The sequence below is a fragment of the Bos indicus genome, chromosome 25 (genome assembly GCF_029378745.1).
Source record: "Bos indicus isolate NIAB-ARS_2022 breed Sahiwal x Tharparkar chromosome 25, NIAB-ARS_B.indTharparkar_mat_pri_1.0, whole genome shotgun sequence".
Classification (NCBI taxonomy): domain Eukaryota; kingdom Metazoa; phylum Chordata; class Mammalia; order Artiodactyla; family Bovidae; genus Bos; species Bos indicus.
In genome coordinates this window covers 28396171-28466523 of record NC_091784.1, presented here as the reverse complement: position 1 = coordinate 28466523, position 70353 = coordinate 28396171, and the positions used below count along the sequence as shown (strand labels likewise).

Below are 70353 nucleotides of genomic sequence, written 5' to 3'. Positions count from 1 at the left end.
CAAAACAAAACAAACTTAAACTCGGCAGAGGTTCAGCTCCTACAGAGAGAGAATTCCCTGCACCCCACAGTGTAATGGGCGAGGACCTATTGGAGGTCGTGGTGTGGCACCTGCTGATCACGGTGTAGACGGCATACTTCACGGGGAGCTCCAGCTGGAAGGCGGTCTTGCTTGTCTTGGGGCTGTTATTCTCACTGGAAAAAGAGGAGGATCCCAGCTGGGAAGTTCCCCAGGGGAGGAGACTGAGAGGGAAGGGGCGCTGCCCTGGGCCTGGCCCAGCTCACCTGCTCACATTGGCGGCAAGAAGCAGCTTGTCTCCCAGGGTGGCCGTGGGGGAGACGTGAAAGGTGACCGTGAAGGTGACCTGGGGAGGAGGCAGAAATGGGAGGAGGTCACCGAGGAGTGGGACCGCGTCGGGGCCGGGGAGGAGGAGTGGGCAGAAGCGAGGCTGACCTGGGCGCCCTCACGGAAGATGAGGTGGTTGACGCTACAGCGGGTGCTTCGGGTGCCCTGGGTCCCGGCGGGGGCGCTGTCACAGGTCAGGCGCAGGGAACGCGACTGCAGATGGCTCTGGGGAAGCACAGATGAACCAAGGCAGGTGAGAACTTGTTAGTGTCCCAACAAAACTCTATACAGAAATGACAGTTACCTGCAATTTACCTTAAGGTTATGTTTTGTTTTGTTTTAAATTTTTGGGCTTCCCTGGTGGTCCAGTGGTTGAGAATCTGCCTTGCAATGCAGGGGACACGGGTTTGATCCCTGGTCCTGGAAGATTCCATATGCCTTGGGGCAACTAAGCCCATGTAATACTGAGTCTGTGCTCTGGAGCCCAGGAGCCACAACTACTGGGGCCCTGGGGCCCTAGATCCCATGCTCCACAAGAGAAGCCACCGTAAGGAGAAGCCCAAGCACCTCAACTAGAGAGTAGCCCCCAATCACCATAACAAGAGAAAAGCCCTCCCACAGCAACGAAGACCCAGCACAGCCAAAAATAAAGAAATTGGTGTGACTTAAAAAATTTTTTTTAATCTTTAAACACTATCTGATCAAACTTCCTCCTGAGGTAGAAATCCCAGATATATTGTTAATAGCATTTCCCTTTTTTTTAATTCACAGTTCTTTTTAAAAGATTTATATTATGAAAATTTCAAATCTACTCAAAAGTGGAAAGACAAGATAAATCCACCCCATATCCCCATCACTCAGATTAAATTACCAACATTTTTCTACTCTGTTTTGTTCACCTGTTTTCCACTTTTTCTCCCCTGAATTATTTAAAGCACATTCCTAATATCACATACTTTCGATCTAGAAAGACTTCAGTGAATACCAGCAACAGATAAGGGTATTTTTTAACATAAGCACAAGACTCAACAAAATTAACAATAACTCCTTAAGATCAGCTGATATCCAAGTCATGTTAAGTCATTCTAAGTTGTGTCCAAAAAGGTGAATATTATAGCTCATTTTTAGAAGCAGTATCGGGTACTTCCCTGGTGGTCCAACGATTGTGACTCTACACTCCCAATGCAGAGGGCCTGGATTCAATCTCTGATCAGGGAAGTAGAGCCCATATGCCACTACTGAGAGTTCCCATGCGTCAAGGAAGAGATCCCACATGCCACAAATAAGACCCAGCGTAGCCAAGTAAATAAATATTTTCAAAAAGTAAATAAAAGCCGTATCTAAAAAAGATCCACACTGGCATCTAGTTGGTGTGTCTAGAAGTACCTCCAGTGATAGTGTGTTCACCCTCACAGGGCAGCTGGCATTTGTCAATCCTAGACAAACATTCCTAGAAATACATTCATCATGTATTTCTTCATGCATTGATCAAAGTAAGCCTCCATTGGGAAGACTGGCTTAAGGGACACGTGGGAGAACAACCAAACATAAAATGTGGACCTAGCTTAAATGCTGGTTCAAATAAACCATTTAAAAGGATATATTTGAGACAATTAAGGAAATTTGATTATGGTCTAAACACCAAGAAATTATTCATTTCATTGGGTGTGATCATGACTATGGGGTCATGTAAGACAGTTCTACTGTCCAGAACAGTGAAACAGGAAGATGTATGATGACAGGGTATCTGGGATTGGTTTTAAAATATTTAAACCAAGAGAGGGTGAAAACAGATGAAACAATGTAACAAAATGCTGATGATCGTTGAATCTGGGCAATAATTTAGGAGGAGGTTTGTTGAACCACTCTCCTCTTTTGTAAATGTTTAACACAATTTTTCATAATAAAATGTTTGTTAAAAATCTCTCTTTGACTCCCTGTGGTCCTGGTTCTGTCTTCTAGAACAGGGATTGCCATATGGCAGCCCAGCACCAATTTGTATACATAAAATTTTATTGGAACACAGCCATGCTCATTCATACACATATTGTCAATGGCTGCTTTCACTTTACATCAGCAAGAATGAGGACATTGTGGGGCCCACAAAACTGAAATATCTACTCTCTGCCCTTTATGGATAAAGTATGCCAAGCTCTAATCTACAGTAACCAATAAATCCAACTCATCTTCCACAGGACAGTATTTTACTTAATTTTTTCTTTTCTATTTTATTTTCTGAGTCACAAGGCTTTTGGAATCTTAGTTTTCCTCAACCAGGGATTGAACTTGGGCCATGGCAGTGAAAACCCTGGGTTCTAACCACTGAACCACCAGGGAATTCCCCAGAAAGAGTGTTTTAAAATATTTGAAGGCTGAGTTATGTTCTCCTTTAAAAGAGAAATAGTTATACTATGTGTAATATAAAGAAATAGAAGGCAGGGTCCCCGCGCTTCTCACATTAGCATCGTCCTGGGAACTAATTCCTGACTGTCATTCTTAAAATGCCAAGCTCAGAGCTGAACACAGAATGAGTTGAGGCATGTCACAGCAAACACAGCCACATCCATCTAACCATGATCAGTCCAGCTCTCTTGGCTTTCAAGAATGCTAAACAGTAGAAGACCTGCCTGAGCATTGAACCCAACACAGGAGTCTCTGCTGGCCCCCTGCCATCAGCCTTTCCTTTCCCAGAGGGGACAGTACCTGGCCCCCAGTCACACGTCGGTAAGACAACCCTGGAGGGTAGAAGAAGGTGACTGCGGTTCCATAGGAGTCCTCGCCATCATTCCACACTCTCACTTTCAGGTTCAGCTCCAGGTTACTACCCACGATCAGGGTCTTCAAGCTAGCATTGGGGCAGAGGAGAGAAGGTGATTCTGTGACCAAGGCTGAAAATGGGGTGGGGATGAAATACAGAGTTGGGAAGTGGGGGGAGAGACAGGGACAGTGTATCTGGGTCCAGAGCCCTGGGTAGAGATGTTAAGAAGAGCCAGGAACAGGAGCCCTGGGTTCCAGGAGAGGGCCTGGGGAACTAGAGTAGGTCTAAGGGGCTGGACGCTCACTCTGAGACCCCAAAGGAGATGCTGAGGTCATCCTGGCAGACGTGATCCGCGCCACAGTTCTTCTCAAAGGGGAGCTGAGAGGGAAGGCAAAGCAGGGTTTTCCCTCAAGATCTAGAGTCCACCCCCTCCAACCCCTCTGGAAAAGGCCAACCCCAGGACTCACAGAGGTTGTGAAGTATCTCTGGGCGTCCACTGCCAACATAGGCTGGAGGTTTCTTAGGCTAGAGATGGGCTTGCCCACCAGGGAGAAGTTGAGACGCAAGATGATGGGGGTCACCGAGTCCTCCACACAGTCCTGGGGGATGGATACAGGAGGAAGCAAGAAACGCACCCTCGCAGCCACCAGCTGGGTCCCATCTCCTCATTCGTAAAATGCAGTAACAATGGTACCAACCCACAGCCCCTCGTAAACACTCATCACTAGGATCTGCATGTGGAACCACTGCTGTGGTTGTCCTTCATCTTGAGTATCCTTCCCCCAGCCTCCCACGGGCTCCCTCACTCTACTCAGGGTCTCCCCAGACTGTTCCCCATAGCCCCCTGAAACCCTCTCTGTTCTCTCTTCAGCTTTATCTCTCTTTCTTCACTATTATCTATTATCTAGGAATATTATCGACATCTATTATCTAGGAATTTGATTCGCTTCTGATCTTCCCCCATAGCTCCCTCTGGTCACGATCATTTTGTCCACTGCTGGCTCCCTAGTGTCGAGGACAGGACCTGTCTCAGAGGAGTGGCTGGATAAAAGAATCCCAGCCCAATGCCCCATGGCTCTCCAAAGCAGCCTTAGGCTTCTACCTGAAATCCAGCCGTGTAGCCTGCAGCTGATGCAGCCAACCTCATCCATCCTTCACTCCCTTAGTCATTCAGCTAACCTGTGTTAAGCCCCTCCTGCTTTCCACTTGCCGTTTGGGGGTGGAGCCAAGGCAAGGACCAGAACACATTCCTGCGTCCCTACCCAGCCACCACCCCCTACCAGCCTCAGGGTCGCCTCCCTCCCCAGGACTCCTCACCGGAAGGAGCAACCTCACAGCCTCACAGTGCTGCTTCAGCCCCAGCTCTCGAACACGGGTCAGATTCCGAGTCCCCGTTTCTTGGAAGATGGCACGAGAACTCAGGCGGCCGGGGTCAAGGGTTAGGTCAAAGGTCACAACGCTTTGGAGGTTAACTGTAGGGGAAAGTGGGGGATGGAAAAGGCTGAGAGAGAAAGAGGACCTCCCCAAGTGGGCAAGGGCAAGGGAAGAGACAGAAGCCCTGGGCTTGGGGACTCCCAGGGTCACGTTATCTTGGGTCAGGGGGCAAACGACTCACCCAGCTGGTTCTTGGAACTTTGGGAAACTTGGAGGCAGACAATGGCCTTGCCCAGATCATGCGGAAAGGTCACCAGCTGCTGACACTCATACACAGACCTAGCGATCTCTGCAGGTGTGATGTGAATGTTCGCCCACATCCTGAGCACAGGTCTGGTCCTGTGGGTAGAACACTGATCTGAGAACAAGCCTCTGGTTCCGGGAGGACAACCTGGGAGGGTGGTTAGAGAGGCTGGTGTCCTCGCAGGCCTGGGACCACCCAGTGGGTATGTGTCCTTACCTGAGCAGCAGTGCGTGCCCCTGGGCCCCCACAGCCACGTCTGCCAGTCCATCCTGGGTGAGGTCCTGACCCCCGCTCAGCGACTGCCCGAAATACTGGAGGCTGGGGGAGAGCTGGGCGCCTGTGACCCGCTGGCCAGAGAGGGAGCGGCAAATCAGGTTGTTGTTATTATTTAGTCACTCAGTCGTGTCTGACTCTTTTGCGACCTGGTGCTATAGCCCACCAGGCTCCTCTGTCCATGGGATTTCCCAGGCATGAAGAGTGGAATGGGTTGCCATTTCCTTCTCCAGGGGATCTTCCTGACCCGGGGATCCAGCTCGCCTCTCCTGAATTAGCAGGTGAGTTCTTCACCACTGAGCCACCAGGGAAACCCAAGTCAGGTTGAGGGTGAGATAAATAAGTTGAACAGAAGCAACAAGAGGAACAGGGAAGAGGGGATGAGGGAGACAGAATGGAGGGGTGAGCCGTAAAAAAAAAGACAACTCCAAGAAGTACCTAAAAAAAGGAAGTGGGAGTAAAGAAATAGTGACTAGAGACAAAAGATTTCTAGGACATAAATGAAGAAGTAGAGCTGGAAAGACTGGGCTGGTGACCTGACTTTCATTCATTCACTTGGCTAGTTCATCTCAGGTTCCTATTCTGGCTCCTTCACTTATGAGCCATGAGATCTTAAGCCAGGGGTCAGTCTTTCTCTACCTCAGTTTCCTTATCCCTCATCTAGGATGATAACACCTCAGAGCACTAAATAAGCTAACTCATGGAGTTCTTAGAACAGCACTTGGCATACGGTCACTACTCAGTAACTTACCATGATGAGTATCAGGGCTAGAAGGGTCCCTTAGCAGTCACCCCCATGTCCCTCATTCTCCTCTACCTCTTGCCCCTGACAACCAATAATCCACTTTCTGACTTCGTGGATTTACCTATTCTGGGCATTTCATGTAAACAGAATCACACAATATGTGGTCCTTTGATGGATCCAGCTTCTTTCACTAAGCATGTTTTCAGGGTTCATCCATGTTGTAGCATGTTGTAGCATGTTGTGTTGACACATGTAGCATGCGTCAGTGTTTCATTCTTTTCATGGCTGAATAATATGCCACTGTGTGGGTATACCACATTTTCTTTATCTGTTCATGAGTAGATGGGCATTTTGATTATTTCCCCCTTTTGGTTGTTACATATAACACTAAAATAAACAATCATGTGTAACTTTTTTGTGTACGGACCTGTTTTTAATTCTCTTGAGTGGAACTTCCGGGTCACCCAGTAACTCTAGTTTAACCTTTTGAAGAGCTGTTTTCCAAAGTAGCTGCATCATTCTACATTCCCACTTATAGTGGTTTAGTATGCCACATACTTTCACATCCTCATCAACACTTGTTATCATCTGTCTTTCTGATTCTAGCCATCCTAATAGGTGTGAACATGGAACAACAGACTGGTTCCAAATAGGAAAAGGAGTACGTCAAGGCTGTATATTGTCACCCTGCTTATTTAACTTCTATGCAGAGTACATCATGAGAAATGCTTGGGCTGGAAGAAACACAAGCTGGAATCAAGATTGCTGGGAGAAATATCAATAACCTCAGATATGCAGATGACACCACCCTTATGGCAGAAAGTGAAGAGGAACTCAAAAGTCTCTTGATGAAAGTGAAAGTGGAGAGTGAAAAAGTTGGCTTAAAGCTCAACGTTCAGAAAACGAAGATCATAGCATCTGGTCCCATCACTTCATGGGAAATAGATGGGGAAACAGTGGAAACAGTGTCAGACTTTATTTTTGGGGGCTCCAAAATCACTACAGATGGTGACTGCAGCCATGAAATTAAAAGACGCTTACTCCTTGGAAGGAAAGTTATGACCAACCTAGATAGCATATTGAAAAGCAGAGACATTACTCTGCCAACAAAGGTCCGTCTAGTCAAGGCTATGGTTTTTCCTGCGGTCATGTATGGATGTGAGAGTTGGACTGTGAAGAAGGCTGAGCACCGAAGAATTGATGCCTTGAACTGTGGTGTTGGAGAAGACTCTTGAGAGTCCCTTGGACTGCAAGGAGATCCAACCAGTCCATTCTGGAGATCAGCCCTGGGATTTCTTTTGAAGGAATGATGCTAAAGCTGAAACTCCAGTACTTTGGCCACCTCATGCGAAGAGTTGACTCATTGGAAAAGAGTCTGATGCTGGGAGGGGTTGGGGCAGGAGGAGAAGGGGACGACAGAGGATGAGATGGCTGGATGGCATCACTGACTCGATGGACGTGAGTCTGAGTGAACTCCGGGAGTTGGTGATGGACAGGGAGGCCTAGCGTGCTGCGATTCACGGGGTCGCAAAGAGTCCGACACGACTGAGTGACTGAACTGAACTGATGTCTCATTGTGGTTTTGACTTCCTGATGACTGACAACTAATGATGCTGAACATCTTCTTACGTGCGAATTGATCCTTTGTATATCACCTTTGAAGAAAAGTCTTTTCAGATCTTTTGCTTATTTTTTAATTGAGACTTCCTTAACTTTTTCCCTCCCTTCTCAGCCTGCCCCACCCAATGAAGGGCTCCTGCCTATGGGTAATCGGCAGGATTACTGACGGCAGGAGACAATAAAGTCATGACATCCAGGGAGATGAAGGGGTAGGTGGACAGGCAGACTGAGGCTCCCAGAACTAAACCGATTGGCAAAGCGAGCCAGATAGAGGTGGAGCTCCCGGTCAGAGACAAGAGGTTGGAACCTCCCTCACCACGATTCTTGATCCACTATAAACCTTGCACAGGTCACGGCACTTCTCTTCTCCATGCCCCAGATTTCATCTTTAAAATGTCTTTGCTAATGCCTGGCCTGTGTATGGGGTAAAACTGCTAGGGGATTGCAAGACTTGGGTGGAGAAAGTATCAAGTCACCATACAAAGTAATGTTAGTCGCTCAGTCATGTCCAACTCTTTGTGACCCAGTGGACTGTAGCCCACCAGGCTCCTCTGTCCATGGGATTCTCCAGGAAAGAGTACTGGAGTGGGTTGCCTTTCCCTTCTCCAGGGGATCTTCCCGACCCAGGGATCAAACCCAGGTCTCTTGCATTGCAGGAAGATTCTTTACCATCTGAGCCACCAAGAATCCGTCTATACGAATTAAAGAATTACCAATGTTTCCATTTTGGAAGCTCCACAGATTTTGCTTGACGCCTACTAGGTGCCCAGTTCTAGGCAAAAGAGGTAAGATGAGGGAAAGAAGAATTATCCAGGTGGCAGTGTCAAAGACAGGAAGCTGCCAGGAGGAGGTTTGTGGCAAAAGGGATTGTGACCAAGCCTCACCTGGCTGTGGGAGGGGCTGATGCCCAGTTCTGAGGTTCCATGGAACAGGTAGACAGCACCCTGGTTCTCCTGCTCTCCCGGGGCCCCAATGGCCACATCCACCAGCCTGTCCCCATTCACATCCCCTAGCGCTGTCAGGGCTGCCCCAAAGCGGCCCCAGGGGTGGCCCGGCTCCCCTCGCAGAACAGCATCACACTGCCACTTAGCTCTCTGCAGAACAAAAACAGTGTCAGGTCCCACCCCAGGCGACCCCCTCCATCCCACAGCCAGACCCCACCCAGCCTGGGTCTCATCACTACTCACCCCCCGGGGAAAGGGGCACACGGACACCTGGCCCCCCTGGGTCTGCTCGTAGAAATGAGGGGCCCCAATGAGGACCAGGTCAGAGCTACTATCTCCATTCACATCCACAGAGCAGAGGGAGGCCCCGAAGTAAGAGCCGATCTGGAAGGCAGAGTTGGGAGTCATCCTGTCTGTCCTCTGCCAGGGGCACGCCCTGGGCTGAGTCCCACCTCTCCCCAGACACCAACACCTCCCCCAGAGGCCCTGCACCCGCTTCCTCTCCTCCTTCTCTGCCCCTGAAGACCCCCTCCACACTCAACCTGGGTCCCTGTGACTTCAGCCTGTGGCCTCCATTGCCTGGACACCTGGGTGAAGAGGACCACCTTCCCGGTGTGCTGATGGCGGGGCGCCCCCAGGATCAGGCTCTGTGCCCCTCTCCAAAGGGCCAGCTCTGTGGAGTAACCTGAAGGGGCCAGGGTCAGCACCGAGGCTTCCCCACCCCCGTCCCCTCATCCCCCACCCCCGGGCCCCTGTCCTTCCCAGGCAGCCCATCTCCTGCCCAGCCCCCAACCGCAGCCTTGTCTCACCCAGATACGAGTCCCTCATGTCCACGTGCTCCTGGGACATGTTGATGAAGGTGGGGTTCTTATTTGGGGGGTACAGGAAGGCACCTCCAGACCAGCTGAAGCTCCCCACAGCCCCCAAAACTGGTCCATCCTGGAAGGAAAGGATTCCAGGGTGAGCAGGTGGGAAAAAGACAGCCTATTCTGAAGAAATGCCTGCCGCCCACTCATCAGATACCCACTCTTGCCTTCCCTCCTCTGTCTCTGCCTAACCCTACATCAATGGGCTGAAAGGGGCCCCACTTACAGGCATGAACACAGCACTGAAGCCCTCCTGAGACATCTCCAGTTCGAAGGAACTACTGCTTATGGTCTGTGTACCTGGGGAAAGGTATGACACCTAGGTTCTATGGGGGAAAGACAAGCTTTGCTAGGTTCAGGGAGAATCTCAGCTTTAAGAGGATCTCATGTGTGTGCTATGTGCTAGATTGCTTCAGTTGTGTCCGACGCTACGTGACCCCATGGACTGTAGCCTGCCAGGCTCCTCTGTGCACGGGATTCTCCAGATAAGTATAGTGGAGTGGGTTGCCATGCCCTCCTCCAGGGGATCTTCTTGACCCAGGGATCAAACCCACGTATTCTGTGGCTCCTGCATTGCAGGTGGATTCTTTACCACTGAGCCACTGAGGAAGCCCAGGAGGATCTCATGTTGGAGACTAAATACCCAAAGGGAGGAACTGGCCCATGACAAAGGAGTCCATGTTCTAGAAGAAAAAGGATTTATAGGTGAGGGCTTCTGAAACAAGTAGTTCCATCTCTGACTTACCCTCAATGGCAAAAATCTTCTCTTTCAGTTGTTTCTGAATGTCTCGCAAAGCATCAAAGTTCTCCACTTGAAATACATGCTCTTCAGAGGGTGTGGAGGCAATGTCGATTAATTCTTTCAAGGACTTTTTGTATCGAAATGCTGATCCCACCTGTCCCCAGCAAAGACCAACTCAGTGAAAATAATCCAAACTATAACATGCCTGCTGGATGCTGGGCTCCTCCAGTAACCCTGCCAGGTTAATATAATTACAGCCAGCGAACAGGCAAGAAAAATGAGGCTCAGACAGCATGGAGGAGTTTAAGGAAAAGGATGAGAGTCCTCCAGGCTGGGACAAAGTTTTCATCCTGAAGGCAGAAGAAGCTAAGAGAGCTGGGGGGTTCTGTCCTTGAAAGGGAAGGTGCCTTAAGAGGACTTGAGAGGAGGAGGTAGAGTAAGGGCATCCCCCCATCCTACCCCAATTGCATATCGGATGATGCCGGCGGCCTCAGCCCGGGGAATGACATCCTCGTAACCCAGGTTTTCTGTTTTCTCCCCATCAGTGATGACGATGAGGATTTTGGAGGCATCTTTTCGGGCCCCGTAGGCGGCACTGAACAGCTTATCTCTGTCAGAGAAGATGAAGGTCCAGAGGCCAGTGAAATGAGCCGCTGCTTGGCCCCTGATGCCTTTGTGAGAACGAGGGGATGCTCTGTCCCACCCGGAGGCCCCTGGCTTGGTCAGGAGACCACAGCCTGAATTTCAGTGCCCACCTCCCTTCCGCACCGAGACAGATGGGGCCGTGAAGGAAGACTCAAATGCTTGAGGGGAGGACCTGGGAGGAGTCAGGACTCACGTGACAAATAGGATGGCTGAGGCCGTGAACGTCCACTGTCGCAGCTGCCGAACGGAATTCAGGAGGCTTAGTGGGTCTGAGCTGGTAGCGAAGTCTTTGAAAGCGAAGTGCACCGTGAACGTGCTGGAGAACTGCACCAGGGAGAACTGGGAGAACCAAGCAGCGCTGAGGGTCAGGCCGAGGCAACGCCACCTCGAGGCTCCTCCCACAAGCCTCCCCCGGGGCGGGGCGGGGCTACACCCCGGCCTTCCCGCCCTCGAGGGCACACCTGGGAGCTGGGACGCTGGAACTGGCTCATCACGGCCTTCACGAAGTTCAACATTTTGTTAAAATCTCTGGAAGAGATGCTGCCTGAGCCGTCGATCAGAAAGGCGATGTCCTGATCCTGCCTTGGGCACTCTAGGGGAGGAGATGGCACCAGTCCCCAGAGGGACACTCACAAAGCCCGGGTCTCCTGGCCACAAGACGAGGAGTTTCCCTCCCAGGAGCTGCCCTGACTCCTGCCTAGAACAGGATCCCTTGGTCTCCCAAAGTCTCTAAAGAGGCCACATCTGTGATTCAGCTGCTCACACCTGGTTGATTAAAAAGTGACAATTCGTCCAGTCCAGATGGTGAGAGGCTGGGGCCCCTCCTTCTACCTCGACTGTCCGTGTCCCGCCCCCTGGCCTTTCTCCACCTTCTCTCCCACCGTCCCCACTGTCCAGCAATAACAGGACACTGCTCCAGCCCCTGTCTCGGGGTCAGCACCAAACTACTTTTGTTAAATATTTAAACAAAATCCATCCTCAGAAGAGACAGCTCGGGGACTTCCCTGGTGGACCAGTGGTTAAGAATCTGCCTGCCAATACAGGAGACATGGTTAGATCCCTGGTCCTGGAAGATCCCACATGCTGGGGGGCAACTAAGCCTGCACACCGCAGTTACTGAAGCCGGTGCATCCTAGAGCCCGTGATCCACAACAAGAGAAGCCACCGAAACTGAAAAGCCTATGCTGCTAAGTCACTTCAGTCGTGTCCGACTCTGTGCGACCCCACAGACGGCAGCCCACCAGGCTCCCCCGTCCCTGGGATTCTCCAGGCAAGAACACTGAAGTGGGTTGCCATTTCCTTCTCCAATGCATGAAAGTGAAAAGTGAAAGTGAAGTCGCTCAGTCGTGTCCGACTCTTAGCGACCCCATGGACTGCAGCCCACCAGGCTCCTCCGTCCATGGGATTTTCCAGGCAAGAGTACTGGAGTGGGGTGCCATAAAAACCTATACACTACAGCAAAGAGTAGCACAACCCTCCGCGCCCCCGGCCACGCCCCCACCCTCCCCGCCGCTACGCCCCCGCCCGCCACAACTAGAGAAAGTTCTTGAGCAGACCCAGGGCAGACAAAAATAACATAAATACCAAATCAATATTTTTTTTTTTTAAAAAGAAGAGGGAGTCCCGCTTGACTTGGCTCTCTGATGGAGATTCCTGTCTAGCCCCTAGCTTCCCCCTTCTGCCTCTGAGGCTTCCCAGCAGAAATAAGGGTGTCCTGGTGGAAGCCCAGGGGCCTAGGAGGTGCTGGGAGGGGCACCCCAGTCAAAGCCCCGGATGTCAGTCTCCCCAAGGGCTTGGGTGTGAATGTGGAACCAGGAAGGGACCTTGGTCTGCCCCAGGTGGGGTCTGAGAAGCTTACTGTTTCACCTCCTCATCCCCCATCCCCATCAGCACAGGGGAAGCCGGGTCCTCAACCTGTACTCACACACACACGTGTACATACACACATATACCACACACACACACATCACACACACAAACACACATACAACATACACAAATACACATACACACTCAGGCACATACATACCAACACACACATACACAACATGCACAAACACATATATACATACATCGTACACATGCAAACATACATACAACATGCACAAACACATATACACATACACACTCATACACATACATATCAACACACACAAACATATACAACATGCACAAACACATACACACACTCATACACATACACAAACACACAGGCAAGTGTACACACAACATGCAAAAATACACGTAAACATCACACACATACATATACATACACACAGACGAATAAACATACATACAACACACACAAATACATATATACATTACATACACACATACAAACACGCACATACGCACAACATACACACAAACACGCATAAATATATATATATATCACTCTCATGCACATACATATACATACACACACGTACACATTTACACACACACACAAACACACACACACATACATGCACACTGCTCAGACTGCCTGTATCCTCATCACCTTTCCCAGCCTGCTGCACAAATCAATTGGTTATATACCACAGGGTACAATGGGTGAAAATAAATGTCCTTCACTCTAAAAATTGTAGCAGCTGGCATAAACTGAGCCCTCGCCACTGAGGCACTGAGCTGAACCCTGGCCGTGCACCATCTATGTTAGTCACAGTGTCGGGTGTGCTATTATTCCCATCAAACAGACGAGGGCATTGAAGCTCAGAGAGAGAAAGGCCCTAGAAAGACCCTGCACTGGCATAGTGATGAGGCAAGTGTAAAAGCAGGTGGTGGCCTCTCCAGGCATGTTTGGAATCACTGTGCCCTCCAGCGAAATTTTTTTTTATGGATCCCTCTGGTTTATCCACTCTGGTAAGAGTGTTCCTTGCCCCACGGCAAGCCCCTGTCAGATGCGTGTAGGTTCCTCAAAGGACTCAGTGGCCCCAAACACTCACCCTGCAGGGCAGCCGGGATCCTCTTGACCTGCCGAAACGGGGAGGCCAGCAGGAAGCAGGTCCCGGTCAAGTGCATGTTCTCCCGGCATGCGTGGTGCACGGTGGGGCCACAGGCCTGGGGACAGAGGGGCTTGGTGGGAAGGGTTGTCTGTCACACCCTCCCGTCCAAGCACCCCCACCCTCCACGAGACCCCCAGCACCAGAGCCGTAGATCCCCATGCATTCTCTCAGGATGCTCCTGTGACCCAGGGCAACTCACCAGCAGTTGAAAGGGGTTGGTGGTGGCTGCCATGGACAGGCCCAGGGACATGTTCACAGCCTCTGGAGGCACTGAGGGCACAGATGTATGCATGGTCACCTTCAGGTCAGAGGAGGCAGGGGGCACCTCAACTCTAGGAGATGAGGCAGTCTGACAGGTGAAGGGAGCTTTTGGTCTTGATGGAGCTATGGGGGCGCAGGGGTGGGATGGGAGGGAAGACTGTGGGAGAGTCAGGAGGCCTGTCTGAGGCTCAGGGTCTGCAGACAGAGCTGAAGCCAGGGATTGAGTCTCCTGTGTTCCCCACAGACCCACAGAGCATGGGAGCCTGAACCTGGGTGCCAGCCACGGGCAGCCACTCACCCTGCAGGGGGATGGCCTCACACTTCCCCGTGCCGTAGTCACAGGAGTAGAGGCCGCCTGTTTGATTGGCAGCCTTTACCTCCCGGGGGGCTCCAACCACCAGCCTGGGGGGAGAAAAGAGCACGGCAGCTAAGATCATGGATGCTGGAGCCAGACTGCCACTTGGCCAGTTTGCTTTCCCTCTCTAAGCCTCAGTTTCCTCATCTGTAAAGTGGAGATTCATAACAATCTAAAGTCCACATGAGAGAGATTTTGGTTTCTTTCATTCTCTAGTATATGTCTGGCTCCTGAGACATACAGTAATAGATGCTCAATAAACATTTGTTGAGTGGTGGCTTCCTACATCATATGGTTGTGGTGAGGATGAAATCAGTGCCCATCCAAAGGTGCCTGGCACTTAGTGATTGCTCGATAAAAAATGAAGTTAGCTGTGGTCATTGACGTCACAAGATGGCCCTTCTTCAGTCCAGTTCTTCATAGCCTTAGGGGAAATTGCCATGGCAGACAGAGGAGAGTTTGTGAATAAGGGAAGGATGTGGGGAGAGACCAGCCCTGTGCAGGGAAGGAGTTGATGAAAGCCAAAGACACCACAGTGTCCTCACCATTGGGCATACTGGACCACACTGTGTCCAAACCCAGGGCTGTCCACACGGAAGGTTGTCGGTTGCTCTGTGTCCAAGTTGAAGCAGAGAGAGGACACCGGGGCTGGGAAGGAAGGCGAGGAGACAAGCTTTGAGGAAGGGTCTCCCACCTCCTCCATCTTCTTTGCTCCCAGGCTGCCTCCCCCTACTACCCCTCCAGGCATAATGCCCCAGCATCTCCTGGGCTTCTGGACCCCCAGCCTCAGGCCTCTCTCAGCCCTGTTTGCCTCCTTCAGATGGTCCAGAGATAGCTGTTCCTCCACTAGTCTGCTACCAAGTTTCATTTCTCCATTGCCACAGAGCAACGCCCAAATAGACCTCTTTCCCCATACCTCCCTCAGGGCTCCCATGAAGGAGAATTCAGGAAAACTTGGGGCCGAACAGATGCAGCAGACAGAGTACATGATTGACTTCTTCTGCCTACTTGAGACACCTCTGCATTGTCCAGGCAACTGGCCTCTCTTCCAGCATTTTCTCTCGAACACCCCTAAAATTGATTCAGCATCCTCTCAACCTCCACAAACCCCAGATCCTCAACCTGGTATAACTCCAGATCCCTCCCCTAAAGCCTGAGTTCGAAAAGTCATTCTTGGCTCTCTCTCTAGCTTGACCCCCATCCTCTCCTCCCCACCATGACCCTCGGCTTACCCATCAACAGGAAGAGAAAAACCCGGGTCCTGGTCATGACAAGAAGGTCAGATGTGGGCATCAGAGCACTTGAGCCCCAAAGGGAAGAGCTGGACCAAGATGCCAAGGAAGCCAGTGAGCAGAGAGAAGCTCAGGAGGCCAGATGCAGGGAGGGAAGTTGTCAGCATGACTCAGAGGTGGGGGTGGAGAATACAACTGAAATAAGCAGAGAAAGGGGCAGGCAGCCTACAAACACTGTGTCCAGGAGTCTTTCTAAGCAGAGATGATATGACTCGCTTCTCTTGTCTCTGCAACCTAGGCTGGGGTGGATGCAAATCTCCTGCCCTACCCCACCTCTCCCACGTTCTCTTATTGTACAGAAGAAAGTTTCCCCCTGACCTTGAAATGTCAATGAACCAGGGGATGGGAAAGGGTAGATGCCAGGGTGTCTTCAGACCCCTAAGAGAGGCTCTGGGAAGAATCTTCCACTCTGGACCTCTGGACCCTAGGAGGAAGGCAGAGTGGGTATTTGTTCATCACTTATTCAACAAATCTAATTTGAGGCTGATTGTGTAAGCCATCTCTCAGCAGGATGGGAAAACACAAACCACAAGGCCCCAGCTTTGGTGTCAGTGGAGAAGGCAAACATGTAAACAGCAAGACATTGCTATGAGAGGAGAAGATACTTATTGGTCACAGGGTATCGCAGTCTGTGATTGGAAGGGTGTGAAGTTTCAGGAAAACTTCCTGGAAGAGGTGACACTTGATTTGAGTCTTGCAAGCAACTAACCAGAGGGGAACATATTTCAGAAGGAGTGGCCAAATGTAGAAGAGACACGAGATAAGAGGGCTTCTTAGGACATCAGTGGTAGAAACCAGAGAGTAGGAGGTGGGAAGTGGCAAAAGATGTGGTCAGTCGGGGAGGTGGGGGAAGCGGAAGCAGGCCTCAGGCCTGGAAAGCCCCCTTAAGGCCTGCCAGTTTTATCTTGAGGACAGAGGGAGGCAAATTACAAAGGCAAATTACAATAGAAGCAAATTACAAAGACTGAGATCTTCAAATTTGAGCTTTAGAAAACTAGAAAAGGGGGCTGTGTGGGGCATGGATTCCTTGGGAGCTGGTTGAAGACGGGTTGGTCAGGAGAAAGGTGATGAGTGGGTGAGCTGGTGGCCATGGGGACGAACTGAAGGCTGACTTGTCCCTAAGGCATGGAAGCTGATGACAGTCCCTGAGCTGGAGGGTAGGAGTGGGGAGGGGTGGGGGGTGCAGCCAACTTCCTTGTTAAGGGAACCAAAATATGTTGTTCTAAGAGTTTGGGTTTATAAAAAAGAATGAAATAATGTCATTTGCAGCAACATGAATGGACCTAGAGTAGGTCAGACTGAATGAAATAAGTCAGACAGAGGAAATCAAGTATCATGTGCTATCACTCAAATGCGGAATCTAAAAAAAATGGTACAAAGGAACTTAATTGCAAAACAGAAACAGAGTCTCAGATGGAGAAAACAAACAGGGTTACCAAGGGTAAAGGGGGTGGGGTGGGGAGGGATAAACTGGGATTTTATGTATATGTCCAGGGACCATCCAGGGATAGTCTAGGATGGACATATACACACTGCCGTATATAAAATAGATACCTAATAAGGGCCTATTGTTTAGCACAGGGAACTCTTCTCAATACTCTGTAATGACCCATATGGGAAAAGAATTTTTAAAAGATTAGATATATGTATAACTGATTCACATTGCTGTACAGCAGAAACTAACACAACACTGTAAATCAACAATATGCCAATAAATTTTTGAAAATCATAAAAACAAATTAAAATTTAAAAATAAGAGCTTGGCCTCTTTCATTGAAAATGACTGCTCCCAGACAGGAAGGTGTGCAGGGGAAGGATAAAGGACAGCTATTTTTCATAGCAAAGCATGTGAAACAATTTGACTGTGCCTATGAATAACTTTGATAAAAATACAAACTAAAAAAAATAAAATTTTTTAAAGTTAAAAAAAGTTAGGCTCTTCTGACCTCTCTGACCATTTCCTCCTCTGCAAAATGAGGTGATAATAAAAATACACACTTCCTATTGTTGTTGGGACAGTTGACTTAGTAAGTGTGAAAATGCTCTGAAGAGTATTTGTGAACTTTTATTATTGACAGTTAACTTACTGTTGCATGAGTGATAAGTCACTTCAGTCGTGTCTGACTCTTTGCAACCCAAGGGACTGTAGCCTGCCAGGCTCCTCTGTCCATGGGGAGTCTCCAGATGAGAATACTGGAGTGCGTTGCCATGCCCTCCTCCAGGGAATCTTTCCAATCCAGGGATCAAACCTGCGTCTCTTTTGTCTCCTGCGTTGACAGGCGGGTTCTTTACCACTAGCGCCCCCAGGGAAGCCTTAGCTTACTATGCTATGATGATCACTGTGTTAGGTTAGTGGGCTTCTCAAGTGGAGAAGCTGCCACATCATGAAGGGTGTGTGGGGCTGGATCTGGGAGAAAAGCCTGGGCTGGAAACAAGTTCTGGAACCATCAGCGGAAGTGCTGGGTGAGATCCTGACGGGAGTATGAAAATGAAGTAGAAGAATGGGGCCTGGCCTGGGTCACAGGAAAACAACCATGATGGCCACAAAGGGCTCAAGAAGGTTGGGAAGGAAAGTGTCCAAAAAGGAGAAGAGGGACTTCCCCGGAAGTCCAGTGTTTAATGGAGGGGTGCAGATTCAATCCCTGGTCAGGGAGCTAAGATGCCACATGCCTTGCAGCCAAAAGATCGGAATGTGAACAACAGAAATAGGACTTTCCTGGTGGTCCAGTGTTTAAGAATCCTCCTGCCAATGCAGGGGACAACGGGTTCGATCTGGGAAGATCATGCCACAGGGCACCTGAGCCCCTTGGGCCACAGCTACTGAAGCCCATGTGCCACAAGTACTGAGCTACTGAGCGCGCATGCTCCAGAGAGAAGGCACCACCCCGAGAAGTGCGTGCACCACAACTAGAGAAAAGACCGCTCAGCAACGAAGACCGAGCACAGCCAATAAATAAATAAATAAACAAACCTTACAAAATGAAACAGAAATAATATTGTAAGAAATTCAGTGAAGACTTTTATTTTATTTATTTATTTTACCTGGAGGAATAGGGTGGGGCGAAATGTGGGAGGGGGTTTCAGGATGGAGGGGACACATGCACGCCTATGTTCGATTCATACTCACATATGGCAAAAACCATCACAACACTGCAAAGCAATTATCCTCCAATTAAAATAATTTTTTAAAGTCAAGGGAAAGAATAAGATTTTTTGATTAAAGTATAGCATTTTAAATAAACATCAGTTTGTTATGAAAAATGTAAAAAAATAATGTAAAGCATTTTACCTGTTTAAGAATAAAATTCTCCTTTACTGTGACAATTTGTAGTTGAAAGATATTTTATCAGAATAAAATGCAATATCTGTGTACATTAGTGGTTTTGTAAGTTCTGTTTTATGAACTGTTACTACCTCATTAGTTCTTGGGGTTTTGTTGTTGTTGTTAAAAAGGGTCTGTAAGTCACTAACATGCACTTAAATTCCAAAGACTTTTAAAATGGTCCATGTTAACAAAATCTTCAGAAAAAAAAGAGAGAGAAAGAAGAACACAGTGAAAAGGCAGCCTGGAGAGAAGGAGTGTGAACAACATCACAGGCTGCCGTCAAGTGAGGTAAGAAGTCTCTGAATCTGGATACAGAGGCTGTTGGTGACCCTGGAGTGAGTGGTCCCAGGGCAGTGGGGGAGGGACCGGGGGCAGCAATATCACCCAGAGAGAGGTGCAGCCCTGAGGAGACCTCAGACAAAATATGGCTGGAGAAGGGCCCTGGAATTCTTGGTGATGAAGAAAATTTGAGAGTGAGTGAATGAGGGTTGTTGTCATTTATTCACTCAGTCGTGTCCGACTCTTGCAACCCCACGGACTGTAGCCCACCAGGCTCCTCTGTCCATGGGATTTCCCAGGCAAGAATACTGGAGAGGGTAGCCGTTTCCTTCTCCAAGGGGTCTTCCCAACCTAGGGACTGAACCTGAGTCTCCAGCATTGGCACATGGATTCTTTACCACTGAGCCACCAGGGAAGCCCTCTGGAATCTTTTGCCATGAACGAAATTTGAGAGCAAGTGAGCAAGGGTGTGGGGGTTCAATTCCAAGAAGGAAATGGTGGCAGAAAAACCCAACAAAGAGAAAAGAGAAGTAACCCAGATCCTGAAGATGATAAAAGATAACCAGAAATAACTCAAACCAGAAGTCTGGGAGACTCGGGGCTAGTGTTATGGACAGAGGCCACCAGCCTTCAGAGAACCTTGAACCTGGCCTTACCATCACTCTCTTTCCTTAGACACGGATTTCACCCTGGATGGGTGAAGACAGATAAGATAAGAATTCTGGACCAGTAAGATTCCATCCCCTCTCTCACTCTGCTCACATACTTCCATGATGCTTCAGAGAAAAGTCAAGATAAGGTACTTCGCCTTTGTTAAGGAAGACTTGGATCATAAAACTTAGAACAGAATGTGTCCTTAATTCAACCCACCCATTTTGCAGATGAGGCCAATAAGGCTCCAGCCAAGACCTTAGGGTGTCTAAAACTCAAAGCCCCATTTCAGTGATTTATGATTTTGACATTTCCGGAAAAGAGGATGACAGTAAAGGGGATGATATAAACAAGGAAGGGGCGGACATCCCAGTTACTCATCTCCTCAGTGCAATCAGTCACATCCAGCTTTGTCCATTTGGCACCCCTAGGGTGTTGAGTCCTGGTCAAACTTGGGGCAAGCAGTCAAGGGCAGAGGGGTGGTCTGGGGAGGTTTGAAGAACAGCCAGCCTTCCCACTGCTGACATTTCTGACTCCATAAGTTTCTGCTCTGTCTCTGAGCTCAGAGGGGCTGAAGAAGATTCCAGAAGGATGGTAGGGTAGGAGGGGCTGCATTTGGTCTACCATGTATGGGCGGGGGATGGAGGTGGTTGTGGGGAGTGGGTTAGAGAAACCAGGACAAAAGCTGTTTTAATTCAGGTCTGGTTTGCCCGAGCTAAGTGGAACTGAATAATCTGCAGTCTGTTGCATGAGTTGTTTTTTTTTCCCCATGGAAATAAGAGAACAGAAATTTAGTGGGCAGAAACCCTCAGATTTCTCATGTGTTTCTACCCTTTGCTTGCCCACAGAGCTTGACCGGATTTCCCATAATTTCAGCCCTTCCTCTTGCTGCAAACAATCCATCTCACTTCTCTGTCTTCAAAGGAACACCTGTCTACCTTACCTCTGACTTTTCTCAAAACAGAACTTATTGGAATTCTGTAGTGTAGAAACACACGCGGGCATGTAGGTACTCAGGAAGGTGTGTCTGTGTGTGCATATGCTCAATCGCTCAGCCGTGTCCAGCTCTTTGTGACCCCATAGACTATAAGCCCACCAGGTTCCTCTGTCCGTGGAATTTTCCAGGCAAGAATACTGGAGTGGGTTGCCACTTCCTACTCTAGGGGACTTCCTGACCCAGGGATCGAACCCACGTCTCCTGCATTAGCAGGCAGATTCACCACTAGTGCCAACTGGGAAGCCCCATCAGGAAGATGTTTCTCTTCAAAAGCCTCTGGTTCTCCCTACACTCCTGGATCCCTGGGCATGGAGTTCTGGTGTGATGGGTGATTTGGGATCAATGGAGGATTTTACCCAATGCCTGCAAAGAGTAGGACATGGAAAAGAGAAGCAGGCATAGGGTAGTAACATCTGGGCTGTTCTGGGTCTCCATTGCTGTGCTTGGGCTTTCTCTAGTTGCAGTGAATGGGGTCTACTCTTCCTTGTGGTACACACAGGCTTCTCATTGTGTGGCTTCTCTTGTTGCGGAGCTCAGGCTCTAGAGCGTGGACTCAGTAGTTGTGGTGCTCAAGCTTAGTTGCTCCACGGCATACAGAATCTTCCTGGACCAGGGATAGAACCCGTGTGCCCTGCATTGGCAGATGGATTCTTAACCACTGAACCACCAGGGAAGTCCCAGGTAATAACATCTTGATGGCAGAACAAAGGAACTGTGATAATCCTAACATTTCTATTAGTGTGAACTTTTTTTCCAGTTTTATTGATATATAATTGACTTATAGCACTGCGTAAGTTTAAGACACACAGTGTAATGATTTGACTAATGTACGTCATGAAACGATGACCATTAGAGGCTTCAGTTCAGTTCAGTCGCTCAGTCGTGTCCGACTCTTTGCGACCCCATGAATCGCAGCACGCCAGGCCTCCCTGTCCATCACCAACTCCCGGAGTTCACTCAGACTCACGTCCATCGAGTCAGTGATGACATACAGCCATCTCATCCTCTGTCGTCCCCTTCTCCTCTTGCCCCCAATCCCCACCAGCAACAGAGTCTTTTCCAGTGAGTCAACTCTTCGCATGAGGTGGCCAAAGTACTGGAGTTTCAGCTTTAGTATCATTCCTTCCAAAGAAATCCCAGGGCTGATCTCCTTTAGAATGGACTGGTTGGATCTCCTTGCAGTCCAAGGGACTCTCAAGAGTCTTCTCCAACACCACAGTTCAAAAGCATCAATTCTTCGGCGCTCAGCCTTCTTCACAGTCCAACTCTAACATCCATACATGACCACAGGAAAAACCATAGCCTTGACTAGATGGACCTTTGTTGGCAAAGTAATGGCTCTGCTTTTGAGTATGCTCTCTAGGTTGGTCATAACTTGCCTTCCAAGGAGTAAGCGTCTTTTAATTTCATGGCTGCAATCACCATCTGCAGTGATTTTGGAGCCCAGAAAAATAAAGTCTGACACTGTTTCCACTGTTTCCCCATCTATTTCCCATGAAGTGATGGGACCGGATGCCATGATCTTTGTTTTCTGAATGTTGAGCTTTAAGCCAACTTTTTCACTCTCCACTTTCACTTTCATCAGGAGGCTTTTGAGTTCCTCTTCACTTTCTGCCAAAGGGTGGTGTCATCTGCATATCTGAGGTTGTTGATATTTCTCCTGGCAATCTTGATTCCAGCTTGTGTTTCTTCCAGCCCAAGCGTTTCTCATGATGTACTCTGCATATAAGTTAAATAAGCAGGGTGACAATATACAGCCTTGACGTACTCCTTTTCCTATTAGAGGCTTAATGAACATCTATCATCTCATGTAGGTACATCATTAAAGATGTAGAAAAAATGTTTTCCTTGTAATGAGAACTCTTAGGACTTACTCTCCACAATTTTCATTTATAACATACAGCAGTGTTAATTATATTTATCACATTGTACATTACATCCCTAAGACTGGGTCCAGTGGTTAAGACTCCACAGTTCCAGTGCAGGCGTCACGGGTTCAATCCCTGCTTGGGGAACTAAGATCTCATATGCCCTGCCGCAGGACCATAAAACAAAATCCCATAATACTTATGTGAAAGTTTGTACCTTTTGACTACCTTCATCTGATTCCCCAGCCCCTACTTCCTGCCTCTAGTAGCCACAAATCTGATCTCTTTTTCTGAGTTTATCTGTTTGTTTTTGGAAGTGTAATTGACCTATAATACTATCCTGCCTGGTACACAGCATAATGATTTGATATTTCTATACATCAAAATAATCACCATGATAAGTCTAGTTGTCATCTGTCACCATAAGAGGATATTATAAGGTTATTGATTATATTGCCCACACTGTACATTTTTTTTTCTGATATGCAAAAAAGAAGCCAACAGTTTAATCAAAAGAAGGGAAGTAAAACAACTGAATGAGTAGTGAGAACCACAGGCAGATACTAAAGGCCACGAGGCTTTACACACAGCCCACTGCTCAGTTCCTTGCACTCTGCTGCTGCTGCTAAGTCACTTCAGTCGTGTCCGACTCTGTGTGACCCCATAGACAGCAGCCCACCAGGCTCCCCCGTCCCTGGGATTCTCCAGGCAAGAACACTGGAGTGGGTTGCCATTTCCTTCTCCAGTGAATGAAAGTGAAAAGTGAAAGTGAAGTCGCTCAGTCGTGTCCGACTCTTCGTGACCCCATGGACTGCAGCCCACCAGGCTCCTCCATCCATGAGATTTTCCAGGCAACACACTGTACATTTTATACCCATGACTCATTTAGTTTGCAACTGGAAGCTCATACCTCTTAACCTTTCTCACCTATTTTTCTCTCTTTCCCATTTCTTTCCCCTCTGCCAGCCACCTGTTTGTCCTCTATATTTAGGACTCTGTTTCTGTTTAGTTATGTTTGTTCATTTGTTTTTTAGATTCCACATACAAGTGAAATCACAAAGTATTTGTCTTTGACTTATTCCACTTAACATAATAGCTTCTAGGTCCATTGGTGTTGTCACAAATGACAATATTTCATTATTTTTGTGGCTAAGTAGTATTCCATTGGCATTATATATATATGCCACTTCTTTATCCATAGATCTGTTGGTGGACACAGATTGTTTCCGTATCTTGGCTATTGTAGATAATGCTTCAATGAACGTAAGGATGCATATATTTTTTTTAATTAGTGTTTTTGTTTTCTTCAGATAAATACCCAGAAGTGAAATTTCTGGATCACCTAGTGGTTCTGTTTTTACTTTTCTGAGGAACCTCCATACTGTTTTCCATATGTCAATATACATTCCCACCACCGACGATAACAGCAAAAACAGTGCATGAAGCTTCCCTTTTCTCCACATCCTCCTCACCACTTAATTGTTGTCTTTTTAGTAACAGCCATTCTGACAAGTGGAAAGTGAAATCTCACTGTGGGTTTGATTTGCATTTTCTGATTATTAGTGATGTTGACTATCTTTCCACATGCCGGTATTCCATTTATATATCTTCTTCGGGAAAATGTCTATTTAGGTCTTCTGTGCAGTTTTCCAATGGGTTATTTATACCACTGAGCACTTTCCATCTATTAGTTCATTGAATCTTCACAGCAGTCCTAGGGGAACGGGGCTGCTATTATTCCATTTCACAGATGCAGAAGTGAGGCAGAGAGAAGCTGAGTCATTTGCGTCTGTTTGCCCAGCTAGTACAAGGTGAAGACAGGTTTCAAGATGCTGAAGGTTTCCCCACGTTGCTGATAATGTCATTTCCCTTCTCTCTCCCCTACCTCCAGCCTGGTAGCATTGTTTCACTCAACCATTCAACCCATACATCGGAGCTGCTCATGTGATTCAGGCTGCAGGCCGGCTGCTGGGGAAGCAAAACACACAGGAAAGGGAGCCAGCCTTCAGGGAGATCATACCCTACAGGGGAGACAATAGTCTGATGCATTCAAATACAAGTTTTGCTAGACTTCAGAGTGACCTGGAGAAAGTGGTTAGTTCTGCTTTGGTGGGTCTCAGAAGAAGAAGCTTAGACCAAAACAAACAAAAAAAGGAATAATTTGATGGGCCGGGGACTGAAATGGGGACTTTAGGCCTCTTCAATGTAGGGATTGTGCTCTTCCAGGAAGTACCCCATCAATATCTGATGCATGCACGAAGTTAAAGAAAGGCAGTGCTGGGCCTTGCCCAGCGTTCCAGTGGTTAAGCCCTCACCTTGCAGTGCAGAGGGTGCGGGTCTGATCACCGGCCAGGGGGCTAAGATCCCACATGCTTGGTAGCCAAAAAACCAAAACAGAAGCAATATTATAACAAATTCAATAAAGAGATTTTTAAAATGGTCCACATCAAAAAATCATTAAAAAGAAGAAACGGCAGCACTGATTCTGGGTAAGGGAAAGCGAATGTGTTCCCTTGAAAAGAATTTGTAGCAGTTCCCATTCTGGGCTTCCCTTGTGGCTCAGCTGGTAAAGAATCCGCCTGCAATTCAGGGGACCTGGGTTCGATCCCTGGGCTGGGAAGATCCCCTGGAGAAGGGAAAGGCTACCCACTCCAGTATTCTGGCCTGGAGAATTCCATGGACCGTATAGTCCATTGGGTCGCAAAGAGTCGGACATGACTCAGCGACTTTCACTCGTTCTCTCACTTTCACCCTAGTCACTGCTGCAGCTCAGCTATGTGGGAGGAAAATAGCACTGCCTCCCTCTGATGCTGCAGTTGCTATCAGCTGATGGGGAGGGGAGGGTTCCCAGTCTGTCTTCCTTTGTGGAGAATTAAAGGTGATGCCCTCTGGCTGGGAACTAAGAGAAGATGCTCTTTCTCCATGTCTCACCAAGGATGGGCATCAATACTGGAGGAGGCCCTGTTGGCTGTGTGGATGGATGGGTAATGGAAGGGCAGGTAATTTGCCCATAGATGGATGGGGGTGTGTGCACACCAGGGGCATCTGCACAGATTTGAAGTCCATGGACTGAGTGCTCAGCCCAGATCCCCCTGAAGCCTGCCCAGTAATTGAAAAAATCAGAAAGCTGCCTCTGAACAAGCCAGAAGCAGCCTTTCCAGGAAGCAGACTAACTTGAATTTGGGGGCAAACTTGGGATAAAACAGCAATATGTTTAGGCTGAGTTAAGGCTGCAGCAATTAAGTGGAGGAATAGAAGGATGTTAGGGGACACAGCAAACACGCACCTGGTGGAGGAGGAAAGTGCCAGAAAGATAAGGATGAGTGAAGAAAGAGGAAGAAGCTGGGCACTCAAGCATTGGCAAAAAAAAAAAAAACCCAGAGAAAGCAAAAGGATTGTCTTTGCTCAAACTTTCACAGCTGACAAGCGATTTCGCTGGAATAAAAACAAAATCTTCATATTTCATTTATAGCTAAATTCTGTGGAAAAAAAGGGGGGGAAATGAAAACCTGTCACTGGGAAACAAGAAAGAGCAGAAATGAGGTGGTTTGAGTAAGAGGGGTTGGGTCTGAAGTGTTGGTGATAAGCCTTATCTCCTGGATTTCTCTTCAAGAGACCATTCCAACTCCCATCTAGATGCTCCACGGTCAGCCCTCAGTTCCCAGCCATGGCTGCAGCCCACAGAGGTGAGACGGCATGACTGTCTAGTCTGATGGACAGGTAGCAGGCTGGCTTCCTGAACTGGTTACCCTAGATGATGGGTGAGTTTTTTGAGCTGGCTGCTACAGATTGTGGGGTCAGAGTTCTGTCTACCCACTGTCCATTTGTGAATTCAGTCTCTCTGTTTAGCAAATGTGAAGTGGTACCATATAGTAGGGTTTCCCTGGTGGCTCAGATGGTCAAGAATCCACCTGCAGTGCAGGACAACTGAGTTTGATCCTTGCTGGGGAAGATCCCCTGGAGAAGGGAATGGCAACCCACTCCAGTTTTCTTGCCTGGAGATTCCCATGGACAGAGGAGCCTGGTGGGCTGTAGTCCCATTGGGTTGCAAAGAGTTGGATACGACTGAGCGACTAAGCGCATGCACACACGCATGTAGTCAGATACTATACGAGCCTGAAGAAATGTATTAGAATGCAGGAAAACAGGTTTTACTTGCTTTTGGCTGTTTTGTGTCTTCCCTGATGCATGCAGGCTTCCTCTGGTTGCAGTGAGCCAGGGTGATTCCCTAGTTGTGGTGCGCGGGCTTCTCATTTCTGTGGCTTCTCTTGTTGCAGAGCACAGGCTCTAAGGCACACAGGCTTCAGCAGTTGCAGCACACAGGCTTAGTTGCCCTGCAGCATGTGGAATCTTCCTGCAGCAGGGGTGGGACCCGTGTCCCCTGCATTGGCAGGCCACTTAACCACTGGACCACCAGTAAAGTCTGGGGAACAGATTTTTTGAGAGCTCTGTCTTCTGGTAGAGAGCTTGAGAACAGAAAGCTGGGTAATCCAAGCCTATTCGTTCATTTACTCAACACATATATTTAGCAATTGTTCCAGGTTCCAGATCTTGTCCTAAGGAAGTGAGTCTGGTGCCGTGTAGGCAAAGACTGGGATTGAGAGAGACTATGGGGGAACACAGGTACATGCTGATCTGTCCCAGTAGATCATGTTGAGGCCTCAGTCCCAATGTAATTACTAATCACATTCCCTTTCATTTTCAAGTCTTGCCTGGTGACTCAGATAGTAAAGAATCTGCCTGCAATGCAGGAGACCTGAGTTCAATCTCTGGTTTGGAAAGATCCCCTGGAGAAGGGAATGACAACACACTCTCGTATCCTTGCCTGGAGAATTCCATGGACAGAGGAGCCTGTTGGACTATAGTCCATGGGGTTGCAAAGAGTCAGACACGACTGAGCAACTAACACACTTCACTTTCAAAAGGGTCCTAGTTGCTCAGCCTAAATATGGTGCCTCTGAGAAACATGAGGTTGAGAGGGGAGGGCAGGAGCAGGTGAGCTATAGAGGTAAGCAGAGGCCAGTGCACACAGGGCCTCAGAGGTCCCCTTAAATATAACAGGCTGGGCCTCAGAGGCACGAGTGGCCCATGGAGTGAGCTGCCCTGCTGACAGGGTGACTCTGCCAAGCTGTCACCTTGTTTTGTCAAACATTTCCCATTTTCCAAGAGAAACCATAAATCTGAATTTCCCTGAGAAACCTCTCCCTCTTAAAAGGTCAGGAACTAATCAAAAACAAACAAAACCATGAGTGCTAAATAAAACCTGAAGGCTGGATTTGCCCCAAGGATTGTCAGTTAGAAATCTCTTTTCTAAACCGTAAGTATTAATATCACAAGCTAGAATTAAGATTGCCAGGAGAAATATCTACAACCTCAGATATGCAGGTGATACTACTTTAATGGCAGGAAGGGAAGAGGAACTAAAGATGAATACCCTCTTGATGACGGTGAAAGAGGAGAGTAAAAAACCTGGTTTGAAACTCAGCATCCAGAAAACTAAGATCATGGTATCTGGTCCCATCACTTCATGGCAAATGGATGGGGAAAATGTAGAAGCAGAGACAGATTTTATTTTCTTGGGCTGCAAAATCACAAAATCATGGACAGTGACTACAGCCATGAAATTAAAAAACACTTGCTCCTTGGAAGGAAAGCTATGACAAACCTAGATGGCGTGTTAAAAAGCAGAGACATCACTGCTGACAAAGGTCCATATAGTCAAAGCTATGTTTCTTCCAGTAACGATGTATGTATGTGAGAGGTGGACCATAAAGAAGGTTAAGCAACAAGGAATTGATGCTTTCGAAGTGTGGTGCTGGAGAAGACTCTTGAGAGTCCCTTGGACTGCAAGGAGATAAATCAGTCAATCCTCAAGGAAATCAACCCTGAATATTCCTTCCTTGGAAGGACTGATGCTGAAGCTGAAGCTCCCGTATTGTGGCCACCTGATGCAGAGAGCCAACTCGTTCAAAAAGACCTTGATGTTGGGAAAGACTGAGGGCAGGAGGAGAAGAGGGCGACAAAGGATGAGATGGTTAGATACCATCACTGACTCAATGGACATGAATTTGAGCAAACTCCGGGAGATACTGGAGGACGGAGGAGCCTGGCATACTACTGCTGCTGCTGCTGCTAAGTCGCTTCAGTCGTGTCCGACTCTGTGTGACCCCATAGACGGCAGCCCACCAGGCTCCCCCATCCCTGGGATTCTCCAGGCAAGAACACTGGAGTGGGTTGCCATTTCCTTCTCCAATTCATGAAAGTGAAAAGTGAAAGTGAAGTCGCTCAGTCGTGTCCGACTCTTCGTGACCCCATGGACTGCAGCGTACCAGCGTACCAGGCAAGAGTACTGGAGTGGGGTGCCATTGCCTTCTCCTGGCATACTACAGGGGTCACAAAAAGTCAGACTTAGCAACTAAACAACAGCTAAGTAAGAAAAGAAGGCTGGAGGTTGCAGAGATTTATTCTGAACCAAGGGATCCCCAAAAGTAAAACCAAGGACAGACTTTCCCAGGTTTATCTGCTTCTTCACTAGAGATTTATGGCCCTGTTTATTAGTAACTTTGGGGTCATGCTAGGGTAATTTGTCACTAGAAATAATTTACTTTTTAACCCACCATTAAGCTCCTAGCAGGCTGAATCAACACAAGCTTCCAACACAAAGAGGCTATGTGGACTTTGAGCCTTGATTGCTTGTCCAAGGACTGCTGCCTGGCGGTATAGAGGCCCTCTCCTTTCCTGGGTCAGTTAAGGACTCTGGAGATCTTGAGGTCTTTTTTCTTTCAATTTAAGGAGGAAGAAAGTCATTTTAAGGGTTCTGAAGTCAGAAAAAGAAATTGTGTAGAACCATTTCAAGGTAGACTTCCCTGGTAGCTCAGTGGTGAAGAATTTGCCTGTCAATGCAGGAGACGTGGGTTCAATCCCTGGGTCAGGAAGATTCCCTGAAGAAGGAAATGGCAACCCACTCCAGTATTTTTGCCTGGGAAATCCTATGGAAAAAGAATCCTGGAGGGCTATAGTCCATGGGGTTGCGAAGAGTCAGACATGATTTAACGACTGAATAGCAACAAAGATACAAAGGGCCATTGTCTTATGGGTCACCCTTCGATGACATCTTATTGCATTTTGAATAAAACTGAAACTCCTCACTCTGGCTCACAAAGCACATATGCCCAGGCTCCCACCCACTCTTCCAGCCCCGACTCTGCTGCCCTCTGACTGGAAGGCTCCTGCCCCTACTTGAGTCAGGGGTCGCCTCCCCCAGGAATCTTCCCTCACCTGCCCTCCGTCCTAAATCATCCGGAGCAGATGTCCATCTAAGCCATAACTTCCTTGTCTCTCAATGAACTGCATGTACTTGCCATTTTTATTAACCTCCCTCACGCCTGCTGCAGGCCATTCCTCTGAGGCCATCAGGACAGCAAAAGAGAAAAGCTATGGAACCAGACTGAGCCAGGTTTGAATCCCACCTCCACCCCTTCCTTATCTGTATCAAAAGTGAAAGTGTTAGTTGCTCAATCCTGTCTGACCCTTTGTGACCCCATGGACTGTAACCTGCCAGGCTCCTCTGTCCATGGGATTCTCCAGGCTGGAATGCTGGAGTGGGTAGCCATTCTCTTCTCCAGGGGACCTTCCTGACCCAGGGATCGAACCTGGGTCTTCTACATGGTAGGCAGATTCTTTACCATCTGAGCCACCAGGGAAGCCCCACTTAGCGTATGACCTCAAGCAATTAGGATAATCTTGCAAAGCCTCAGCTTCCTCGAAAGTGAAATTCAGAGTAAATACCAAGATATGGCCACTTAGCAAGACTGGCGTGACAAGTAGGGCGGGTGCTAAGGGCAGAGTGGTAGGTGCTGTTGGCGAAGGTTGGGAGAAGGGCAGCAGGAGAACTCCCCAGAGGAGGGAAGGCTAACTAGAAACAGGTAACAAAACTTCACCTGTACACGCTCGGGAAAGCAAGTGCTATTGGTGCCCTGCCCCGATCCCTGCAGGCCGTGCCAGGGCACGGCTATGCTCCCTTGGTGGACTTCCAACCGGAAGCATCTGCAGCCCTTTCTCTGGCCACCAGAGCCCGCTCTGCCTCCATTCAGGGCTGGCTGGAAGTGTCAGGGCATTAACACTTCCTTCTCCACTAAGAGCAACTCTAAGCCAATAACTATGGGGCATGGTATAACCACTGAAAAAGACCCTGATGCCGGGAAAGATTGAAGGCAGGAAGAGAAGGGGATAACAGAGGACGAGACGGGTGGACGGCATCACTGACTCAATGGACATGAATTTGAGCAAACTCCGGGAGACAGTGAAGGACAGAAAAATCCTGGTGTGCTGCAACCCATGAGGTTGCAAAGAATCAGACACAACGTAGCAACTGAACAACACGGTGTATCTGTCTGTGCACCTTCTCTGCACAGGTAGGAAGCGTCGAGGTGGGGGTTCTACTTTATCTCCCAGACCTCCCCAGCCGAGTTACACTCGACAAGCTCATAGTGGTACCTCTGTTGATAATACACCCTTTACTGCCTGCCTTTCCCTCCCAGCTCACGTTCCTTCCCTACTGGTATTCCCTGGGGTCTCTCTTAAATAAGCATCTTTCACTCAAATTCTTCTCTTGGGATTGCCTCTCAGAGAACTCAAATTTCTGCGAATGTATCCTATAAATTAGCCTACACATACGCAAAAACCACATATATTCAATATATTAATCCACCATTTTTGTCACTGTGAGATTGGAAACAATATACCTCCCAGGCTTAGGATCCACCCACATAGTAGAATACAGAGCCACTATATAAAAGAATGAGAAAGTACTTTATATCTTGATAAAAAAAAAACGTCAGAGCCATATTCATGAAAAAAGCAAGATGTAGAACAGTATAAATAATGCATGCTGCCATTCGTGTAAAAAATTTGTGTGTGTGTTTGCATATCCCTAGAATCATTGTATAAAAAGAGATAAAAAAAAAAAATCTTAGCAAAGGAGACCTCCAAACACATAACCTGGACTACCCTTTACAAGAGACCTGAATGGCTGGGAGATCAGGGTGGAAAGGAGAACCTTTTCATCATACACCTTTACACATTTTTTGACTTTGATACTACAGACAGGTTCATCTATTCAAAAAATAAAAGTACCATTAAAATAATAAATAAGTGAATACACAAAGAGAGGTACACCATTGTGCACTGAACATATCAGCTCTAGTGTGGAATGGTCAGACAGGCTCCTGCCGGTGGGCTCAGCCCCAGCTGCTTGGGCTCCTGCCAGCCTGCAGGCTCACCCACCAAAGTAGGTCCTACTTCTTCAGGGGAAAGCGCGGGAGGATTTGTTGGCCTTCCCTTTGTGTTCACCCGCAAGAGCTGCCATCACCTCTGCCCCCAAGGAAGAACCAGTGGCATCTTCACCCACACACAAGGAAGCCCAAGCAACCCCCTTTGGCCCCAGACCTTGTGCTGAAGGCACTTATCTTGGCTCAAGAGCAATCTAAGCCACACACACAACTCACACTCATGCATGTGCACACACACACACACACACACACACACACACATGCCTGTGCACACGGATGAGAATGGCAACCCAAGCAGGTCGCTCCTGAGTGAAACGTCACAGCCCCGATTTCCTAACAGAGGTGTCCATCCAGCAGCCTGGGCACCCACTCTTTGGTCCCATCACGTCCTGTCTGCTGCAAGGGAGGCCACTTGTGGGGAAGGAGCTGTTACTGGGGGGTATCCACTTCGGGACCAGGTTCAGTCATCATGTCCTTGTACTGTCGTTTGAAGAAGCCAAGCTGTGGAGGGAGAAGCGAGTGAGTGAGGGCACCCAGGCTAGGGGAAGGGGGTGGGTGAAAGCCATGCAGGACAGGCAGGGAGACTGCGGGACCAAGAGATGCAAAGGAAAAACACGGCAGGGTGTAGAATAGCCCTGGGGAAAGTGGAACAGGAAGGGCATTGCTACTGGGAAAGGAAAGAAAGAGAAAGAATAAGCAGGACTACTCCTTATATAGCAATTGTACCAGAGACCATTCTAAGTTCTCTAGAGTTATGAAGCCAATGACCTCCACAAAATGGGTGTTTCCCTAGTGACTCAGATGGTAAAGAATCTGCCTGCAATACAGGAGACCCAGGTTCAATCCCTGGGTCAGGAAGGAGAAGGAAATGGCCACCCACTCCAGTATTCTTGCCTGGAGAATTCCATGGACAGAGAAGCCTGGTGGGCTACAATCCATGGGGTGGCAAAGAATCGGACAAGACTGAGCGACTTTCACTTACATTTAGTCTCATTGTACAGCTGAAGAAACTGAGGTTCTGTGACACCCCCCGACCCAGGTCACCCAACTGGCAGCAGAAGTGGGAGTTGACAGTGCTGAGTGAGAAGCAGTGGGGTGGGGGAGGGGAGCGGGCAGGGAGAGGGTCCCGGGGGAGTTACCTTGTACAGACCGGCAGAGATGAGGGCCAGGAGCACAAGCCCCCCTACTGAGCTGCCCACGATCAGCGGGATAGGGTTATGTACTTCGTAGGACTCCACCTTGGTCCCTGTCTGGAGCAGGGAGAGCCGAAGGGGTACATCAGAGGAGAAAGACTCTGGGTTTCTGGGGGTTCCCCAGTCAGACCTTGTGTGCTCCCTGAACGCCATGACTAACCCCTCCCTGTCCCCTGTCCCCTCCAGGCCCAGCACTCACTCCTCCTGCCCATTCTTCTCTCTCCCCCACAAGCCCAGCCTCCTCTCCTGCCTCTAATGGTCGCACTGTGTCCCAGACACATACCTGGGCCATCACAAACGCATCCTGCCCTGGAAGCAGGGTGAACTTTGACTCATCAAATAAGATCTCCGCTTTGCTCACAACTTGAAGGTGGTTGTGTGAAGTCTGTGGGAGAGAGAGAGGATGGGAACTGGACCCCTAGGCCCTGAAGGATCATGACTCATGCCCAGCCGAGCCTCGGGCCCCCACAGACCTTGATGTACCAGTCAAACGAGAAGTTGCTCTTGAGGGTGACCTTGAACTCCTCCTGAATGCCAAAGGATGGGATGGCACACTGGATTCTCTGGCAGACAGCAACGGAGCAGTTCTGGGGAAGGGAGGAGAAGAGATAGGTGAGCAGGAAAGCTGGATGCAGGACTTGCCCTGTGAGCCCAGGCTGCTCAGTTGAGAGGTAGTACTGGGCACGGTGAGGGGGTGGCACATAGTCTGCGTGCAGCCCTGAGGCCGGGGCTTAGTCTCACCAGCACCGGGCTCTTCTTAAGCTCCGCCAGGAAGTCAGAGTGACGAGGGGCAACCTCCGTGGTGTTACATCCACTGGACACGTCCTGAGGAAAAGGGACACGATGAGGAAGGGATTGAAGTGAGGCCCCCAGGTCCACCCTCCAGGTCAGGAGAGGGTCGGGAATGGCTCCACAATCCAACAGAAGAAGCAGAAACGATTTTAGGAAAGACCAGGGGGCTGTGGAGGGAGGAGCTGGGCCCACTCCTCAAAGCCGTCTGGGCTTACCTGGGAGAAGGTGACCTGGGGCTGGGACCACACAGGCACCTTGTTCAGCCGGATGGGGATCCAGAAGACCACACTGATGGGCAGTTTCTTCCTGCCCAGGTTGTTGAACTGCATGATGGGGGAAGGGTGGGTATCAGGGCTCTGGCTTTTCCACACCCACCAGCAACTAGAATCAGGTTTCCCACTCCCAAACATCAGGGGAGTCCTGGGAAGGGGCCCAGGACTGAATAAGGCCTCACAGACCCAAGCACCCTGCCTTCTGATGCTTTCTGAGAGGTAGGAGAGTGTAGTGGTTAAATTCCACTCCTGAGCCAAACAGGCTGTCGTAAGCAGCAGCTCTTCCACTTACTAAGGGTGACACCAGGGGGCGTGTTCTGTTAACCTCTCTGAGCCCCAGTTTCTGCATCTATAAACTGGGGGAGACGACAATGCCTCCATCACAGAGTCATTAGGAAGATGAAGAAAAAAGTAATTACATACATGGTGTATACACAGGCATGCTCAGTCACTTCAGTCTCTCTGTGACCCTATCTACTGTAACCTGCCAGGCTCTTCTATCCATGGGGATTCTCCAGGCAAGAATACTGGAGAGGGTTGCCGTGCCCTCCTCCAGGGGATCTTTCCGACCCAGGGATTGAACCTGGTCGCCTCCATTGCAGGCAGATTCTTTACTGCGGAGCCACCGAGGAAGTCCCATGTATATACATGTGTGTGTGTGCATGTGTGATGCACATGCTTGTGTGTGTGTGAGGAGTCAGAGCAAGCTTAGAAGAGAGCCTGGCCCAAAGCAGGCACCTCATGCATGTTTCCCATCATTCTTTTTTTTTTTTTTTTTGACAACACAACACGTGAGATCTTTGTTCCCTGACAAGGACCAAACCCGTGTGCCCTGAAGTGGAAGAGTGGAACTTTTTAAAAAGATTTTTTGATGTGGAACATTTTAAAAAGTCTTTATTGAATCTGTTAAAATACCGCTTCTGATTTACATTTGGGTTTTTTGCCCTGAGGCATGTGGGATCTTAGTTTCCTGACTAGGGATCAAACTTGTGTCCCATGCAGTCAAAGCACGGAGTCTTAACCACTGGACCCCAGGGAAGTCCCTCCCCATTGTTCTTTCCTGTCATCCTGGTTTCCCTCCCCAGGCTCCTTCTCCACTCCCCACCTGATACTGATGCTCCATAGCGTGTATGGTCTTCTCTGAGGCTGTGAAGTTGAGATACTTGGTGGAGGCCTCAAGGCTGATGGGAGAAAGAAGAAGGGGCAGGAAGTGACAGAACATCAGGGGAGTTCTGGGAGGGGGTCTCGGGCTAAGGGTGTTAAGGGGTGAACAGACACACAGGAAATGCAACTGAGAGAGCGAGAGCACGACGGTGTGCGAGGACCGTGTCGGGGGACCCGCATCGTGTGGCAGTTTGGCCCCCAACACACACACACAAATGCACACGTGTGCACACATAACTTCAGACACACACAAGCACCCGCGCACAGACTCGCGCACAGATGCTCGATGCGCCATGTCCAGCCCAGGGGTGAAGGCAGAGCAAAAAGCCCCGGAAGCCAGTACCTGGTGACCACCATATACACAGCGTATTTCACAGGCAGCTCCAGCTGGAATTGAGTTTTGTTGTTCCCCGGCATGTTGTTCTCACTGAAGGGAAACAGAGAGCTCTGACCAGCTCTTGAGAATTGAGAATCAGCCTTTCCTTCTCCTATTTCTCCTTTACCCTCTAGCACCAACCAACCACTGAGTCCTGTGCTCTCAGCATCTTAAACACTGTCCTTTAAATCCAACAGAGGAAATAGAGATTGTAGGGAAGCCCAGGGCTGCCCCGTGGAGTTCAGGCCCATCCCAACTCAGCAGGATGGATGCCTGGAGCACCTTCTTTTTCTCACTGGTCCCCTGAACTCAAAACCACTCCTGCCCTAATCCCCTGCCCTAATCCCCTGCCCTCCTGGAGAGAGATCTTTCTAGCATGCAAAGGTGATCACATCCTGTCCCTCCCAAGTTCAACGGCAAACTCCTTAATAGCACCTGTCGGTCATTACATGAAATGGGCCATATCTAACCAAGTCCTTCAACTCTGCCTCCTGAGCTCAAACTTAGCCTGACATTTGCCATATCCCAGCATGGCTTGGTCCACACTTCCTTCTCTCTGTATTCATGCCCACCTTCAATTTGTGCCTTTGCTGGGCTTCCCTCGTGGCTCAAATGGAAAGAATCTGCCTGCAATGCAGGAGACCCGGGTTTTATCCCTGGGTTGGGAAGATCCCCTGGAGAAGGGAATAGCTACCTGCTCCAGTATTCTTGGCTGGAGAATTCCATGGACAGAGGAGCCTGGTGGGCTATAGTCCATGGGGTCACAAACAGTCGGACATGACTGAAAGACTAACACTTTCTTTCACTTTTTCTGGCTAACTCACAGCCCAAATGAATCTTCCTCTCTGAACACCAAACTCCCAACAACACTGGACACCATTCATTTCATGGTAATCATCAACTGTCCTGTCCATCCTTGCCACTAAATTATAACCTCCATGAGCCAGGAACCACAGCCATCTTGTCTGTTGCTGTCCCATCAGCCCTGGGCAACATGCCTGGCATGGGGTGGGTGCTCAGTTGGCATTTCTGGAGTGAATGAATGAGCTGAAGGGAGAACCAGTGGGGAGAGGGCAATGGTCTACCATCAGCATGGGGCTGGGACCTCAAAACTGATGATGTGGTGGGAAGCCAGGCATAGCTCACCTGGTAACATTGGCCTTGAGAAGTAGCTTGTTTCCAAAGTAAGTATCAGGATTCACGTCAAATGTGACATTAAAGGTGATCTGGAGTTGGAGAAAGGAGAGACAGTGACAAGAGGAAGAGAGAAGAAACATCCCGGATGTTCATCAGCTGAAGAATGGGTAAATAAAATGTGGTACATCCATACAACAGAGTGTTATTCAGCAATAAAAAGAATCAGAGTATTAATACATCTTGCAACATGGGTAACCCTTGAAAGCGTGATGCTCAAAGAAGCCATCATATTGTATGATTCTATTCATATGAAATACCCAGAACAGGTGAATCTCAAGACAGAAAATAGATTAGTGGTTGCCTAGAACTGGGACAGATGGGAAGACATAGGCTGATGGCCAAAGGGAGCAAGGTGTTTTGGGGGGGTTTTATAAAATACTCTAGGACTTCCCAGGCTGTCCAGGGGTTAAGAATCTGCCTTGCAATGCAGGGGACTCGAATTCAATACCTGGTCGGGGAACTAAGATCCCACATGCCTTGGAGCAACTAAGCCCGAGTGCTACAACTACTGAGCCTGTGGACCACAACTAAAGAGTTCATGAGCTGCAGCGAAAGATCCTGCATCTAAGACCCAATGCAGCCAAACAAATAAGTAATATTTTAAACATTAAATTAAAAATATAATACTCTAAAATTGATCACGCTGATGAATGCACAACTCTGTGAACATTTCAAAAGCCAGTGGATTGTATACTTTTCTCAGTTTATTTATTTATTCATTTTTGACTGCATGAGGTCTTGGGGTGTGTGGGCTCTCTAGCTTAGATTGTGGCACTTGAGCTTAGATTGCCCAGTGGCATGTGGCATAGGATCTTAGTTCCCTAACCCAGGATCAAGCCCGTGTCCCCTACATTCCAAGTCAGATTCTCAACCACTTGACCATCAGAGAAGTCCCTGGATCATATACTTTAAATGTTTGTGTTAGTCATTCAGTCATGTCTGACTCTTTGTGACACCATGGACTATATAGCCTGTTAGGCTCCTCTGTCCATGGAATTCTCCAGGCAAGAATACTGGAGTGGGTTGCCATTCACTTCTCCAGGGAATCTTCCCAACCCAGGAATCAAACCCAGGTCTCCTGCATTGCAAGCAGATTCTTTATTGTCTGAGCTTCCAGGGAAGCCCAATGGGTGTATTGTAATGGTAGATGGATTTTTATCTCAGCAAAACTTTTTTTCAAAAAAAAAAAAAAAGAGAGAGAGAGAGAAAGAAAGATCTACTTTTAAAAAGAAGAAGGAGAAGGGAATTCCCTGATGGTTCAGTGGTTAAGATTTCACATTTTCATTGCCAAGGGCCTGAGTTCAATACCTGGTCCAGGAACTAAAATCCCACAGGCCATGCAGTGTGGGAAGAAGGAGAAGAACTAGGGAAGAATTCAGAAGAAAACAAAGGAGAAAAAGGGAGGAGGAGCCAGCAGTCTGACCTCCGAGTTGTCTAGGAAAATGGGGTGGTTTATGCCACAGCTGGTTCTCTTCAAGATTCCAGACCCTTCGGTGGAGACATCAGACTCACAGGTCAGGCGCCAGAACCGTTGTGAGCGCTGGTTCTGGAAGGCAAGGGAGGCAGAGCTGGTGAAGTCAGCTGGCAGCCATGGGGATGGGGCAAGTAAAGTCAGACGGAGCCTGAGAAGGGTTTGGCTACCTGGCTGCTTGACACCCTCCGGTAGGACAAGCCAGACGGGTAGAAGAAGGTGACCTGAGTTCTGTAGGAGTCCTCGCCCTCGTTTCTCACAGTCACCGTCACGTTCAAGTCCCGGGGTCCACCCACCACCAGGGTGTCCAGGCTGTGGAAGGAAGAAGCCAGGCCATGAGAGGCTGGGGGCTTCCCTGCCGCGAATGTGCTCTGGAGGGAAGGAGGCGCAGACACTGGGAGAGAGAAGATAGTGGATGAGGCGGTAGCAGCTGCTCTGTGCCAGGCTCCCTTGGGGGCCAGGAGGAGAACAGAGCGCCAGGTCATGGTGCAGTTTTGGGGGTAAAAAAGAGGACAGGGAACTCACTCCATAAAACTGAAGGTGATGCTGAGGTCATCCTGGCAGACGGTGTCATTGCCACAGTTCTTCTCAAAGGGAAGCTGCCAAACACGGAATATGAGAAAAACAAAAGGAAATCGGGACAGGATGTAAAAAGAAACAGCAAAGTGAAATCTCGAAATAAAGTGAAAGTGTTAGTTGCTCAGTCGTGTCTGACTCTTTGGGACCCCATGGACTGCAGCCCGCCAGGCTCTTCTTGCCTGTGGGATTCTCCAGGCAAGAATACTGGAGTGAGTTGCCCTTTCCCGCTCCAGGGGATCTTCCCGACTCACCGAGGCTGTGAAGAGTCTCAGAGCATCCACAGCCAGCACTGGCCTGAGGCCCCCATAATTGTGTGCAGGCTCCCCCACCAGAGAGAAGTTGAGGCGCAGAGCAATGGGGGTCACTGAGTCCTCCACACAATCCTGAGAGACAGTGAGGGGTTGGTGGTCCAGCCTTCTCAGCTTCACAAGCCCACCCCCTGCTTGGAGGATGGTCACCCCCTGCTCACCAGTAACCGGAGCTTCAGGGTCTCGCATTTCTGACTCAGCCTCAGCGTCTCTACACGTCTGCGTGTGCTGTTCTGTGTCTCATCAAAGATGGCCACGGAATGGGGGCGACCTGGGTCCAGAGCCAGGTCATAGGTGATAGTGCTCTGGGTATCTCCTGAAGGGGTGGGAAGAATGGCGGTAAGGAGCCTGGCTTTGGAGTCAGACTGGCAAGAGGTGGCGGCCCTGTTCCTCTGCTCCCCAACTGTCCAACTTTGGCCACATTAGTTGACCTCCCTGTGTCTCTCAGTTCCTTATTTTAAAAAATTATTTCTGTATTGATTTGGCTGAGCCAGGTCTTAATTGCAGCACACAGGATCTTTTAGTTGTGGAAACAGTGGCAAATTTTATTTTCCTGGGCTTCAAGATCACTGCAGCCATGAAATTAAAAGATGCTTGCTCCTTGGAAGAAACCTAGAAAGCATATTAAAAAGCAGAGACATCACTCTGCTGACAAAGGTCCATCTAGCCAAAGCTATGATTTTTCCAGTAGTCATGTATGGATGTGAGACTCGGACCACAAAGAAAGCAGAGCACTGAAGAACTGATGCTTTTGAACTGTGGTGCTGGAGAAGACTCTTGACAGTCCCTTGGACTGCAAGGAGATCAAACCAGTCATTCCTAAAGGAAATCAACCCTGAATAGTCATTGGAAGGACTGATGCTGAAGCTGAAGCTCCCACACTTCGGCCACCTGATGCAAAGAACCAACTCATTGGAAAAGACCCTGATGCTGGGAAAGATTGAGGACAGGAGGAGAATGGGGCAACAGAGGATAAGATGTTCGGAGGGCATCGCCAACTCAATGGACATGAATTTAAGCAAACTACGGGAGATGGTGAGAGACAGGGAAGCTTGGCATGCTGCAGTTCATGGAGTCACAAAGAGTCAGATACAACTTAGTGACTGAACAACAACATGGGGTCTTTTTGCAGCATGCGGGATCTACTTCCCTGACCAGGGATTGAACCCTGGCCTCTGCATTGGAAGTGCAGTGCCCTAACCACTGGACAAACACGGAAGTTCCTCCTTATTTTTAAATTGAAGATAATAATTGTTTCTTTCCAACAGTGAAAATAAAATTGTGCCTATGAAGCATTTAGCATAGTGCCTGCCACATAATAAATGCTCAGTAATTAATACCTATTCTGTTACAAGACAGAAAATTAAGTATATTTTTAAAGTATATTGCTTTTCACTTTTTTCTCTTTGTCTTTGTTCTTCAGCAGTTTGTACCTTGGGATGGTACAGTGTCTGGTGTTGTGGGCATTGGTATAATGTAACAATTTATGGTTCCTTTTATATTTATCTTGCTCTGACTTGGTAGAGAATCTTGATGTCTTTCACCAGTTTTAGAAAAGTCTTTACCACCATTTCTTTTTTAAATTCTATTTTATATTGAAGTATAGCTGATTAACAGTGTTGTTTTAGTTTCAAGTATACAGCAAAGTGATTCAGTTATACATATACATATTTTTCAGCTCCTTTTCCATTATAGGTTAAACAAGATATTGATTGAATATAATTATCTGTGCCATACAGTAAATCCTTGTTTACCTATTTTATATATAGTGATGTATATCTGTTTGTTCTGCTCCTAATCTGCTATTAAATGTATTGAATTCTCAATTCCATTCCATTTGTTTTTCAGTGCTAGTTGTTTCCATTGAACTCTTAGGAAATCCAGATTTTTTTTATGACGTTCTCCATCCTTTCCTCTTTATTCTTGAAGATATTAATTTTAATTATATTTTAAATTCTGATTTGATAATTCTAATATTTGAATCATCTGTGGGTCTATATCTATTGTCTGTTGTTTCTCTTGCTTGCTGGTCTCAATGGACATTTTCCCAATAGAAGGACCAAGGTGTTTTTCAATGCCCCACTCAAATCTCTGCTTCCCCAGCAGCTGGATTTCTTTTCAACTCATTAGCTCTTCAGTTGCTGTCTTCCACTGAGTTTCTGGAAGTATTGACCTGGACATGCATGACTTAGAAGTCAGCCAATGACTTTGTATGGAATTTCCATGTAGATTTTGGGGGATCTTCTCTGTAATTCTCTCCTCTCCAAGACTTCACTCTCAATTTCTAGCCATCTTGTTTGCCCCGAACCCTGACTGCTATCTTCTCAGTCCAGTAAGATTATTGCTAGAAAACTAATTTTATCTCCTCCCCTTGTTTCTCTCTAGGACCACCGTTACTCTTTCTCACCCCAAGCACAATGCCACTCAGAATAGAGACAAGGGAGGGAGTCAAGTTAGTTGTGATAAAATACATGTCTGAATGCTTTGCGAGTTTGTGCTTTGCTTCATCAACTCAGTCTCCCCTTTGAACAAATTATTGTTGCTGTTTAGTTGCTAAGTCATGTCCAACTCTTTGCAACCCCATGGACTATGGAGCTTGCCAAGCTCCTCTGCCCACCTCTCAGTTAAAAAAATATATCTGGTTAGTTCACAGGGTGGGGCCCTTCATTCTATAGAGAACTGAGACTGTAAAGAAGTGCCAGAGACTTACTTCTTTGGTGGTGTTTTCTGGGCCTCCCCACCCATGCTCTAGCAGGGAAACCATCTGCTTACTCCATCCAAGCTTGAAGAAGGCTATCAGAGCCCATCAATGTCCCCAGTCATTTTAACCTCTTGAAATTCACCCACTCAGCCTCACCTTCTCCCAGTCGGTCCCATGTGCTTTTGCGAACTTGGAGGCAGACTTTCACCTGCCCAGCAATCTGGCCTTTTACCACTGGGTCACGACACTCATACACATTCCTCTTCACTTCCTTGGGTGTGAACTCCATCGTCGCCTCAACTTTCAGCACAGGCTGTGACCTGGGGGGAAGCCAGAGGGCCATCAGGGGCCATCGTACAGCAAACACACTCCTTAAAAAGAAGATACCTGGTATACTCTCACCTGAGCAGCAGCACATGCCCCTGAGCCCCGACAGCCAAGTCTACCAATCCATCCATTGTGAGGTCCTGGCCCCCGCTCAGTGACTGCCCGAAATACTGAAGCTTGGGGGATATCTGTGAGCCTGTGATCCGCTGACGGTGGAAAAGAGGAGGCGGGAAAGAACAGAGAAGAGAGTAACTCAGTCTCCCAGGGTGACCCAAGGAGAGACTGTCTGGGCTCCACTCAAGTCACACCTCCCACAATTTCTTTAAAAATTAGGGTAACTATTCAGCTTTAAACCACAACCTTGAGATGATATAAAAAATTTCCATAATTGCTGGGTTTTCCAGAGAAAATAAGAAGCTTCACAGGAAAGAAGAGACAGTATACTATTTGACTCAGCTGAATCTCTTGATTCAGCTGGATCTCTCTTACGTGGTCAGGAAAATGCAAACACTCTGTATTGACCTAACCAAATTTATCATATAAATTTAATGTGGGGGTGGGATGCAAAGCATGTGAATATCTGAAAAGAGAGGCCTCAAAGAGAGCTCAGTCCTCACCTTCCATAGTAGGAAGTCAACACAAAAACAAAAATCAAGCAGCAGCAATATAATTGTGTCCTTGGCAAGTACAGAGAATCATTGAAAGAGCTGAAAGTGGTTTCCTCAAGAGGAGGAAAAACAAAGAGGAAATCACAGTGTGGGTATGAAAATTGTTACTTTTCATAATAAGCTGTTAGGAACAATTTTGACTCTTCAATCTATATGGAAAATTAATACTGAAAGGATCAGTTCAGTTCAGTCACTCAGTCGTGTCCAACTCTTTGCAACCCCATGGACTGCAACACACCAGGCTTTCCTGTCCATCACCAACTCCTGAAGCTTACTCAAACTCATGTCCATAGAGTCAGTGATGCCATCCAACCATCTCATCCTCTGTTGCTCCCTTCTTCTCCTGCCTTCAATCTTTCCCAGCATCAGGGTCTTTTCCAGTGAGTCAGTTCTTCACATCAGGTGGCCAAAGTATTGGAGTTTCAGCTTCAGCATCAGTCCTTCCAATGAATATTCAGGACTGATTTCCTTTAGGATGAACTGGTTGGATCTCCAGTCCAAGGGACTCTCAAGAGTCTTCACCAACACCACAGTTCAAAAGCATCAATTCTTTGGTGCTCAGCCTTCTTTATAGTCCAATTCTCACATCCATGCATGACTACTGGAAAGATCATAGCTTTGACTATATAGATCTTTGTTGGTGAAGTAGTGTCTCTGCTTTTTAATATGCTGTCTAGGTTGGTCATAGGTTTTCTTCCAAGGAGCAAACATCTTTTAATTTCATGGCTGCAGTCACCATCTGCAGTGATTTTGGACCCCCCCTCCCAAAAAAATAAAGTCTAACTGAAAGGATAACAGCCAAATATATTAAGAAATTTTAAAAGTGACTTTGTCACGTACTTAATGCCACTGAAGTGTGTACACTTAAAAATGGTTAAGGGGGTGAGTTTTAGGTCATGTGTATTTTACTGCCATTTTTTAAGTGAAGTTGTCAACTGGAAAGAAGAATGAGGAAGTGCAGGACGCTGGAAATGTGCTATATCTTCATCTGGGTGGTGCTTACTTGGGTTCACAGATGTGAAAATTCAACACTTAAGATTTGTGTGTTTACTGAACATATATTATACTGCCAATTTTTTGAGAAAAAATTATTATATCCTATTGGGAGGAAGCTTTGTTTTGAAATTATATAATATGGTAGTTGGGAGATCCATAGGACACTTGCTTGTTGAAATACTGAGCACCACAGTTCCAGTAATAGAAAAAGAACAAGTAAAAATTACAAACAGTAGAACAATAAGCTTGCATGATCGTTTTTGCATTTATTTTTAATTCCAAAGTCTATGGTGTGGGAGAGGAGAATGTGAGTGGAGTGGGAGTGTGTGTATGGGTGTGAGTGGATGTGGGCGTATGGGGGCTGTGGGTGCGTCTGAGTGTGGGTGTGAGTGGGTGTGGGCATGGGTGGGGATGGGTGTACGGGGGTGTGGGTGAGAGTGGGTGAATGTGTGGACCCTCCCTTTACCCTTGTTTTCCTTTCCAGGCCAAGTTCTGGTAAAGATAAAGGGCAGAAGGAGCTAGGGCTTTTGCTGTTTACTTTAGATCTTTTAACTTATACAAGCATGTAAAGTGTTGTAATAAAAATAGAGTAAAACCAGAGCCTTCAAATCCCATTTACACAAAGAAACAACAGATGCCAATGAGAAAAAGGCTTAACTATAATATTCATAAAATTGCGGAAAGAGGTTCCGTGACACAGAGGGAAGAATGTGAGGAGTGCTGGGCTGTAACTAAAGAACATGTGACTACTGATGACCTCGAGCCCTAGAAGCCTGTGCTCTGCAACAAGAGAAGCCACTGCAATGAGAAGCCTGAGCATCGGAACTAGAGAATAACCCCTGCTGGCCACAACTAGAGAAAAACCGGAAAAGCAATGAAGATTCAGTGCAGCCATAGATAAACAAGTAGAATTATTTTTTTAAAAGGAGTGTGTGAAAAATACTAGGGCTGACATAGCATCATAGTCCATACACTAGAATGGGCAAAATTGATCTATGGTGGAAAATAATTGGAACAGTAGCTTCCTCTAGGATGGAGTGGGGTCAGAAATTGACTGGGAGGGGACAGGTGGGAACTTTCTAAAGTGATCATGATGTTCGGTACAGTAAGTGAAATTGCTCAGTTGGGTCCAACTGTTTGCAACCCCATGGACTGTAGCCTGCCAGGCTCCTCTGTCCATGGAATTTTACAGGCATGTACCTTCATAGAATTATTGGGGGTTGTTTGTTTGGTTTTTGTTTGTCTAGTCACCACACAGCTTTCACGGTCTTAGTTCCCCAATCAGGGATTGACCCCAGGCCATGGCAGTGAAAGCACTGAGTCATAACCGCTGGACCGCCAGAGAATTCCCAGGATTGTGGGTTATATTTTTCAAAATTCATCAACTGGCCAAAGATCTGTGCATTTCCTGTCTATACATTTTATTTTAAAAATAATGGTAAGCAAATATTAAATTCTAATTAATGATATACATGGTGAGGCATTTAGGGGTGAAGTTGGACTGGTGTTGCAAATTACTTTGAAATGCATTTTAAAATGTGTTGAACTGATGAACAAGTAGAAAAGGATGAATATAAGGATGGAGATGTGAAAAAGTAAATCTAGTAAAATATTCATAGTAGATTTTAGCTTATAAATACATGGGTGTTCACTATACATTGAAATTTTTCTTAATAAAATGGAAATTTTTACTGATGCCTGGGGCTCTGTACATACGTGCTTCAGTCATGTCTGACTCTGCCACCCTATGGACTGTAGCCTACCATGCCCTTATGTCCATGGGATACTCCAGGCAAGAATACTGGAGTGGTTTGCCATGCCCTCTTGCAAGAGATCTTCCCGACCCAGGGATGAAACCCATGTCTCCTGCATTGGCAGATGGGTTCTTTACTGCTGGTGCCACTTGGGAAGCCCCTGGAGCCCTGACCTCAGGCCAATTGAATCAGACCCCGTACTGGCAGGGCCTATGCACCCATTTTTTAAGAAGTTCAGGTGATGTTAGTAGGGTTGAACCTTGTGAGGGATTTGGCAGGAGTGATGAAGGAACAGAGAAAGGACATAAGAAAAATTTGGGGGGAAAAATGCTGGAAAAAAGTCAGAGACCAGAAGACTGGATGGCCTCAGTGGGCTGTAAGGGAGAAAGCCAGACTGTGGGGGTCTCTTTAGATAGTGGGCTTCATCTGGCAGGAAAGAGGGAGCCTCTTCAGGAGGAAACCAGTTGTGGCAATCAACATTTCAAATGACCAGCCATCAGGATCAGCTACACAATTTGCAGGACCCCATGGGGGGAAAACACTGTAGGACTCCTTATTCAAAAGTTAAGAATTTCAAGATGGCCGGAGCAGAGCATTAATCTAAGCACAGCGCCCTTCTGAGAGAGGAGTCCTGAGTGGCCACACAGGTCACACACCCATGACGTATGCAGTCCTGGTAGAATGGCCAACCATAGGGCTTCCTGTGTTGTGAGACTTCCACTGCTAAAATCAGGTTGTTAGTTAGTTACTGTTAGTTGCTCAGTCGTGTCTGACTCTTTGCAACCCCACGGACTGTAGCCCACCAGGCTCCTCTGTCCATGGAATTCTCCAAGCAAGAATACTGGAGTGGGTTGCCATTTCCTTCTCCAGGGGATCTTCCCAAGTCGGGTCTCCTGCATTGCAGACAAATTCTTTACCATTTGAGCCAACAGGGAAGCCCCAAACCAGGACAGATGTGGGGCAAACCAGATCTATTGGTCATCCTATGAAGACTGAGATTCAGAGGAGAAGAATGTCTACATCCAACACTCCCGGCTCACCATTCATTACCTCTGAGCCTTCATCTTCCCTCCTGTAAAGGGGCAGCAGCGATGCTGACCCTGTGCACCTCCTCTAGTTGTGGGCAGAATGAATCTTTTCTGTGAAGTGTGTATTATTTTTGAAGGTTCTGAAAAGGGCTTCTGGGAGAACTGACCTGGCAGCTGGGGGAATGTTGATTTAGAAAGGGACAGATGATCCGGCCTCACCTGGCTGTGAGAGGGGCTGATGCCCAGTTCTGAGGTTCCATGGAACAGGTAGACAGCACCCTGGTTCTCCTGCTCTCCCGGGGCCCCAATGGCCACATCCACCAGCCTGTCCCCATTCACATCCCCCAGCGCTGTCAGGGCTGCCCCAAAGCGGCCCCAGGGGTGGCCCGGCTCCCCTCGCAGGACAGCATCACAGTGCCACTTAGCTCTCTGCAGAACAAAAATAGTGTCAGGCCCACCCCAGGCGACCCCTCCATCCCACAGCCAGACCTCACCCAGCCCGGGTCTCATCACTACTCACCCCCCGGGGAAAGGGGCACATGGACACCTGGCCCCCTCGCATCTGCTCATAAAAATGGGGAGCCCCGATGAGGACCAGGTCGGAGCTGCCATCTCTGTTGACATCCACGGAGCAGAGGGAGGCCCCAAAGTAGGAGCCAATCTGAAAGAGATAAGGCCAAGATCACATACCTCTTCCCACCTAAAACAGGGCATGGGGGTTTTCTCCCTGGGACGTAGAATCACGCCTGCCGAGGAAGGCCCTTTGGAGTGGATGAGATCCTCTCCCTGTTTCATGATCAATCCTTGTTTGAATGTACTGCCAGCTGAAGAGCCTGTTATAGAGTTGATGGGCGGTGGTGAGGATTCACCCTAAACCGTGTTCCAGGGAGATGATTAAGGTAGCAAAGAAGTTGGATTTGAAAATACAGACAGGGGCTTCCCTGATAGTCCAGTGGTTAAGAATCCACCTGCCAATGCAGAGAAAGCAGGTTCCATCCTTGGCTGGGGAACCAAGGTCCCACATGCTGCAGGACAACTGAGCCTGAGTACCATAACTACTGAGTACCATAACTACTGAGTACCATAACTACTGAGTACCATAACTACTGCACACCACAACTAGAGAGAAGCCTGCACCCGTGACAAAGAGTCCTCGAGCGGCTATGAAATAGTCCACGCACTGCAACTAAGCCCCAGAGCAGCCAAAAATAAAATAAATTTTTTTTTTATTAAAAAGAAAAAGAAAATATCGAGAGAAAAGCCTGGAAGACCACACGGGATATCCTTTCAATATGTTGGAAGTCTTTAGAGGGTAAATCGAAGTTGGCAGTCTGGCTAATAGGGAATCAACTGGCTTGGATGAAAAATAACTATTGTTACAGGAATTTTTTTGCATGATATTGAGAAATAATGTTTACGTTTTAAAAGAATTTTAAAATATGTTCAAAAAATATCAAGATATGTTCTCTGTAAATGGGTAGACTTCATCCATAGAAATCACCCGTTTAGTCATTCATTCATTCATTCAACAAACAAAGGGTTGCTCTTTGCTGAGTGTGAGGCTGGGTAGTAGAGATGGTGCCTTCAAGGCTTTTAGTTCAGGAGGTTGGAAGGGAGAACAGTACCAGATAAAAGGGAGATGTATACGGAAATTTCTAATTTGTGGGGCAAGTTCAAGGAAGGAAAAGTGCAGACAGCATCAAGACAGTGACTCACTACTGTCTGATTTCTGCCTCACACGCCTCTGAGGGAAGCCTCCTGATAGTCCGGGCATGTGCATGCTGCTGCTGCTGCTGCTAAGTCACTTCAGTCGTGTCCGACTCTGTGTGACCCCATAGACGGCAGTCCACCAGGCTTCCCCGTCCCTGGGATTCTCCAGGCAAGAACACTGGAGTGCTAAGTCGCTTCAATTGTGTCCGACTCTTTGCGACTGTATGGATTGCAGCTCGCCACGCTCCTCTCTCCATGCAGAGGACACTCTTGCCTGAATTCCCCAGGAGATCTTAATAGATTCTTGCCTGGATTTCTCAGGCAAGAATACTGGAGTGGGTTGCCAGGCCCTCCTCCAGGGGATCTTCTCCACTCAGGGATCGAATCCATGTCTCCTGTGTTTCTTGCACTGCAGGAGGATTCTTTACTGCTGAGCCATCGGGGAAGCCCCCCCCCCACCCCGCCCCCCCGCCCCCGCCCCCGCCTCTTCCCCCGCCTCCTCCCCCATAGTTCAATAAAGGTATTTAAGCTTCATCATAAAGTCAATAGGATTTTTTTTTTGCTTTTAGGTCAAGTTTATTGGGTATAATTTCCACATAATAAAATTCAACCTTTTTACTACAGTTTTATGAGTTTTGACAAACACACAAAGTCATGTAATTAACCACGATGGTCAAGATTCAGGACAGTTTCCTCACCCCCAAAATATTCCCTTTTGCTGTAATCAACCTCTTTCCTCAGTCATCAGCCCCTGGCAACCACTGACCTGTTTTCTGTCCCTATAGTTTTGCCTTTTCCAGAATGTTATATAAAGGGAATTATACAGTAGGTAGCTTTTCAGATCTGGCTTCTTTCAACTAGACTAAGCATTTGGGCTTCATCCATGTTGTTGCATGTATCATTAATTTGTTCTGATTTATTTCTGACAAGTATTCCATTGTACAGATGTACCACAGTTTGTTTATCCATTCCCCAGTTGAGGGATATTCGGGTTGATTCCAATTTGGGGCATTTATAAATAAAACCACTGCTGCTGCTGCTGCTAAGTCACTTCAGTCATGTCTGTGCGACCCCATAGACGGCAGCCCACCAGGCTCCCCGTCCCTGGGATTCTCCAGGCAAGAACACTGGAGTGGGTTGCCATTTCCTCCTCCAATGCATGAAAGTGAAAAGTGAAAGTGAAGTTGCTTAGTCGTCTCTGACCCTCAGCGACCCCACGGTCTGCAGCCTTCCAGGCTCCTCCGTACATGGGATTTTCCAGGCAAGAGTACTGGAGTGGGGTGCCATTGCCTTCTCGAGAATAAAGCCACTAAAAACATTTAAATATAGGTTTTCATGTAAATGTCTATTTTTATTTCTCCTGGATAACTACCTAAGAGTGTTATGGCAACTGCATATTGAACTTTGTAAGATACTGATGAACTTTTCCAAAGTAGTCATTTTTCCAATGACATTTTTCTATTCTGACAGCAATGTATGGGTGTTTTAGTTGCCACACATCCTTGCCAGTACTTGATATTGCAAGTTCATTTCTTTTTTATGTTAATCATATTAATAGGTGTGCTATTGTATCTCACTATGGTTTTAATTTGCACTCCACCACTTCATGGGAAATAGATGGGGAAACAGTGGAAACAGTGTCAGACTTTATTTTTCTGGCTCCAAAATCACTACAGATGGTGACTGCAGCCATGAAATTAAAAGACGCTTACTCCTTGGAAGGAAAGTTATGACCAACCTAGATAGCATATTCAAGCTATGAAAGCAGAGACATTACTTTGCCAACAAAGGTTCGTCTAGTCAAGGCTATGGTTTTTCCTGTGGTCATGTATGGATGTGAGAGTTGGACTGTGAAGAAGGCTGAGCGCCGAAGAATTGATGCTTTTGAACTGTGGTGTTGGAGAAGACTCTTGAGAGTCCCTTGGACTGCAAGGAGATCCAACCAGTCCATTCTGAAGGAGATCAGCCCTGGGATTTCTTTGGAAGGAATGATGCTAAAGCTGAAACTCCAGTACTTTGGCCACCTCATGTGAAGAGTTGACTCATTGGAAAAGACTCTGATGCTGGGGGGGATTGGAGGCAGGAGGAGAAGGGGACGACAGAGGATGAGATGGTTAGATGGCATCACTGACTCGATGGACGTGAGTCTGAGTGAACTCCGGGAGTTGGTGATGGACAGGGAGGCCTGGAGTGCTGCGATTCTTGGGGTCGCAAAGAGTCGGACACGACTGAGCGACTGATCTGATCTGATGATTTAATGATATGGGACATTCTTTCATGTGCTTATTTGCCATTCACATATCTTCTTTGGTTAAGTGTCTGTTCAAATATTCTGCTTATTTTTTAATTGAATTATTTGACTTCTTGTTGTTGAGTTTTGAGACTCCTTTATGTATTCTGGATATAAGTCTTTTGTCAGATATGTAATTTTATTTTATTTCAAATATGTCATTTTTAAAAAGGAAGACAAAAAAAAGAAAAAAAAAAGAAAAAGGAAGGAAAATTTGCAAATATTTTCTTCCAGTCCATAGCTTATCTGCTCATTCTCTTAATAAACAGAGCAAAACTTTTCTTAGTTATCTTTTTTTTTTTTCTTTATGGGCCATGTTTCCAGTGTTATATCTAAGAATTCTTCGACTAATGCAAGGTCACAGAAATTTTCTCCTAATGTTTTCTTTCACAAGTATAATAGTACATTCAGCTCTATAATCTATTTTGAATTAATCTTAACATGGATCAGTAGACAAGACACGTGTAGAAGGTTTGGTTTTGTTTTCTTACTATGGGTGTTCAATTGTTTCAGCACCTCTGAGCTCTCCATTGAATTACCTTTGTGTCTTTATTGACAAGCAATGTCAGTTTACTTGAGGCCTATTCTGTTTCCCCGATATTCCTGCCACACTGTTCTGCTTACTGCAACTTTTACAGGAAGTCTGAAAATTCAGGTAGGCTATGAATCTTCCACTAAATACCTACGAGTATTTACCCAAGATCTTTTTCAAACCTGTTTTGAATATTTACTTTCTTTGATTTTTTCATATAAATCTTAGAACCAGCTCATTAATTCTACAAATAAGTTAGAATTTTTATTGGCATTGTGTTGCATCTATAGATCAGTTTGAGAAGTAACATCTTAGCAATATTGAGTCTTCCAATCCATGAACACAGTGTATCTTTCCATTTATTTAGGTCTTTGATTTCTCTCATCAGTGTTTTGTACATTTCAGGATAAAGATATTGTACACATTTTATTAGATTTATACCTAAGGATTTCAAGGTCTGGGCTTCCCAGGTGGTGCTAATAGTAAAGAATCCACCTGCCAGTGGAGGAGATTCAAGAGACACAGGTTCAATCCCTGGGTTGGGAAGATCCTGCGGAGAAGTAAATGGCAACCCACTCCAGTATTCTTGCCTGGACAATCCCATAGACAGAGGAGCCTGGCGGGCTACAGTCCACAGGGTCTCAAAGAGCCGTACATGACTCAAGCAACTTAGCACGCACGCACGCATTTCATGGTCTTTGGTGCTACTGTAAATGATGCCGTTTTTTTAATTTAAATTTCCAAATATTCATTGCAGGCCTAGAAACACAGCTGATTTTTACATGTTGATCTTGTATCCTGAGAAATTACTGAAATAACTTATTAGTTACATAATTTTTTTAAATAGATTTTTTGGGACTTCCCAGGCAAACAGTCATGTCATTGGTAAATAGAGACAGCTTTATTTTTTCCCTTCCATTCTGCATGCTCTTTTTTCTTTTCTTTTCTTGCCTTATTGCACTGCTGTGTCTTCCAGTATGATATCGAATAGGAGTGGTGAAAGTGGATATTCTTGCCTTGTTCCCAATTAGGAAAAAAATTCTCTTTTACTTTTAAATAAGATGCGAGTTGTAGGTTGTTATTATTGTTGTTGTTTTAAATGCTCTTTCTCAGGTTAAGGAAGTTCCTTTTAATTCCTAATTTGCTGGGAACATCATGAAAGCATGTATTTTGTCAAATTCTTTTCCATATCTGTTAAGATTATTACATTTTTCTTCTCTAGTCTGTTGTTATGGTGAATTACATTGATTTTTTTTCCAGAATGGCTCTTTTAAATTGAGATAAAATTTACATTACAAAATTCATCATTTTAAAGTATAAATTTAGTGGGTTCTAGTATATTCACAATGTTATGTAACCATCGCCATGAATTCCAAAACATTTTCATCACCCTAGGAAGAAGCCCTATACCTGTTAAAAGTCACTCCCAATCTGCTCCCCCCTCCCTCTATATCCAGGCAACCACTAATCTACTTTCTGGCTCAATGAATTTATCTACTCTGGACATTTCAGGTGAATTAAATCATACAATATGTGGTCTTTTGTGGCTGGGTTTTTAAATTTAGCATAACATTTTCAAAGTTTATCCATGTTGTAGCATGTATCAACACTTCATACTTTTTATGGCTAAATAGTATTCCACTACATGATACACCACATTTTGTTTATCTATTCATGAGTTGATGAACATCTAGGTTCCTTCCACATTTTAACTATTATGAATAATGCTGCTATGAACATTCATGTATAAGCTTTAGTTTGAACAACTGTTTTCATCCTGGGAAAGGGTATACACCTAGGAGCAAAATTTCTGAGTCATATTGTAAATCTGGGGGCTTCCCCAGTGGCTCGGTGGTAAAGAATTCACCTGCCAATGCAGGAGACGGGGATTCAATCCCTGTGTTGAGAGGAACCCCTGAAGGAGATGGTAACCCACTCCAGTATTCTTGCCTGGGAAATCCCATGGATAGAGAAACCTGGCAGGCTACAGTCCATGGGGTCGCAAAAGAGTCAGGCATGACTGAGCAACTAAACAACTCAACAGCAACAGCAATGGTAAATCTAAAGTTAACTAAACCGCCAAACTGTGTTCCGTAGGAGCTGTATTACTTTACATTCCCAGCAGCAAAGTACGAAGGTCTCAATTTCTCCACATTCTCACCCACATATGTTATTTTTCATGGTTTTTTTTCTTTTAAATAGCCTTTCTAGTGCTGTCTCTATTGTGGTTTTGACTTTCATTTCCCCAATGACTAGTAATGTCAAGCATCTTTTCATGTTCTTATTGGCCATTTGTATAGCTTATCTGAAGAAATATCTATCTGAATGCTTTGCCCTTTTTTAAATGAGGTTGTCTTTTTATCGTTGAATTGTAAAAGTTCTTTATATATTCTAAATACCAGATCCTTATCAGATATATGACTTACAAATAGTTTCTCCCATTCTTTTCATTTTCTTTACAGTGTTATTTGATGCTCAAAGGTTTTTAATTTTATGAAGTCCAGCTTACCTATTTTATATTTGCTTGTGTTTATGGTGGAATGTTCAAAAACTCATTGCCAAATCTAAGGTTACAGAAATTCACCTAAGAATCCCTCTAAGAGGTTCAAAGCTTTTATTCTTACATTTCGGTTTTTGATCCATTTTAAATTAATTTTTGTATATTGTAAGGTAAGGATCCAAATTTATCCATTTGCATGTGGATATCCAGTTAACCCAACATCTTTGTTGAAAATCTTTTTTTCCTTAGTGAATGAACTTGATACCTTTGTTGAAAATCAACTGGCCATAGTTATATGGGCTTATTTCTGGACTCTCAGTTCTATTCCATTGATCTATAGGTCTGTCCTTAGCTGTACCATCCTGTCTTGATTACTGTAACTTTAAAGTAAGCCTCAAATTGGAAACTGTGACTCCTCCAACTTAATTCTTCTTTTTCAAGATTATTTTGGCTACTGTGAGTCTCTTGCATTTTCATATGAACTTTAGAATCAGTTGGCCCATTTCTGCAACATTGTTGAACAAGCCCTATGTTCTTGGGATAAACCACACTTGGTCATGATGTATTATTCTTTTTATAGATTGCTGAATTCAAGTTGCTAACACTTTCTTAAAAACAGTTTTTGCAGGGGTGATATTCAAAATATTGAATTCCTAGGACTGCTCAGGCACCAACCACAGGCTTAGCTGAAGTGGGTCCTAGATGTCTTCTGAGTCAGGTCGTATCTGACGTCATAGTTGCTAGATTATGGCGAAGTTCAAAGAGTACAGGGTGAGGGGACCAGAGTGCATGGTGGGGGTGGGGAGAGAGAAGGGGGAGGACGTCTCAACAAAGCAGCTATTTATTGACAGATATAGAATTATTTCAATATTTTAATAACTAATATGGTTTACTTGTTAGAAAAAGTGAAAGTGTTAATCACTCAGTCATGTTCCACTCCTTGCAACCCCAATGATCGAACTTGGGTCTCCCGCATTACAGGCAGATTCTTTACCATCTGAGCCATCAGGGAAGCTCATCCTGGTTATGGACTGGTCAAATGCCAGTTTTGTGTACAGATAGACTTGTAGGGAGCTCTGGACAGGTCAAGTGTTGGTATTTACTATTATCAGAAAAGTGATATTCTCAAATGCAAGTTTGTCCCAAAGTTGGTCCCACTGCTCTCTAGCTTAAAGTCCTCTGAAATCTGCTTTACAAACCTCTGCTACACCTTATATGTATGGCTGAGTCCCTTTGCTGTCCACCTGAAACTATCACAATATTGATAATCAGCTATACTCCAATACAAAATAAAAAGTTTAATAAAAAAAAAAAAAATCTGCCCCATTGGCACCTGGTGATGCCCATCCTGGAAGCCCTCAGTCCCCAGGGTACTTCTGTTGGTACATCCGTACCCCACACACTCGGCACTCACCTGGCTTCCCTTGATTTCAGCATTTTTCTGCCAAACACCTGCATTCTGTCTGAATATCACCACCAGGCCGATGTGCTGATATCGAGGTGCTCCCAGAAACAGGTGTTGCACCCGGTTCCGCAAGGTGACTTCGGCAGCATAACCTGAAGATGATGAATTAAGAGGAGAAAGTGCTTTCCCTCAGAGACTCTGCCCCCACCAGCAGGACTGTCCCGTGAGTAGGGGCAATGGGGCTGCCCGTGGTTGTGAGGTTGGGGTAACTGAACCCGGCACTCTATTCCTCTTCATTTGTTGTAGTTGGTAGTGGTGTTATTGCTTAGTCACTAAGTCATATCCAACTGTTTTTGACTCCATGAACTGTAGTCCGCCAGGCTCCTCTGTCCATGGGATTCTCCAAGCAAGAATACTGGAGTGGGTTGCCATTTTCTTCTTCAGGGGATCTTCCCAACCCAGGGATTGGACCCGAGTCTCCTGCATTGACAGATTCTTTACCTCTGAGTCACCAGGGAAGCCCATTCCTCTTCATTAGCATAATTAAAATGAAGTTTTGATATTTCTGTCTTTAAACCTATCCCAAGAGCCTGTGAAAGATCCAAGGACATCTACACTGGTTGAATTATGCCATATCCTGACCCCTTTTTAGAGTAACTCTGCCCTCTCTACTTACCCAAGTAAGCATCATTCATGTCTGAATCTATCCTGGTTGTATTGATGAAGGTGATTTTATCATTTGATGTATGCAGAAAGGCTCCACCAGCCCAGTCAAAGCTCCCCACAGCACCCAGCAAGGGACCATCCTGGGAAAGAAGGTAGAATAAGATTAAGAAATCTAGAGCTTCAGTGCCATCAAAATCCCAATGGCATTTTTCACAGAAATAGAACAAACAATCCTAAAATTTGTATGGAATCACAAAAGATCCCAAATAACCAAAGCATTTTGAGAAAAAGAACAAGTTAGAGGCATCACACTTCCTGGGTTCAAACTATATGGCAAAGCTATAGTAATCAAAACAGTATAATATTGTCATAAAAATAGACACATAAGTCAATGGAACAGAATAGAGAGCCATTTATATATGTATGTATATAAACCCATACATATGTTGTACTTATGTATTGTGGGCTTCCCTGACAGCTCAGCGGTAAAGAGTCTGCCTGCAATGCAGGAGACATGGGTTCAATCCCTGAGTTGGGAAGATCCTCTAGAGAAGGAAATGGCAATCCACTCCCGTATTCTTATCTGGGAAATCTCATGGACAGAGGAGCCTGGTAGGCTAAAGTCCATGGGGTCACAAAAGAGTTGGACATGACTTAGTGAATTTACAACAAAGGAGAGAATAATATACAGAGGGAAAAGGATAGTCTCTTCAATAAATGGTTTTGGGAAAATTAGACAGCCACATGCAAAAGAATGAACCTGGACCACTATTTTACACTATTCATAAAGATCAATTCAAAATGGATAAAAGACTCGAACATAAGGTCAGAAATCATAAAACGCCAAGAAGAAAACATAGGTAGTAATCTCCTTGACATCAGTCTTGGTGATGATTATTTGAACTTAACACCAAAAACAAAATAAGCAGTGAGACTACATTAACTAAAAAGCTTCTGCATAGCAAAGGAAACCAACAACAAAATTAAAAGGTAACCTATAGAGCAGGAGAAAATATTTTCAAATCATATATCATATATCCATATTTGGGTTAATACCGAAATATATAAAGAACTCATACAACTCAAAAGTTTGTTTTAAAACCTGACTTTAAAATGAGAAGAAGATCTGAAAAGACATTTTTCCAAGGAAGACATACAGATGGCTAAGACGTACATGAAAAAAATGCTCAACATCACTAATCATCAAGGAAATGCAAACCAAAATCACAATGAGCTATCACTTCACACCTGTTGGAATGGCTGTCATCACAAACAGAAGAAATAAGTGTTGCTGAGGATGTGAAGAAAAAGGAAAACTTATACACAGTTGGTGGAAAAGTAATTGGTACAGCCACTATGGAAAAGAGTAAGGAGGCTCCTCAAAATTTTTAAATTAAAACTACTATGATCCCAGCAATCATACTTCTGGGTAAATATCCAAAAGAAATGAAAATACTAACTGGAAAAGGTATCTGGGACTTCCCTGGTGGTGCAGTGGTTAAGAATCCTCCTGCCAATGTAGGGGACACAAGTTCAATCCCTGGTCTGGGGAAGTCCCTCATACTGTAGAGCAACTAAGCCTGTGCACCTCAAGTACTGAAGCCCATGCGCCTAGAGCCCATGCTCTGCAACGAGAGAAGCCACTGCCATGAGAAGCCTGTGCACTGCGACCAGAGAGTAGCCCCCGCTTTCAGAGTAGCCCCGCTCGCCACAAGTAGAGAAAGCCCGTGTGCAGCAATGAAGCCCCAGCACAATCAAACATAAAGAAATTAGCTTTTAACTGATACTACTGAACTTGTTTCCAAAGCAGAAACAGACTCACAGACATAGAAAACCAATTTATGATTACCAAAGAGGAAAGAGGGAGAAGGGATAAATTAGGAAATCGGGATTTACAGATACACACTACTATATATAAAACAGATGAACAACAAGGTCCTACTGTATAGCACACGGAACTGTATTCAATATCTTATTATAGCCTATAATGGAAAAGAATATGAAAAAGAATATAAATATATATATATATATATGAGAGAGAGAACTGAATCACTTTGCTGTACACCAGAAATTACTACAACACTGTAAATTAACCATACTTCAATTTTTAAAAAAGAAAAAGAGATGTACCTCCCAACAGGTACCCATCACAGAGAATAGCCCCCAAACCTTTGCACCACTTCTCCTGCTTTGTCTCACCCCTCAACTTCAGTTAAACAAAAGGCCACTTACGGAGGTGAAGGCAGCACTGAAACCTTCCTGAGACATCTCATGCTCAAAGGAACTGGTACTTCCTGTCTGCGTACCTGTGAAGAAAAGAACACTCTACATTAAAGAAAGCAGAAGAACCAAGAACAGGGGCTGGAAACTCAAATACTATAGCAACCAGACAAAAGGAGCCTCAGATGAGAGCCATACAACCCACTCCCCTTATTTTTACATTTCCTCTGTTATGCTTTTGTTTTTCATTGAAGTTACAGTTAATCTACAGTATTAATGTCAGTTTCAGGTGAACAGCATAGTGATTCAGTATTTTCGTGGATTATACTCCTTTATAGGTTATTACAAGATAATAGCTATAATTTATATCTTTGTTGCTTATCTAGCCATATTGCTGTTGTTCAGTCACTAAGTTGTGTCCAACTCTTTGCACCCCCATAAATTGCACCACAATTTATGGTTTCCCTGTCCTTCACTATCTCCTGGAGTTTGCTCAAATTCATGTCCATTGAGTCTGTGATGCCCTCCAACCATCTTATCCTCTGTCACTCCTTTCTCCTGCCCTCAATCTTCCCCAGCATCAGGGTCTTTCCAATGAGTCAGCTCTTCGCCTCAGGTGGTCAAAGTATTAGAGTTTCAGCTTCAGTATCAATCCTTCAGTGAATTTTCAGAGTTGATTCCCTCTAGGATTGACTGGTTTGATCTCCTTGCTGTCTAAGGGACTCCCAAGAGTCTTCTCTAGCACCACAATTCAAAAGCATCAATTCTTTGGTGGTCAGCCTTCTTTATGATCCAACTCTCACATGATTACTAGAAAAACCATAGCTTTGACTATATGGACCATTGTTGGCATGTGGCCCCTTTTTAATATTTATTTTTATTTATTCAGCTGCACTGGGTCTTAGATATGGATGCAGGATCCAGTTCCCTGACCAGGGATCAAACCCTGGCTCCCAAGATTGGGAACATGGAGTCTTAACCACTAGACCACCAGGGAAGGCCGCATATGCCCCTTTTAAAGGGATGGTGGCTATTTGGTTCCAACTATTTTTTGTCCAGTGGGTATACAGTCCTCAAGGTGTCTAATCTTCCAAATTTTCAAGAGAAACCATAAATTCAGACTGTATGTGAACATTCCCCCAATTTTTAAATTCTTTCCTTCAACAAACATTTATTGAACATGCTTCATGCACCAGGCATTATTCTAAGCACTGGAGATACAGCAGTGAATCAAACAGACAAATGTTGGCAACACATCCAAAGTTGGGGAAAATACCATATGGGATTTGTCTCCCCTACCCTCTAATTTTGCAGCCTGTAGCCAAGACTTGCAAAATTAGATCTTTCAAAGAAATGGAGCGAGAGGCCAGAGTTGTTGAGAACTGGAGGAAGAAGAGAGTTGATGATGAGGGTCAGAATGCCAAGGGCTAGGAGGTCCTTGTTTCTAGAGGGAAATACGTGTTTGGGGGTAAGGGGCTGCCTTTGGAGCTGCTCTAGGACTACAAAACCTTAGCTTACCCTCAATCGCAAAGATCTTTTCCTGAAGCTGGTTCTGAATGGTCTTCAGAGCTTCGAAGTTATTCACCTGGAACACGTGGTCAGCAGGGGGCTTAGATGCAATAGTATCGAGCTCCTGTCGAGATTTCCTACTCCTAAAAGCATCTCCCACCTGTCACCAAAAAACAGAGGTCGAATCAGACAATTTCTGGAAGTAGCACTCTCCACCAGCAAAGAAAATTCTACAGGAAAAGAATTTGAAAATATCTGTCCAAGGAAGGAATGTACCAGAAGGCCCCGGGACAGGGCTGCCAGGTACGGTGGAGCAGGTTGTACACTCTACATTCTGTCAAGGGGGAAATTGGGGCTGAAATTCAGCCTTTGGCCCATTTGCTGTGCCATGCCTCCTGGCATGGAACTGACCTCTCTTTAGAGGGCAGGGAGCTTTCTCCTTCATATGAAGTTGTTTCCCACTTGCCAAGCCAGGGACCCCAGATAATACATCTTTCTATGTCATGCAAGATACTGTAGTAGTTTGATGACACTGATGCTCCCAACCCTTTACCCCTTCCTGTATCCAAGCCCTTTCCCCAAAGCTTTGCTGTGCCCTCCTCCTCCTGAAAGAGTGTTCTGCTCCATTCATTGTCTCTGGGCTCTGCCACATGTATTGCTTTAGCTCTTGGATGTTATCCCATGTGATACAAACAGAAGCTTGAAAAAATGCTTGCAACATTTCCACTTGCTCTTTTTTCCCTCTGCTTTCACCATGAGAACATGCCCAGGCTAGCCCACTGGAGGAAGAGACACATGGAACAGAAGCATCAAGTTACCCCGGCCCCAGGAGACAAACATGGCAACGCTCAGACATGGAAAGAGCCCAGTCAAGATCAGCAGAGCCACCAACCAGCCTGCAGCTGACTACAGACACGTGAGTGAGTCCAGCTGGGACCAGAAAAACTGCCCAGCCTGACCGACAGACTCACTTACAGTTTTAAGCCACTGAATGTTGGGATCATTTGTTATACAGCATCATTGCAACAGTAGTTCGCTGAGACAGGTGCATCTGTGCTAGCAGAGATTACCCTGGCCTCATTTTGACTTTATTGATGCTTGCAAGTTCAAGGGAGGGTGTGTTTGAGTAGAAACCCACACCAAGTATCAAGTCAGAGAGCCACATTTCCTACCCCAATGACGTAGCGAATGATCTTTTTTCTATCAGCTTCAGGGATGACATCACTATACTCCAAAGGATCGAGATATTTTTCCCCATCTGTGATGACAATCATGATCTTAATGGCATGATTCCGGGCTCCACTGCTGCTGTGAAACAGTTCTCTTCTATCCAGGGTAAAGGAGAGAAAAGTCAAATTCGAGCAGACAGAGAGATGCGCCTAATACCAGGGAAGGAACATCAGCAGTTACAGATGCAACTGGACTCTGTCTAGAAGGTGCCTGGGCTCCCCTGGGACAAACACTGAGCTGTAGATGCCCCAAGATCTGGAAGGGAAGCAGAAGAACAGGAAAGTGGAAAGAAAAGAAGCCTTCATTGCTTTTATATTCTTTGGCATAGGCTGATTTTTTAAATTGAGTATTATTCCTTCTAAATTAAAAAGTTCATAGCTTATTTATGCCTTCATCACACCTCTCCTGCTGGCTGTCCAGCTCATCTTCCTGCACTTTTGTCTCAACCCCTACCCTTGCCTCTAAACACACACACACACACACACACACACACACACACACACACATATACAGATCAGAGGGAACTTTCCAAAACAAGATATGGGTACATCTCCCCACTGCTGAAAACATCAATGGATCCATTGGCTTTTCAGTTGCCTTGCTAATCTGGCCTCATCTGATCTTTCTACACTCCCTCCAGCCTTGCCCTCTCTCCCCCTAACCCCTGCCTTGTTGTTGTTGCTTAGTCGCTCAGTTGTGTCCAGCTCTTTGCAACCCCACGGACCATAGCCCGCCAGGCTCCTCTGTCCAGGGATTTCCTAGGCAAGAACACTGGAGTGGGTTGCCATTTCCTTCTCTAGGGGATCTTCCTGACCCAGGGATGGAACCCATGCCTCCTGCATTGGCAGGCGGATTCTTTACCACTGAGCCACCAGAGAAGCCCTTACTCTCACCTTTACTCACAATTTGTATGTCATGAACATACCAGGCACAGTCCCTTCTCCACACCTAACTCAAACCACCCCATCCACTGGAAATACCCTCTACCCCAGCCCTTTCTGAACAATACCCCTTTATCCTGCAAAGCTCAGCCAAAAAAAAAAAAAAAAAAAAAACCTCCTACTTTCATCCTAAGCAAAGAGGGAAGAGCTTACACTACTTTGCGGATCCCCGTGGCCGTGTGCGTCCTCCCAAACAGCTGTCTTATTGGCCCCACCAGGAATTCCGGGACAGGGTTTCTCTTGAAATCATTGAAGGTGAAGTGAGTCTGGAAGTCGTCCGAGTACTGCATCAGAGAGAACTGGGAACAGGCACCTGGTGTTAGACTGGAGCAGGCACCCCTCCTCCCACTTAGCTATCTCCCAGAAAGTTCTCCATAAATCCTGAAATACTCCAGGCTCCAAATTCCTCCAAATTCTGCCCCATCCCAGCCCTTCTGCCTCACCAGGAGGACAGCGATTGGCCATCAGCTCCCACTTCTCAGCACTAGAACTTAGCCAGAGATGACATATGGGTTTCATGTCCCATGCCAACCCCTATCGATTACTGTGCCTACTTTACAGAGGGCTGGAAGAAGGCTGAAGCTGCATCCAGTCAGAGCAAGACAGCAAATCATGAAAGAAAATGCTGATCAAGTGGCAATTTGGCACCATCTGGACAGGAAGTAGGACAGGACCCGCTATAGGCAGGCTGTTCCCTAACCTACCCATTTGCACTCACCAAGGTTTTGGACTTTTGGAATTGACTCATCACAGTTGAGACAAACCTCTTCATCCGCTCAAAGTCTACTGGGTCGATGCTACCAGAGCCATCAATCAAAAAGGCAATGTCACTGTCTTGCTCAGGGCACCCTGGGGGAAAAGGAAAAGAAACTGTAAGTACAAGAGACTCGGGTTCATTTTTTTTTTTTTTTTTTAAATCAGCTGTCTGCTGAGCAATGAGAATGAAAGGTAGACAAGATGACAACCATGCGCCTGGCTAAAGAAAAACATGGGACAAAGTGGCATGGGAAACTTTAGTTCATTCTGCTCAAGGCAGGGAAAGTAGTTATCACAGCTACCTCATAGAAGAATAAGAAATAATTTGCAGACTTCCCTGGTGGTCCAGTGGTTAAGAATCCGACCTCCCAGTGGGACATGGGTTCGAACCCTGGGGCAGGAAGTTTCCACATGCTGTGGGGCAAGCAAGCCCATACGCCACGACTACTAATCTCACGTGCGCTAGAGCCCATACTCCGAAACAAGAGAATCCGCTAGAATGAGAAGCCTGAGCCCCACAATTAGAGACTAGCCCTCGCTCACTGCAGCTAGGAAAAAACCACCGACCAGCAATGAAGACCCAGCACAGCCAAAAATAAATAATTTTCTTCTGGAATATTTAAGAGTGAAAATTGAAGAGAAACACTGGAACCCAGTTTCCTCACCCTTCTGCACCAAGATTTGTAAATAACCCCCCAGACTACGAGTCCCTCAGCCCAGTCCTGCCCAGGGCCCTCCAGTCTCACACTGCTTCTCTGTACCCACCTCTGAGGGTCCTTGGGATCCTCCTGGGTTGCTGGAGTAGATTGGATCCAAACGAGAAGCAGAGGCCATTTGCATAGGTGTTCTCCTTGCAAATTTGGTGCACTGTGGGGCCACAGGCCTAGGGGGCAGGGAAACAGTGGGAGGGGCTGTCTCTGCTCCCTGTCCTTTCAACCCAGCCTCTCCACCCATCAAGACCCCAGGCCCAGCAGCCTTGGGCCCTCAACTCCTTCCCTTGGAACACTCCCATGACCCAAGGCAACTCACCAGCAGCTGGAAAGGGTTGGCAGCAAATGCAAGAGATAAGCCCAGGGACATGTTCACAGCCTCTGGGGGAACTGAGAGGACAGATATACACATGGTCAGCCTTGGGGGATGGAAGGGGCTCTGTAAGAGCTCCATGGGCTTCCCTGGCAGCTCAGTGGTAAAGAGTCTGCCTGCCAATGCTGGAGACCGGGGTTTGATCCCTGGGTCAGGAAGATCCCCTGGAGGACTAAATGGCAACACACTGCAGTATGCCTGCTTGGGAAATTCCATGGACAGAGGAGCCTGGCAGGCTACAGTCCATGGGGTCTCCAAGAGTTGGACATGACTTAGTGACTAAACAAGAGTTGGACAGGGGTCACCTCAACCTGGCAGATTCTGAGGTCTGACAGATCCAAAGAGGCACATAGGTCATAGAAAGGGACAAGGAGGGGGGAGCCTGAGAGTGATTGCATACAGCTCAGAGGCCGAAGAGCTGCCCCCCTGAGCCCCCCGCCACAGACCCCAGGACAAAGGCCTGACAAGTCCAGGTGTGTGCAGAGGTGGAGTCCTAGCCCTGGGCCCGGCCGGGGCAGCGATGACTCACCCTGCAGGGGGATGGCCTCACACCTGCCCGTGCTGTAGTCACAGTGGTAGAGGCCGCCTGTTTGATTAGCAGCCTTTACCTCCTGGGGGGCTCCAACCACCAGCCTGGAGGGAAACGGATAAGAGGACACGATGACAACTGGGGAGGAGACCAATGATGGAAGTTCTGCCACTCAGAGGATAAGTGGGGAGCCACCCTTGCAGGGATTCCCCACCTCCCCCCAACAGGAAGAAGACTCAGCAAAGAAAAAATAAAGAATTTATTTTTTACCTATTGTTTGTTTATTGTGAATATTCTCGTAATCCAGTCATTTGAATTTATGGTCCCAAGGGTCACTTCAGTAAGTTCAAGAATTTCTAAATTGTGAAGGTAGACAGTCTACTTTCCTAACTTGAAAGCACTTCCCTCTTCCTGTGTCAGGCAAGGATGCAATATTGCAGAGTGGAAAGGAATAGAGGCCTTGGAGTTTTACTGTCTAAAATAAAAATTTAGTCCCACCCTTACTTCCTGTGTGACCTTGAAGGACTGATTTAATTACCTTATTATTCTTCAATGTTCTCACCTCTAAAATACAGAGAACAGTAGTACCTACCTCAAAGTTATTATCATGATTAAATGAGTTAGTCCATGTACAGTTCCCAAACAGGAAAATGTCTGGGGACTTCCCTGGCAGTGCAGTGGTTAAAATTCTGCACTTCCACTGCAGAGGGCATGGCTTCAATTCCTGGTCAGGGAACTAAGATTCTGCCTGCAATATGGCACAGCCAAAATTTTTTTTCCAATTTTTTTAAATAGGAAAATGTTTAATCTTGGAGTGAGAAGAGTCCCTCTAAGGAGGACATAATATATCCAGAAGTCATTTTTAAATGAATACAGTCAACCCCACAAGTTTTTTGTTTTTATTTTTATTTTTTTGATCATGCCACAAGGCATTTGAGATCCTAGTTCACCAGCCAAGGGCCAAACCCGTGCCCCTGCCACAGAAGCTCAGAGTCCTAACCACTGGACTGCCAGGGAAGTCCCCCCAACAGGCATTTAAAATAAATTTCTGTATGTGATCTACTACCAAAAACAAAGTCAAAAAATAAATGATCAACTGGGGGAGGGAGATGAACACCCAGACTATTTCCTCAGTAGTCACATCTCCCACAAATCAAGAAGGGAAAAAAAAAAAGAGAAAAATGGGCCACAGATAAGGAGGAAAAAAAGTGTTCACAGAAAAGGAAATAAATCTCTCTTAAAAGAAGAAATGCAATTTAAAACTAAATTGAGATACCGTTTCTTCCCTATTTGATTTACAAAGATCGTTAAGTTTGCTAACACTTTGGGTTGGCTAATTGGTGGGGAAGTAAGTGTTTGCACAAATTTCTGGTGTGAATGTGAAGTGTTGCCACCATCATAGAAGGTAATCTGGAAAAATCTATTAAAATTACATATGCACATGTACCCTTGGATCCAGCGATCCTAGTTTTAGGAATTTACTTCCGAAATATACTTGCTCATGTACAAAATGCCAGCATTGTTTATAGAGCAAAAGTTTGGAAACAATCCAATGTCTGCTCAGAAGAGATTTAAAGATAACAAAAAAGTAAATTACAGTATTTCCAAATAATAGATAATAATAAAAATAGAATATGATGTCAGCATAAAAAAGAACAAGGAAGCTCTTTATATACTTACTCAGTAAAATCAGCAAGCTCTGCTAATTTTTTTTAAAAAAACTGCAGAAGACAGTTTAGAGCAGAAGCTGGCAAATTTTTTCTCGAAAAATGACATTATTTTCATAAATATTATTTTTGTAAAAGTAAATATTTTAGGCTTTGCAGGCTCTAGTGTCTGTGTCCCAGCCTCCCTGTTCTGCTACTGTGCTCCAGAGCTGCCATAAATAATAAATGACTACAGATTGTTTTACTAAGTGAAGTATGTCAGGAAAAAAAAATACAGTATCACTCATATGTGGAATCCAGTTAAAAAAAAAAGGTATAAAAATGAACTTACAAAACAGACACAGACTCACTGATTTCAAAAACAAACTTATGTTACCAAAGGGGAAATGTAAGCAGGAGAGATAAATTAGGAATTTACTATTAACACACATACACGGCTGTATATAAATTAGATAACCAAAACAGGGACCTATGGTATATAGTACAATGAACTCTACTCAATTTTCTGTAATAACCTATATGGGGAAAGAATCTCAAAAATAATGAATATATGTACATGTATAACCAAACCACTTTGCTGTACATCTGAAACCAGCACAACATTGTAAATCAGCTATACTCCAATAGAAAATTTAAGTATTAGAAAATAATAGTCACAATAATAGTAATAGTAATAAATGGCAAGTAGGGGGTGGAGTGGCAGATTGTCAATAAAATGTTAGAAAAATGTGGTTTATGCAGTGTATAACACCTCTGAAAGAACACACAAGAAACCACTTACCAGGGACCCTGCTGGGGAGGGAACTGGGGGATGGGAGGGAGGAAGAGGTTTTCTATCACACTCTTTCATATCTTTTGAATTTATGACTCTGACAAATTAAGAAAAAAAGCAAATCAAGGAAATTTCTATTTTTTTCACATATGTTGCTTTTTTTTTAATTGGAGGATAATTACTTTATATTATTTTGTTGGTTTCTGCCATACATCAACATGAATCCGCCATAAGTATACATATGTCCCCTCCCTCTTTAACCTCCCTGCCACCTCCCAGCACATCCCATCACTCTAGGTGGTCACAGAGCCCTGGTTTGAGTTCCCTGAGTCACACAGCAAATCCCCACTGTCTATCTTACATATGGTAATGCACATGTTTCAGCGTTACTCTCTTAATCATCCCACTCTAGCCTCCCTCGCTGTGTCCGCAAGTCTGTTCTTTATGTCTTCATCTCCTTCGCTGCCCTGCAAATAAGTTCATCAGTAACTGTCTCTCTAGATTCCATATATGTATGTGCTAATATAAGATATGTGTTCCTCTCACTTACTTCACTCTGTATAATAGGCTCTAGGTAATATTCCATTGTATACATTTACCACATCTTCTTTATCCATTCATCAATTGATGGACATCTAGGTTGCTTCCATGTCCTAGCTACGTATGTTAAATCTTGGAGGGAAAGTGTGTGGGCAGGGAGTGCGCCTGCAGCTCTTACCGGGATCCCTGAATCTGGACCACGCTCTGCCCGAAGCCCCTTGCGTTGTTTTGGAAGATGACTGCTTTTTCCGTGTCCAGGTTGAACCCATGACATAAGGCCAAGGCTGGAGGGAGAACAAGGGGTGGAAGTCAGGAGGTGATGTGGAAACAGCTAAGAAAGCAGCCTGGGACTTCCCTAGTGGTCCCGTGGTTAAGACTCTGAGCTTCCAATGCAGGGGCACCGGTTCCATCCCCGGTTGAAGAACTAAAATCCCACATGCCACAGAACTTGGCCAAAAAACATAAAATTTAAAAATAAGAAAGATTAAAAAAAAAAAAGAAAGATTTAAAAAAGAAAGCAGCCTGCTCTCTTGCCCCAAGAATATTCCTGTCAGGATTCACCCTAACCCTACATGGAGATGGGTCCCCCCCAGGTCCCAGCCTGGAGCAGAGGTCACCACACTCTTTCTATAAAGGGGTACATGCTAAGTCCCTCCAGTTCTTTGTAACCCCATGGACTATAGCCCACCAGGCCCCTCTGTCCATGGGATTCTCCAGGCAAGAATACTGGAGTGGGTTGCCATGTCCTTATTCAAGGGATCTTTCTGAAGCAGGGACCTTGTACTGACAAACAAGTTCTTTACCACTAGCGCCACTTGAGAAGCCTTCTATAAAGGGCTCAATAGTAAATATTTTAGGCTTTGTGGACCAAGAGGCAAATGGAATCTAATTATGTATGTATTTATATAAGAAAAGAAGGGGCTTCCCTGGTGTCTCAGACAGTAAAGAATCTCCACAATGTGGGAGACCCGGGTTTGATCCCTGGGTCAGGAAGATCCCCTGGAGAAGGGAATGGCAACCCACTCGAGTATTCTTGCTTGGAAAATTCCATGGACAGAGGAGCCTGACTGGCTACAGTCCAAGGGGTCACAAAGAGTTGGACACAACTGAGCAACTACACTTTCACTTTCAAGAAAAGAAAAAATGCATTTTTCATGAAGGAAATTCAAAACAGAATAATTGAGTAAAAGTTCTTTTAATACAATTTTGCTGATGAGACAGATGGAATTTTGCAAGATTTAAAGTTAGTGTTCCTTGTCATCAGTTATAAATATTCATCTAGATCTCATGGCTCCAAACAGTCATCTGCCCATGTACAAAAACACATGATGAGTCCTCACATTATGCCCCAGACTACGTTATGCTGACTCCTGGCCTTAGGACACCAATATCGGGTATAACAGAAGAAATTTTGATATCGTGAGCTATGGGAAGTCATTCTGGCTTCTGTGCATGCTAAGTCACTTGAGTCGTGTCCAACTCTTTGTGATCCCATGGACTGTAGCCCACCAGGCTCCTATGTCCGTGGGATTCTTGCAAGGATACTGGAGTAGATTGCTATGTCCTCCTCCAGGAGATCTTCCAGTAGGAGGTTTGATCCAGGAGACACAGATTTGACCCCTGGTCCGGAAAGATCCCACAGGCTGCGGGGCAGCTAAGCCCATGCGCTGCAACCACAGAAGCCGTGTGCCCTACAGCCAGTGCTCTGCCTCAAGAGAAACCACCACAATGAGAAGCTCTCGCACCACAACCAAAGAGTAGCCCCTGCTTGCCACAGCTAGAGAAAGTCTGCATGCAGCAGTGAAGACCCAGCAAAGCCAAAACTAAATAAAAATTTTAAAATTTTAAAAAAATTTAAAAAAAACAAAGATGAAATGCCTCCTTTCCTGGGACGCCAATGCTGTTCCTGCTTTGATGGTAAGACTTCCTTCCCAGGTGCCAAGGCCATACCAGCTTTCTGTGTACCTGATGATCTGTTTGGCTTTCATGTCTTTTGAAACCTCGAAAGAATGCATGCCTGACTTGTCTGATGTGGTTTCCTCTGACAAGATATAAAACTATGCCCTAAACCCTGCTTCCCTGGAACAGTTCCTCCAAGTTCTCAGGAAGCTGTCTCCTGGGCTATAGTTCTCAGTTTAACTCAAAAAACAAACCAAAAAAAAAAACCTCTTTTCTTGTTTATTGATTATTTCCATCAACAGGTACATTCAGCCCCTCTCTGAGCCCCACCCTAGGTTCCCACTCCACTGATTTGCCCAACAGTAAGTTCCTAAAGACTCCACTAGGTAATTTCCTCCCTGTGCAACTCACAAGCATTTCTTTCCCCTCTTTGACTCACATGCCACAAAACACAGAAAAGAAAGGAAAACGAACTTGAATCATTTCAGTCAGTCAGTCATTTGACAAACATTTATATCTGGATCCTTGGAAAAGAGGAGACAAATAGGAGGTGAGGTAGAATCCAAGAAAAAATCACTCTGAGAAGAGAAGCCAAGATCTACTGTGTACTCTTCAATATGTCTTTTCACCTTTCTACACCTCAGTCTCCTCATCCGTGAAGATGGGACCAACCAAATCCAGGGCATACTCTGTGAACTGAGTCATTTATCCAAGCTTCTGTGGTCATCCCATTTCATTCTAGCTCTACTTTGTGAATCCCTTCACCTTTCTCCAATCCCCTTTGGCTTTCCCCAGTCTCACTCCTAAGTATTCGGGACCCTTTGTCTCCACTCACAAACTCAAAAACTCCCCTCCACCTCCCCGGAGGACCCCCAGCTCCAGGCACACCTGTTAATAGAAGGATTCTGTGATTCATAGCTGGAGGCAGCAGGAACCGTGAGGCTGCAGGCACCACTGAGCCACTTCAAGGAAGCCACCAAAGCTAGGAAGGACAGAAAAAGAGAAGTAGGAGGCAGAAGTCTGTCAGACTCAAAGGAAGAGGGCGGAGGCTCAGTGAGCACTCCCGCCTGACCTTCCTCTCCAGGCTGTGTGCGCACAGCTTGGGCTGCTTCCCTACCCAGCTCCCTGGCCCAAACCATCAAGGTCAATATCCCAAAGTTATCTTTGTTTGCCCACCTGCTTCTAGAGTTGGCCAAAACATTATGAAAAACAAAGAATAGACTGAGGACCTGCCTCCCAGAATGTGTCTCCCTGAAGCACAGTTTGCAAAATATCCCTCCTTCCCGCCCAAGGAGCTGTCTTCAGGTGTGGCCATCAATAAGGACAACTCAGGTACAGG

The 70353-nt window shown here is 46.2% G+C and overlaps 2 protein-coding genes across 2 annotated transcripts in view; both read right to left on the bottom strand.

The window, feature by feature from the left end:
• ITGAX (integrin subunit alpha X) overlaps positions 1–15676 on the bottom strand; it is a 20749-nt gene extending 5073 nt beyond the window's left edge. The window contains exons 1-23 of the mRNA XM_070779958.1: positions 15470–15676; positions 14783–14885; positions 14181–14284; positions 13821–13891; positions 13562–13676; positions 11078–11208; positions 10810–10955; positions 10431–10581; positions 9975–10125; positions 9456–9529; positions 9173–9302; positions 8906–9048; positions 8607–8747; positions 8304–8513; positions 4998–5128; positions 4719–4876; positions 4421–4575; positions 3571–3702; positions 3408–3481; positions 3049–3190; positions 454–570; positions 285–364; positions 111–194 (exon numbers count right to left, since the gene is read on the bottom strand). Of these exons, the coding sequence (XP_070636059.1) occupies positions 111–194; positions 285–364; positions 454–570; positions 3049–3190; positions 3408–3481; positions 3571–3702; positions 4421–4575; positions 4719–4876; positions 4998–5128; positions 8304–8513; positions 8607–8747; positions 8906–9048; positions 9173–9302; positions 9456–9529; positions 9975–10125; positions 10431–10581; positions 10810–10955; positions 11078–11208; positions 13562–13676; positions 13821–13891; positions 14181–14284; positions 14783–14885; positions 15470–15530 (2804 nt within the window). The 5' untranslated portion in view covers positions 15531–15676. The remainder of the gene's footprint in view (positions 1–110; positions 195–284; positions 365–453; positions 571–3048; positions 3191–3407; positions 3482–3570; positions 3703–4420; positions 4576–4718; positions 4877–4997; positions 5129–8303; positions 8514–8606; positions 8748–8905; positions 9049–9172; positions 9303–9455; positions 9530–9974; positions 10126–10430; positions 10582–10809; positions 10956–11077; positions 11209–13561; positions 13677–13820; positions 13892–14180; positions 14285–14782; positions 14886–15469) is intronic.
• Positions 15677–31322: 15646 nt separating this feature from the next.
• On the bottom strand, positions 31323–70049 carry ITGAM (integrin subunit alpha M). The gene is made up of 30 exons (XM_070779957.1): positions 69903–70049; positions 67294–67399; positions 64137–64240; positions 63554–63624; positions 63290–63407; positions 62487–62617; positions 61922–62067; positions 60770–60923; positions 59607–59757; positions 58101–58174; positions 55879–56008; positions 55212–55354; positions 47286–47426; positions 46985–47194; positions 42395–42525; positions 42149–42312; positions 39453–39607; positions 39235–39366; positions 38930–39003; positions 38575–38716; positions 38357–38479; positions 36883–36962; positions 35704–35787; positions 35302–35377; positions 34140–34247; positions 33874–33957; positions 33606–33719; positions 33416–33517; positions 33079–33189; positions 31323–32440 (listed from the first exon to the last, which is right to left on the bottom strand). Exons 1-30 carry the CDS (start codon positions 69928–69930, stop codon positions 32369–32371), a joined length of 3459 nt encoding a protein of 1152 aa, XP_070636058.1. The 5' UTR covers positions 69931–70049; the 3' UTR covers positions 31323–32368.
• Positions 70050–70353: the final 304 nt, after the last annotated feature.

What these genes read in the sequence shown, in the direction of transcription:
- ITGAM (XM_070779957.1), bottom strand. Translation starts at nt 69,930, where the DNA reads ATGAATCACAGAATCCTTCTATTAACAG. An exon ending in ACGGGGATCCGCAAAGTAGT is followed by an intron (nt 60,924 to 61,921) that starts GTAAGCTCTTCC and finishes TACCCTGGATAG; the next exon opens with AAGAGAACTGTTTCACAGCA. An exon ending in TGTGCCCCTTTCCCCGGGGG is followed by an intron (nt 47,195 to 47,285) that starts GTGAGTAGTGAT and finishes TTTGTTCTGCAG; the next exon opens with AGAGCTAAGTGGCACTGTGA.